Source organism: Gadus chalcogrammus, chromosome 20, assembly GCF_026213295.1.
Source record: "Gadus chalcogrammus isolate NIFS_2021 chromosome 20, NIFS_Gcha_1.0, whole genome shotgun sequence".
NCBI lineage: Eukaryota > Metazoa > Chordata > Actinopteri > Gadiformes > Gadidae > Gadus > Gadus chalcogrammus.
This window is the reverse complement of record NC_079431.1, coordinates 167,470-223,767: the sequence shown is the minus strand read 5'-3', so window position 1 is coordinate 223,767 and position 56,298 is coordinate 167,470. Positions and strand designations below refer to the sequence as shown.

The 56,298-nt window shown below is 51.1% G+C and overlaps 3 protein-coding genes across 5 annotated transcripts; 2 read left to right on the top strand and 1 right to left on the bottom strand.

The window, feature by feature from the left end:
- The first annotated feature begins 1,966 nt into the window (after positions 1–1,966).
- ttc21b (tetratricopeptide repeat domain 21B) lies at positions 1,967–32,837 on the top strand. Of its 2 annotated transcripts, none has more exons than XM_056579911.1 (29): positions 1,967–2,225; positions 2,511–2,631; positions 3,061–3,171; positions 3,289–3,455; positions 4,205–4,327; positions 4,699–4,856; positions 5,115–5,199; positions 5,270–5,368; positions 5,451–5,643; positions 10,712–10,809; positions 11,759–11,959; positions 12,207–12,336; positions 14,403–14,560; positions 16,058–16,282; positions 18,870–19,108; positions 20,064–20,136; positions 21,541–21,651; positions 21,792–21,930; positions 22,035–22,141; positions 23,530–23,718; positions 25,085–25,195; positions 25,949–26,030; positions 26,425–26,575; positions 26,731–26,892; positions 27,017–27,212; positions 28,540–28,761; positions 29,371–29,491; positions 30,540–30,607; positions 32,413–32,837. In XM_056579911.1, the coding sequence occupies exons 1-29, from the start codon at positions 2,202–2,204 to the stop codon at positions 32,488–32,490; spliced, it is 3,942 nt and encodes a 1,313-aa protein (XP_056435886.1). In that variant the 5' UTR covers positions 1,967–2,201; the 3' UTR covers positions 32,491–32,837. The 2 variants fall into 2 exon arrangements, with proteins under 2 accessions (XP_056435886.1, XP_056435885.1); XM_056579910.1 differs by having other exon boundaries at positions 28,537–28,761.
- Positions 32,838–33,556: 719 nt separating this feature from the next.
- galnt3 (UDP-N-acetyl-alpha-D-galactosamine:polypeptide N-acetylgalactosaminyltransferase 3 (GalNAc-T3)) lies at positions 33,557–47,728 on the top strand. 2 transcript variants are annotated; one of them, XR_008893537.1, is made up of 12 exons: positions 33,557–34,175; positions 35,343–35,844; positions 36,869–37,041; positions 37,157–37,306; positions 37,425–37,659; positions 39,102–39,219; positions 39,493–39,693; positions 41,995–42,126; positions 42,309–42,410; positions 42,504–42,656; positions 43,123–45,367; positions 45,419–47,728. XR_008893537.1 is itself a non-coding variant. In XM_056580266.1 (11 exons), exons 2-11 carry the CDS (start codon positions 35,357–35,359, stop codon positions 43,234–43,236), a joined length of 1,866 nt encoding a protein of 621 aa, XP_056436241.1. In that variant the 5' UTR covers positions 33,557–34,175; positions 35,343–35,356; the 3' UTR covers positions 43,237–47,728. The 2 variants fall into 2 exon arrangements, 1 of the variants encoding a protein (XP_056436241.1); XM_056580266.1 differs by having other exon boundaries at positions 43,123–47,728.
- Positions 47,729–48,125: 397 nt separating this feature from the next.
- Positions 48,126–56,042, bottom strand: csrnp3 (cysteine-serine-rich nuclear protein 3). The gene is made up of 5 exons (XM_056580278.1): positions 56,026–56,042; positions 53,502–53,710; positions 51,120–51,379; positions 49,985–50,275; positions 48,126–49,814 (listed from the first exon to the last, which is right to left on the bottom strand). The coding sequence occupies exons 2-5, from the start codon at positions 53,701–53,703 to the stop codon at positions 48,126–48,128; spliced, it is 2,442 nt and encodes an 813-aa protein (XP_056436253.1). The 5' UTR covers positions 53,704–53,710; positions 56,026–56,042.
- Between the last annotated feature and the right edge of the window lie 256 nt (positions 56,043–56,298).

Below are 56,298 nucleotides of genomic sequence, written 5' to 3'. Positions count from 1 at the left end.
GGTTAGGGCCCAGAGCAGCTCCTCTGTGGACGCGTCATCGTGCTCCAGGGTGAGGGTGAGGGTGAGGGTGAGGGTGAGTGTTAGGGTTAGGGTTAGGGTTAGGGCCCAGAGCAGCTCCTCTGTGGACGCGTCATCGTGCTCCAGGGTGAGGGTGAGGGTGAGGGTGAGGGTGAGTGTTAGGGTTAGGGTTAGGGTTAGGGCCCAGAGCAGCTCCTCTGTGGACGCGTCATCGTGCTCCAGGGTGAGGGTGAGGGTGAGGGTGAGTGTTAGGGTTAGGGCCCAGAGCAGCTCCTCTGTGGACGCTACTCCAGGATTAGTCAAACCAAATCAAACGCTGGCTCATTTCCAATCATTAGAAAATGTTGTTGATTCGAATAATGAGGTCATAATTCTTTATTGAGCTGAAAGACCGCCGCCCACCCCTACTGGTCAAAACATGTGTGTGTGTGTGTGTGTGTGTGTGTGTGTGTGCGTGTATGTGTGAATGATTGCATGTGTGTGTGTGTGTATGTGTGTGTGTGTGTGTGTGTGTGTGTGTGTGTGTGTGTGTGTGTGTGTGTGTGTGTGTGTGTGTGTGTGTGTGTGTGTTGGTGTGGGTGTGTTAGTGTGTGTGTGCGTTGGTGTGTGTGTGTGTGTGTGTGTGTGTGTATTAGTGTGTGTGTGTGTGTGTCTTGTGTGCGTGTGCACCGGGCTGTGTGATGCTGCTGCTTCGTGCTCAGAGCAGACGCGGCCATCGAGGCGGTCGGGTATCGATCCTGCGGCCTGGGCTAGTTACTCTGATCAGCCAATCAAGGGAGAGCCAGTGGGACCAGTAGATAAATGGTCCTACTGGTCCCATTGATCTACTGGTCCTACTGGTCCCATTGATCTACTGGTCCTACTGGTCCCACTAGTCCCATTGATCTACTGGTCCTACTGGTCCCATTGATCTACTGGTCCTACTGGTCCTACTGGTTTCACAGGTCCCACTTGTCCTACTGGTCCCACTAGTCCTACTGGTCCCACTGTTTCCACTAGTCCTACTGGTTCCACTAGTCCCACTGGTCCTACTGGTCCCACTAGTCCCACTGGTCCCACTGGTCCCACTAGTCCTACTGGTCCCACTGGTCCCACTGGGCCTGCTAACCCCCCAGGCCCCCCTCCTTCCTCAAACCAAGGAGAGGATCAGTGTGCAGCATTAACAGGTTAACAGGTTAGCACTGGTTGAGTGGTTAACCCTAACCCTAACCGGTTCCATCCAGACTAGAACTGAACTCAAGTGAAACGACGACCAGCAGGCGATGGTGATGTCCACCCTGCCTCAGCCCTCCCATCATGGCCCCCCCATCATGGGCCCCCTCCCCCGGACCTCCACCCTGTAGTCGCTCACATCCGGTTCAAGATGATGGTACTGGCCTACAAGGTGGTCAATGCCTACCTACCTGTTTGTTTGTTTTTGTTTTTTAAAAGTGCTTAACAAATACATTGACATTACATTACATTTACATTACCTCCAAGCGTTGGTCAGACTGCACCCCCCAGCGCTCGACTCAACTACCTCAGCCGGACGTCTGGTATCGATCATCACAGCCTCTTCTCTGTTTAGCACCGCAGCCAACGAGCTCCCTGCCGACGGCAGGTCTGCAGAGTCGCTCACCAGCTCACGCAAAAGACTCAAGACGCACCTTTCAGAGGTCATCTAGACTGTGCATAGCCTCCCCCCTTACCCCTCACTGCCCCTTCTCCCTTACTCTCCTAAAAAACTTGAATTATACTAAAAGCTCAACGTTTATTATTATTGTTATTTTTATTGTTTATTTATCATTGTTATATTATTCATATATTATTTATCATTATAAATGTTGTTATTCCTCTCCTTATTAATAATATATTATTATTATCATTATTATTATTATTTATTTATTTATTTACGTTTTAGTTTACCAGTTCAGCGGAAGCGCCACTTCGTGAAGGGGCGCCCCCTGCCGATAGACTGCGGACAGAACAAGATGGCGGCCGTGTTGTTACCCATGGTTGTTACTAGGTTACCGAAGACGCTCGAGACTTTAACCTGAAGCCAGTTTAGCATTAGCTGTTCAGGAGTCACATCAGCGTTCTCCAACTCTGTATCACTTCTAACACCGGATAACCTCTTACATTGACTCTAACATAACTATTATAACTATAACTGATCAGTATTTACCGTTCCGCTGAGCGGAGCCATGGAGGAGGAAGACACCGCCTTGGTGAGTGTTGTTAACTAAAGATAAAGAGTGGAAAGAGGGTAAAGATAAAGAGGGTTAATGTGTGGCATTGCTACAGCAGCCAAAGCAACGCAGTTTATGCTCGGATAGTTTGATATCAGTATCAGACTATTATCTGATAGTATTGATCCGCTATCGGGCAGACGTCTCTGGTCTGCTGCTTCCTATCGGATCATTGTCCTTATGACCCATTACCCTCTACATGTTATAAACGTTTTATGCATGTTATATACGTTATACATGTTTTATACTCTTGATCCTCTGCAGGCTCTGATCCTCTACTACTGCTATGAGAAGTTCTACAGCCACGCCGTGGCGGCGGCAGCGTCGAGCAGCCAAAGCCCTCCGGTGTTCCGCTTCCTCCGGGCCTTCGGGACTCTGATGCAGGGTAAGACAAAGGTCCGTGTGTGAGGGACAGACATCAGGACAGAGGTCTGTGTGTGAGGGATAGACATCAGGACAGAGGTCTGTGTGTGAGGGACATACATCAGGACAGAGGTCTGTGTGTGAGGGATAGACATCAGGACAGAGGTCTGTGTGTGAGGGACAGACATCAGGACAGAGGTCTGTGTGTGAGGGACAGACATCAGGACAGAGGTCTGTGTGTGAGGGATAGACATCAGGACAGAGGTCTGTGTGTGAGGGACAGACATCAGGACAGAGGTCTGTGTGTGAGGGACAGACATCAGGACAGTGGTCTGTGTGTCAGGGACAGACATCAGGACAGAGGTCTGTGTGTCAGGGACAGACATCAGGACAGAGGTCTGTGTGTGAGGTGTACTACTGCTATGTTTCCCACCCTGTGTCGGGTGCTCAGATCAGATCCCAGAGGCTGTGGCAGAGCTGGAGCTGATCAGAGACAGTCAAGACGTGTCCCTGTGCACCTTGATGGCTCTCGTCTACGCTGAGAGAAAGAAGGCACATCCAGGTAAACAAATCCCCCCCCTATTTGATTGATGGGTGCCACGGTGACCCGGGGATTCCCGCTGTAACCCGGGTCAGACCCCTCCTTCAGAGCCTGATGTTGTGTGCGTCCCTGGGCCAGACCGGGACGTGGTCCAAGAGCTGGACTCCAGGGTGAAGGAGCAGCGTAAGAGCGCGGGCCCCAGCGAGCTCTACCATGCCGGGCTGTTCCTCTGGCTGCTGGGGAGGAATGACAAGGCCCGCGAATACGTGGAGAGGATGCTCAAAGTATCCAACGGCTCCAGAGAGGTGAGCCTGGGGTTAGCTCCACCGCAGAGGTTAGCCTGGGGTTAGCCTGGTGTTAGCCTGGTGTTAGCCTGGTGTTAGCCCGGTGTTAGCCTGGGGTTAGCTCCACCAGAGAGGTTAGCCTGGTGTTAGCCTGGTGTTAGCCTGGGGTTAGCTCCACCGGAGAGGTTAGCCTGGGGTTAGCTCCACCAGAGAGGTTAGCCTGGGGTTAGCTCCACCGGAAAGGTTAGCCTGGTGTTAGCTCTACCAGGGAGGTTAGCCTGGGGTTAGCTCCACCAGAGAGGTTAGCCTGGGGTTAGCTCCACCAGAGAGGTTAGCCTGGTGTTAGCTACACCAGAGATGGGAGCCTGGGGTTAGCTACACCAGAGAGGTTAGCCTGGGGTTAGCTCTACCAGAGAAGTTAGCCTGGTGTTAGCCTGGTGTTAGCTCCGCCAGCGAGGTTAGCCTGGGGTTAGCCTGGGGTTAGCTCCACCAGAGAGGTTAGCCTGGGGTTAGCTCCACCAGAGAGGTTAGCCTGGGGTTAGCTCCACCAGAGAGGTTAGCCTGGTGTTAGCCTGGTGTTAGCCTGGTGTTAGCCTAGTGTTAGCCTGGGGTTAGCTCCAGCAGAGAGGCCAGGGTTCCACGCCCAGCCCCCAGGACCCGGCTTCAGTCCCTCTCCCTGACTCGCTCCCTGATGACCCGGACTGATCTGACCTGTGGGTCAAAGTGTTGATGGGTGGAGAGTGGCTGTTGACCTGAGGACATGTGTGCAGGGGTTGATCCTGAAGGCCTGGATAGACCTGACGTCTGGGAAGGAGGCGTACGCCAAGAAGTCTGCCAAGTACTTTGACGAGGGGCTGAAGGAGAAGGCCGATGTCTTCGCTCTGATGGGAAAGGTGAGCTGGTCAGAAACAGAGGAGGGCGATGAAGATCACATTCTCTTTTCCAAATTTTAGTAAGAGCGTTCGTATTTAGTCGTTTTGCGTGCGTCATTAGTAACCATCTCATGAAGTGAGTGGAGCACCAGTCCACTGAGTGTGCCCACTCTGACCAGTACTACCAGTGCTACCAGTACTCCCAGTACTCCCAGTACTCCCAGTACGACTCTGTTCCTCAGGCCCAGTACTCCCAGTACCTCCAGTACGACTCTGTTCCTCAGGCCCAGTACTCCCAGTACCTCCAGTATGACTCTGTTCCTCAGGCCCAGTACTCCCAGTACGACTCTGTTCCTCAGGCCCAGTACTCCCAGTACGACTCTGTTCCTCAGGCCCAGTACTTCCAGTACAGACAAAACTACTCCGGTTCCCTTGAGGTCATCAGCCAGGTGATCGCCGGTGCTCCCGGGTTCCTCCCGGCAGCCATCAAGAAGATGAAGCTTCTGCTCAGCCTACAGGACTGGGAACAAACCATCGATGCAGCACACAGGTCCCCCCCACACACACACACACACACACACACACACACACACACACACACACACACACACACACACACACACACACACACACACACACACACACACACACACACACACACACACACACACACACAGGGGTGTTACAGGTTTATTGCTGTTTGATTTGAGCTTCTGAACGGATGAGTTCCCCTAAGTAGTGCCTCCCATATTGAGTTGTGTATGGGAGGAGGGCTGCTGCATGGCCTGGTAAACGCATCGCATTTCAGTCTCTTGCAGAAGGACGTGAATAACCTGGAGGCGCTCAGGATGCTGGCTCTGCACTCCTTATGCAGAGATGGAGACATCAGCGAGGTCAGCGCTCCTAGCTGTAGGCTGACCCTGAGCGCTCCTCTGGGGACATGAGTAACACCTGTCTCCTCAGACGGCCAGGCGTCTGTCCAGCCTCCTCACCGGTCTGGACCTCCTGGAGCCCAACAACCCCCAGATGTCCTACCGGATGTCTCTGGCCTTCAGCCGCACTGTGAGCCCCCCACCCCCCCCACACCCTGTACATCACAGCGGGTCAGATGGATGCACTGATGTTGTGGTTCCCTGGTCCTCAGTGCGGGCGCAGCGACAAGGTGCTGCAGCTGACGGGCCGGATGGTGGAGAGGGCCTTCTCCCGGGCCCCCAGGGACTGTGAGGTGGCCACGGAGATGGGATACCTCCTGGTGCTCAGAGGCCGTCTCAAGGAGGCCCTGCGGTGGTACCGGACAGCCATGAGCCTGGACGAGACCAGCGTCCCTGCACTCACCGGTACTCCACCACACCTCTATCTGTATGGTGCATACATCTATCTATAGTACCCTCCTCTATCTCTAGTACCCTCCTCTATCTGTATAGTACCCTCCTCTATCTGTATAGTACCCTCCTCTATCTATAGTACCCTCCTCTATCTGTATAGTACCCTCCTCTATCTGTATAGTACCCTCCTCTATCTATAGTACCCTCCTCTATCTGTATAGTACCCTCCTCTATCTGTATAGTACCCTCCTCTATCTATAGTACCCTCCTCTATCTGTATAGTACCCTCCTCTATCTGTATAGTACCCTCCTCTATCTGTATAGTACCCTCCTCTATCTGTATAGTACCCTCCTCTATCTGTATAGTACCCTCCTCTATCTATAGTACCCTCCTCTATCTGTATAGTACCCTCCTCTATCTGTATAGTACCCTCCTCTATCTGTATAGTACCCTCCTCTATCTGTATAGTACCCTCCTCTATCTGTATAGTACCCTCCTCTATCTGTATAGTACCCTCCTCTATCTGTATAGTACACTCCTCTATCTGTATAGTGCATACATCTATCTGTATAGTACATACATATATACATCTATCCATTATCTATCTATATCATATATCTATCTATATAACTTCATAGTAGTCTGCGTGGTAGGCCAGGAGAGGCCTACTGCTAGAGATAGAGATCAGAACCCAGATGGGTAAAGATGTTGAAGCGTTTCACTACATCAGAGAATCTCTTTACCACGGACCAGCGGCTGGTTGACTTTTATCTTTTTTCATGATGATAAATGGTTTTGAAATGCTGACATTTCTACACTGTTCTAGATTCACACAAGCCCCAAAGACATCGCAAAGACATCCATGAACTAAATAAAACAATGGGTTTAGAACGTAAAGCAATGTTCCACGCGGTATGAACGAGTAGGCCTGTACACAGACACCAAACTAGTCGTCACAATGTGCTGCTGACCTCCGGGACCACAACCGGGCATACTAGTTAACGGACAGTAAGACGACTACCACAAATAAAGGTGAGCACACACAGAATGGGTAACAACGGCAACAACCGGGAACGTAATCACGGACGCACAACTAAAACCCAGATCATTCCACAAACTACATTACAATGCTACCGCTCAGAACAAAGTAGGTTTACCCAATGGAAACGTTCACCAGTGGAACGCTTAGGGTTAGGGTTAGGGTACCTAACGTTCAGCAGTGAAACGCTTAGGGTTAGGGTATCTAACGTTCACCAGTGGAACGCTTAGGGTTAGGGTTAGGGTTAGGGTGCCTAACGTTCACCAGTGGAACGCTTAGGGTTAGGGTTAGGGTACCTAACGTTCACCAGTGAAACGCTTAGGGTTAGGGTATCTAACGTTCACCAGTGGAACGCTTAGGGTTAGGGTTAGGGTACCTAACGTTCACCAGTGAAACGCTTAGGGTTAGGGTATCTAACGTTCACCAGTGGAACGCTTAGGGTTAGGGTACCTAACGTTCACCAGTGAAACGCTTAAGGCAGCAGCCCTCAGGGGAGATGAGTGCTTGAAGGCTGAAGCAGTCTCTTCTGGCCTGGGTCACTTTGATCGGACTCTGTTGCACTTTGAGGGATCAGTGGGCACCGGTTAAACCAACCATCCCAACACACTGCACTCCCTCATTCACTGTCAACAGCTAGCCCATCATTACAGCTAATCAGAGCCCTTAACATGGTGGGGTTCTGTGTACCCCTCTGTCTCATGGTGTGGTTCCGTGTACCCCTCTGTCTCATGGTGTGGTTCCGTGTACCCCTCTGTCTCATGGTGGGGTTCCGTGTACCCCTCTGTCTCATGGTGTGGTTCCGTGTACCCCTCTGTCTCATGGTGGGGTTCCGTGTACCCCTCTGTCTCATGGTGGGGTTCCGTGTACCCCTCTGTCTCATGGTGGGGTTCTGTGTACCCCTCTGTCTCATGGTGGGGTTCTGTGTACCCTTCTGTCTCATGGTGTGGTTCTGTGTACCCCTCTTTTTCATGGTTGGGTTCTGTGTACCCCTCTGTCTCATGGTGTGGTTCTGTGTACCCCTCTGTCTCATGGTGTGGTTCTGTGTACCCCTCTGTCTCATGGTGTGGTTCTGTGTACCCCTCTGTCTCATGGTGTGGTTCTGTGTACCCCTCTGTCTCATGGTGGGGTTCTGTGTACCCCTCTGTCTAATGTTGGGGTTCTGTGTACCCCTCTGTCTCATGGTGGGGTTCTGTGTACCCCTCTGTCTCATGGTGTGGTTCTGTGTACCCCTCTGTCTCATGGTGGGGTTCTGTGTACCCCTCTGTCTCATGGTGGGGTTCTGTGTAGGTTAGCCTGGGGTTAGCTCTACCAGAGAAGTTAGCCTGGTGTTAGCCTGGTGTTAGCTCCGCCAGCGAGGTTAGCCTGGGGTTAGCCTGGGGTTAGCTCCACCAGAGAGGTTAGCCTGGGGTTAGCTCCACCAGAGAGGTTAGCCTGGGGTTAGCTCCACCAGAGAGGTTAGCCTGGTGTTAGCCTGGTGTTAGCCTGGTGTTAGCCTAGTGTTAGCCTGGGGTTAGCTCCAGCAGAGAGGCCAGGGTTCCACGCCCAGCCCCCAGGACCCGGCTTCAGTCCCTCTCCCTGACTCGCTCCCTGATGACCCGGACTGATCTGACCTGTGGGTCAAAGTGATCTGACTACCACAAATAAAGGTGAGCACACACAGAATGGGTAACAACGGCAACAACCGGGAACGTAATCACGGACGCACAACTAAAACCCAGATCATTCCACAAACTACATTACAATGCTACCGCTCAGAACAAAGTAGGTTTACCCAATGGAAACGTTCACCAGTGGAACGCTTAGGGTTAGGGTTAGGGTACCTAACGTTCAGCAGTGAAACGCTTAGGGTTAGGGTATCTAACGTTCACCAGTGGAACGCTTAGGGTTAGGGTTAGGGTTAGGGTGCCTAACGTTCACCAGTGGAACGCTTAGGGTTAGGGTTAGGGTACCTAACGTTCACCAGTGAAACGCTTAGGGTTAGGGTATCTAACGTTCACCAGTGGAACGCTTAGGGTTAGGGTTAGGGTACCTAACGTTCACCAGTGAAACGCTTAGGGTTAGGGTATCTAACGTTCACCAGTGGAACGCTTAGGGTTAGGGTACCTAACGTTCACCAGTGAAACGCTTAAGGCAGCAGCCCTCAGGGGAGATGAGTGCTTGAAGGCTGAAGCAGTCTCTTCTGGCCTGGGTCACTTTGATCGGACTCTGTTGCACTTTGAGGGATCAGTGGGCACCGGTTAAACCAACCATCCCAACACACTGCACTCCCTCATTCACTGTCAACAGCTAGCCCATCATTACAGCTAATCAGAGCCCTTAACATGGTGGGGTTCTGTGTACCCCTCTGTCTCATGGTGTGGTTCCGTGTACCCCTCTGTCTCATGGTGTGGTTCCGTGTACCCCTCTGTCTCATGGTGGGGTTCCGTGTACCCCTCTGTCTCATGGTGTGGTTCCGTGTACCCCTCTGTCTCATGGTGGGGTTCCGTGTACCCCTCTGTCTCATGGTGGGGTTCCGTGTACCCCTCTGTCTCATGGTGGGGTTCTGTGTACCCCTCTGTCTCATGGTGGGGTTCTGTGTACCCTTCTGTCTCATGGTGTGGTTCTGTGTACCCCTCTTTTTCATGGTTGGGTTCTGTGTACCCCTCTGTCTCATGGTGTGGTTCTGTGTACCCCTCTGTCTCATGGTGTGGTTCTGTGTACCCCTCTGTCTCATGGTGTGGTTCTGTGTACCCCTCTGTCTCATGGTGTGGTTCTGTGTACCCCTCTGTCTCATGGTGGGGTTCTGTGTACCCCTCTGTCTAATGTTGGGGTTCTGTGTACCCCTCTGTCTCATGGTGGGGTTCTGTGTACCCCTCTGTCTCATGGTGTGGTTCTGTGTACCCCTCTGTCTCATGGTGGGGTTCTGTGTACCCCTCTGTCTCATGGTGGGGTTCTGTGTAGGTTAGCCTGGGGTTAGCTCTACCAGAGAAGTTAGCCTGGTGTTAGCCTGGTGTTAGCTCCGCCAGCGAGGTTAGCCTGGGGTTAGCCTGGGGTTAGCTCCACCAGAGAGGTTAGCCTGGGGTTAGCTCCACCAGAGAGGTTAGCCTGGGGTTAGCTCCACCAGAGAGGTTAGCCTGGTGTTAGCCTGGTGTTAGCCTGGTGTTAGCCTAGTGTTAGCCTGGGGTTAGCTCCAGCAGAGAGGCCAGGGTTCCACGCCCAGCCCCCAGGACCCGGCTTCAGTCCCTCTCCCTGACTCGCTCCCTGATGACCCGGACTGATCTGACCTGTGGGTCAAAGTGATCTGACTACCACAAATAAAGGTGAGCACACACAGAATGGGTAACAACGGCAACAACCGGGAACGTAATCACGGACGCACAACTAAAACCCAGATCATTCCACAAACTACATTACAATGCTACCGCTCAGAACAAAGTAGGTTTACCCAATGGAAACGTTCACCAGTGGAACGCTTAGGGTTAGGGTTAGGGTACCTAACGTTCAGCAGTGAAACGCTTAGGGTTAGGGTATCTAACGTTCACCAGTGGAACGCTTAGGGTTAGGGTTAGGGTTAGGGTGCCTAACGTTCACCAGTGGAACGCTTAGGGTTAGGGTTAGGGTACCTAACGTTCACCAGTGAAACGCTTAGGGTTAGGGTTAGGGTTAGGGTGCCTAACGTTCACCAGTGGAACGCTTAGGGTTAGGGTTAGGGTACCTAACGTTCACCAGTGAAACGCTTAGGGTTAGGGTATCTAACGTTCACCAGTGGAACGCTTAGGGTTAGGGTTAGGGTACCTAACGTTCACCAGTGAAACGCTTAGGGTTAGGGTATCTAACGTTCACCAGTGGAACGCTTAGGGTTAGGGTACCTAACGTTCACCAGTGAAACGCTTAAGGCAGCAGCCCTCAGGGGAGATGAGTGCTTGAAGGCTGAAGCAGTCTCTTCTGGCCTGGGTCACTTTGATCGGACTCTGTTGCACTTTGAGGGATCAGTGGGCACCGGTTAAACCAACCATCCCAACATGGTGGGGTTCCTAACCCTGTGTACCCCTCTGTCTCAGGGATGATCCGATGCCAGCTCATGGAAGGACAGCTGGAAGAGGCCGAGCTGCAGCTAGAGTTTCTCACGGAGGTTCAACAGTCCATCGGGAAATCTGGGGTATGGAGGGTCTATGGTCTGGGGGGTCTAGAGGGTCTAGGGGGTCTGGGGGGTCTAGAGGGTCTGGAGGGTCTGGGGGGTCTAGAGGGTCTGGGTGGTTTAGGGGGTCTAGAGGGTCTGGGGGTCTAGAGGGTCTGGGGGGTCTAGAGGGTCTGGGGGGTCTGGAGGGTCTAGAGGGTCTGGGGGGTCTGGAGGGTCTAGAGGGTCTGGGGGTCTGGAGGGTCTAGAGGGTCTGGGGGGTCTAAAGGGTCTGGGGGGTCTAGAGGGTCTGGGGGGTCTAGAATCACAGAATCTAAATATAAAGACTTTCAACCCACTACCCTCACTACCCTCACTACCCTCCCTCACTACCCTCCCTCACTACCCTCACTACCCTCCCTCACTACCCTCACTACCCTCCCTCACTACCCTCACTACCCTCCCTCACTACCCTCCCTCACTACCCTCACTACCCTCCCTCACTACCCTCACTACCCTCCCTCACTACCCTCCCTCACTACCCTCCCTCACTACCCTCACTACCCTCCCTCACTACCCTCCCTCCCTACCCTCCCTCACTACCCTCCCTCACTACCCTCCCTCACTACCCTCCCTCACTACCCTCACTACCCTGGTCCCTCACTACCCTCACTACCCTCCCTCACTACTCTCACTACCCTCCCTCACTACTCTCCCTCACTACCCTCCCTCACTACCCTCACTACCCTCCCTCACTACCCTCCCTCACTACCCTCCCTCACTACCCTCCCTCACTACCCTCCCTCACTACCCTCACTACCCTCACTACCCTCCCTCACTACCCTCACTACCCTCCCTCACTACCCTCACTACCCTCCCTCACTACCCTCCCTCACTACCCTCACTACCCTCCCTCACTACCCTCACTACCCTCACTTCCCTCCCTCACTACCCTCCCTCACTACCCTCCCTCTGCCCCCCCCACCCCCAGGAGCTGCTGTACCTGCGGGCCTTGCTGGCGGTGAGGAGGCGCAGACCCCAGGAGGAGGTGGCGGGCCTGCTGAACGACGCGGTGGACACCCACTTCACCGCGCTGCAGGGCCTGCCGCTGGGCGTGGACTACCTGGAGAAACTCAACCCCGACTTCCTGCTGGACGTCGTCCAGGAGTACCTGGCCCTGTGCCCTACCCAGGTGTGTATGAAGCCCCACCCAGGTGTGTATGAAGCCCCACCCAGGTGTGTGTGAAGCCCCACCCAGGTGTGTGTGAAGCCCCACCCAGGTGTGTGTGTGTGTGGATTAAACTGAGTTCATATTTGTGTGTGTGTGTGTGTGTGTGTGTGTGTGTGTGTGTGTGTGTGTGTGTGTGTGTGTGTGTGTGTGTGTGTGTGTGTGTGTGTGTGTGTGTGTGTGTGTGTGTGTGTGTGTGTGTGTGTTCCAGCCCCCGGTCCAGGGCCAGGCCCCGTCGGCCCGCCTGCTCCACTGCTCCTCCGTGCTGGACACGGTGGTCCAGATAGTCCCTGGTCTCCTTCAGGGCCTCTTCCTGCTGGCCAGAGTCCGCTTCCTCTCTGGTGAGATCCAGACTAATGTTATACTGACCCTCTAGAACCAGACTGTACTGACCCTCTAGAACCAGACTGTACTGACCCTCTAGAACCAGACTGTACTGACCCTCTAGAACCAGACTGTACTGACCCTCTAGAACCAGACTGTACTGACCCTCTAGAACCAGACTGTACTGACCCTCTAGAACCTGACTGTACTGACCCTCTAGAACCAGACTGTACTGACCCTCTAGAACCAGACTGTACTGACCCTCTAGAACCAGACTGTACTGACCCTCTAGAACCAGACTGTACTGACCCTCTAGAACCAGACTGTACTGACCCTCTAGAACCAGACTGTACTGACCCTCTAGAACCAGACTGTACTGACCCTCTAGAACCAGACTGTACTGACCCTCTAGAACCAGACTGATCTGTTCTCTGTTCTCCATGGAACATGTTACCTAGCTTATGAACTGGTTTATAGGTGTGTCTCAGTAACCATTAGGTCTTGTGAACTGGTTTCTAGGTGTGTGACCAGTAGGTGCTGTGAACTGGTTTCTAGGTGTGTGACCAGTAATAATAATAATAATAATGGATTGAATTTATATAGCGCTTTTCTAGACACTCAAAGACGCTTTACAATGAAGGGGGGACCTCACAAACCACCACCAGTATGTAGCACCCACTGGGGTGATGCACGGCAGCCAATCGGCGCCAGAACGCTCACCACACACCAGCATGAGGTGGAGAGTGAGGGGATGAATGAGTCGGCCAATTACACAGGAGGATGATTAGGGGGCAGACTGAATGAGCCTGACTGGGCCTGACTGTGAACTGGTTACCAGGTGTGTGACCAGTAGGTGCTGTGAACTGGTTACCAGGTGTGTGACCAGTAGGTGCTGTGAACTGGTTACCAGGTGTGTGACCAGTAGGTGCTGTGAACTGGTTACCAGGTGTGTGACCAGTAGGTGCTGTGAACTGGTTACCAGGTGTGTGACCAGTAGGTGCTGTGAACTGGTTACCAGGTGCGTGACCAGTAGATGCTGTGAACTGGTTACCAGGTGTGTGACCAGTAGGTGCTGTGAACTGGTTACCAGGTGTGTGACCAGTAGGTGCTGTGAACTGGTTACCAGGTGCGTGACCAGTAGGTGCTGTGAACTGGTTACCAGGGGCCGGTTGCACCAACTGGGCGTAAGCCTGGTCGTAACTACGCCTGGTCGTAACTTGGCGTTCTAAGTCCAACCTAACCGTTACGCCGGTTGCACCAACTGGGCTTAGCGTTCTTTTCACTAAGACCAGGCGTAAATCCTACGCCTGGTCAGGGGCAGGCGTAGAGTTGAAATTCCAGGCTGTTTCTATAGCAATTACATCCAATCCAATGCAGCTTTACCACCATCCTTGCAACGCTTCGCTAAACTGCATTTCAAAGCACAGCCGGCGATATGATCAGTGTTCACAGATCGACTGCCTGTCGGGAAGATATCGCTGGCCGATTAGTCCGTTCTCAACTTATAATCAGTTGTGAATGTTGTTTTAACTATTTTTATATATTTTATACAGGCCGACACATTAAACAAATCTCTCCTACAGAAACATTCCCGTCTAAATGCCTGCTCGTCGTAAACCAGACATTACAAATACATATTTTAATTATATATTTGTTTGCAGTGTTTTATTGTTAGGCATTAACACAATTGATGAATGACAATGAGTGAACGAATGAATTATTTATTTCGGTGTCCAACAGCATGTCAAATAAAATAGTAAACAGCTGTTGTCACGAGGTATCCTAGCAACGCGGTGATATGCGCATACCATGGAACATTCACATGGCCGTGCATGGCTAAGACCGGGCGTAGTTAAGACCAGGCGTAAGTCCCGTTGGTGCAACCGGCGTTAGTTCCATTCTAACGCCAGGTCGTAACTAAGACCTACTTAGCAGTTACGACCAGTCTTAGTTACGCCCAGTTGGTGCAACCGGCCCCAGGTGTGTGACCAGTAGGTGCTGTGAACTGGTTACCAGGTGTGTGACCAGTAGGACGGTGCTGTGAACTGGTTACCAGGTGTGTGACCAGTGCTGTGTTCTCCAGGGGACATGGAGTTGGCCCAGAGGAGTCTCCAGCGCTGCCTGGAGCAGCAGCCGTCCCATGCAGATGCCCACCTCCTCATGGCCCAGATCCACCTGCTGCAGGGGGACGCCAGCCTGGGCGTCCAGTCGCTGGAGCTCTGTCTCAGCCACAACTTTGAGGTCTGGACCCTTCCCCCATTGACCCCTAACCAGTAATCAGTGACCCGTCCCACAGTGACCCGTAACCAGTAACCAGCAGCCAGTGACCCGTCCCACAGTGACCCGTAACCAGTAACCAGCAGCCAGTGACCCGTGACCAGTAACCAGCAGCCAGTGACCCGTCCCACAGTGACCCGTGACCAGTAACCAGCAGCCAGTGACCCGTCCCACAGTGACCCGTAACCAGTAACCAGCAGCCAGTGACCCGTGACCAGTAACCAGCAGCCAGTGACCCGTCCCACAGTGACCCGTAACCAGTAACCAGCAGCCAGTGACCCGTGACCAGTAACCAGCAGCCAGTGACCCGTCCCACAGTGACCCGTGACCAGTAACCAGCAGCCAGTGACCCGTGACCAGTAACCAGCAGCCAGTGACCCGTCCCACAGTGACCCGTGACCAGTAACCAGCAGCCAGTGACCCGTGACCAGTAACCAGCAGCCAGTGACCCGTCCCACAGTGACCCGTAACCAGTAACCAGCAGCCAGTGACCCGTCCCACAGTGACCCGTGACCAGTAACCAGCAGCCAGTGACCTGTCCCACAGTGACCCGTGACCAGTAACCAGCAGCCAGTGACCCGTCCCACAGTGACCCGTGACCAGTAACCAGCAGCCAGTGACCCGTCCCACAGTGACCCGTGACCAGTAACCAGTGACCCCTCACCAGTGACCCGTCACCAGTAGCCAGTGACCCGTCCCACAGTGACCCGTCGCAGAGTGACCAGACGAGTGACGAGTGACCCGTCCCACAGTCACTAGTAACCATTGACCAGTGACCCGTCCCACAGTCACTAGCAACCAGTGACCAGTGACCCGTCCCAGAACAGTCACTAGCAACCAGTGACCCGTCCCACAGTCACTAGCAACCAGTGACCAGTGACCCTTCCCACAGTCACTACCAACCAGTGACCCGTCCCACAGTCACTAGCAACCAGTGACCCGTCCCACAGTCACTAGTAGCCAGTGACCCGTCACACAGTGACCAGTGACCAGACCAGAGACCAGTGACCAGACCAGTGACCCGTCCCACAGTCACCAGATCAGTAACCAGTGACCCGTCGCACAGTAACCAGTAACCAGTGACCCGTCACACAGTGACCAGTGACCAGTGAGAAGTAACCCGTCACACAGTGACCAATGACCCATCCCACAGTGATCAGTTACCAGTGACACTAGACATACCAGACCTAGACTAGTCCTCCTGGTCCCCCTGGTCCTGTTCCTGGTCCTGTCCCCCTGGTCCTGTTCCTTGTCCTCCTTGTCCTCCTGTTCCTGGTCACCCTGGTCCTGTTCCTGCTCCTGGTCCTTCTGGTCCTGGTCCTGGTCCCCCTGTTCCTGGTCTTGGTCCTGGTCCTGGTCCTTCTGGTCCTGGTCCCCCTGTTCCTGGTCTTTGTCCTGGTCCTTCTTGTCCTGGTCCCCCTGTTCCTGGTCCCCTGTTCCTCACGGTCGTCCCGCCCCCAGGTGCGGGAGCGGCCCCTGTACCACCTGATCCGGGCCCAGGCCCAGCAGCAGGCGGGGGAGCTGCAGGGGGCGGTCCAGACGCTGCAGAAAGCCCTCAGCCTGCCGGGGGTCCGCAGGGCTGGCTCCTCCTCCAGGACCGGGGGCGGGCGGCCGGACCTCAGCCCCTCCGACGCCGTCTCCATATTCCTGGAGCTCGCCCAGGCCCTCTGGCACAACGGAGAACAGGTCGAGACCCTTACTACCGTGTTGACCACCTAACTGACCCTCACTACCCTGTTGACCACCTAACTGACCCTCACTACCCTGTTGACCACCTAACTGACCCTTACTACCCTGTTGACCACCTAACTGACCCTTACTACCCTGTTGACCACCTAACTGACCCCTACTACCCTGTTGACCACCTAACTAACCCTCACTACCCTGTTGACCACCTAACTGACCCTTACTACCCTGTTGACCACCTAACTGACCCTTACTACCCTGTTGACAACCTAGCTAACCCTCACTACCCTGTTGACCACCTAGCTAACCCGTTAACCATGTGACCACCTTACTAACCCTCACTACCCTGTTGACCACCTAACTAACCCTCACTACCATGTTGACCACCTAGCTAACCCGTTAACCATGTCACCACCTTACCATCCCTCACTACCCTGTTGACCACCTAACTAACCCTCACTACCATGTTGACCACCTAACTAACCCGTTTACCATGTGACCACCTAACTAACCTTCACTACCATGTTGACCACCTAACTAACCCGTTTACCATGTGACCACCTTACTAACCCTTACTACCCTGTTGACCACCTAACTAACCCTCACTACCCTGTTGACCACCTAACTAACCCGTTTACGATGTGAACACCTTACTAACCCTTACTACCCTGTGGACCACCTAACTAACTCTCACTACCCTGTTGACCACCTAACTAACCCTCACTACCCTGTTGACCACCTAACTAACACTCACTACCCTGTTGACCACCTAACTAACCCTTTCACCATGTGACCACCTAACTAACCCTCACTACCCTGTTGACCACCTAACTAACCCTCACTACCCTGACCACCTAACTAACCCTAACTACCCTGATGACCACCCAACTAACCCTTACTACCCTGTTGACCACCTAACAGACCCTTACTACCCTGTTGACCACCTAACTAACCCTCACTACCCTGTTGACCACCTAACTAACCCTCACTACCCTGTTGACTGCCTAACTAACCCTCACTACCCTGTTGACTGCCTAACTAACCCTCACTACCCTGTTGACTGCCTAACTAACCCTCACTACCCTGTTGACTGCCTAACTAACCCTCACTACCCTGTTGACTGCCTAACTAACCCTCACTACCCTGACCACCTAACTAACCCTCACTACCCTGTTGACTCCCTAACTAACCCTCACTGCCTATATCACATGAGAGGAAGTGCTGTCGTACTGAATATGGGCAGGGCTGTGATTGGGTGGTAGGAACGAGGCCGAGGGTAACCCCAGCCGTCAGGTGGTTAGGTCTCAGTTAGGGCTGTGATTGGGTGGTAGGAACGAGGCCGAGGGTAACCCCAGCCGTCAGGTGGTTAGGTCTCAGTTAGGGCTGTGATTGGGTGGTAGGAACGAGGCCGAGGGTAACCCCAGCCGTCAGGTGGTTAGGTCTCAGTTAGGGTTGTGATTGGGTGGTAGGAACGAGGCCGAGGGTAACCCCAGCCGTCAGGTGGTTAGGTCTCAGTTAGGGCTGTGATTGGGTGGTAGGAACGAGGCCGAGGGTAACCCCAGCCGTCAGGTGGTTAGGTCTCAGTTAGGGCTGTGATTGGGTGGTAGGAACGAGGCCGAGGGTAACCCCAGCCGTCAGGTGGTTAGGTCTCAGTTAGGGCTGTGATTGGGTGGTAGGAACGAGGCCGAGGGTAACCCAGCCGTCAGGTGGTTAGGTCTCAGTTAGGGTTGTGATTGGGTGGTAGGAACGAGGCCGAGGGTAACCCAGCCGTCAGGTGGTTAGGTCTCAGTTAGGGTTGTGATTGGGTGGTAGGAACGAGGCCGAGGGTAACCCCAGCCGTCAGGTGGTTAGGTCTCAGTTAGGGCTGTGATTGGGTGGTAGGAACGAGGCCGAGGGTAACCCCAGCCGTCAGGTGGTTAGGTCTCAGTTAGGGTTGTGGTAGGAACGAGGCCGAGGGTAGCCCCAGCCGTCAGGTGGTTAGGTCTCAGTTAGGGTTAGTCAGGTGGTTAGGTCTCAGTTAGGGTTAGTCAGGTGGTTAGGTCTCAGTTAGGGTTAGTCAGGTGGTTAGGTCTCAGTTAGGGTTAGTCAGGTGGTTAGGTCTCAGTTAGGGTTAGTCAGGTGGTTAGGTCTCAGTTAGGGTTAGTCAGGTGGTTAGGGCTCAGTTAGGGTTAGTCAGGTGGTTAGGGCTCAGTTAGGGTTGACGATGTGTTCAGATGAAGCATCCAGGCTTCTTTCCTTCTCCTTATCCTCTGCTGACCAACATTCAACATTCAACTCAAATTGTGTGTCTGGAAACATGTTCATCTTTGCGGTGCAAAGTTTGTTGCAATCTAAGCTCCACAAATACCGTTAATAGCATTACGGGTTAGGGGAACAGCAGTAAAGCGGAGTGATGCCTGTATAGTTAGAGTATAGTGCTGTTCTACTCTATATCAGCACTCCTGGAAGTAACCCTAACCCTAACCCTAACCCTAACTCCGTCCAATCAGATGACTTGGTCAGAACTAACTGTTGAAGGTGCTGCAGGAGTTCTATTATTAATATGTTCTTAAATGAATCCAATCCATGAACCCATGAATGTGTTCAGCATGAGGCGGCCAAGGTGATGCAGGACGCCATCAACGAGTTCTCGGGGACGGCGGAGGGCCCGCGCCTCGCCGTGGCCAACGCCGACCTGGCGCTGCGGAGGGGCGACGCCGAGCTCGCACTGAGCATGCTCAGAACGCTGGGCCCCGACACGCCCTGCTACGTCCAGGCCAAGGAGAAGATGGCCGACATCTACCTGAACCACCGCAAGGAGAAGCGCCTGTACTGCGGCTGCTACAGGTGAGCTCCACCTGGAGGTTGTGTAGAGAGGCTGAGGGCTGAGGGTGGTGTAGAGAGGCTGAGGGCTGAGGGTGGTGTAGAGAGCCTGAGGGCGGAGGTGGTGTAGAGAGGCTGAGGGCTGAGGTGGTGTAGAGAGGCTGAGGGCTGAGGGTGGTGTAGAGAGCCTGAGGGCGGAGGTGGTGTAGAGAGGCTGAGGGCTGAGGTGGTGTAGAGAGGCTGAGGGTGGTGTAGAGAGCCTGAGGGCGGAGGTGGTGTAGAGAGGCTGAGGGCTGAGGGTGGTGTAGAGAGGCTGAGGGTGGTGTAGAGAGCCTGAGGGCGGAGGTGGTGTAGAGAGGCTGAGGGCTGAGGTGGTGTAGAGAGGCTGAGGGCTGAGGGTGGTGTAGAGAGCCTGAGGGCGGAGGTGGTGTAGAGAGGCTGAGGGCTGAGGGTGGTGTAGAGAGGCTGAGGGCTGAGGGTGGTGTAGAGAGCCTGAGGGCGGAGGTGGTGTAGAGAGGCTGAGGGCTGAGGGTGGTGTAGAGAGGCTGAGGGCTGAGGGTGGTGTAGAGAGCCTGAGGGCGGAGGTGGTGTAGAGAGGCTGAGGGCTGAGGGTGGTGTAGAGAGGCTGAGGGCTGAGGGTGGTGTAGAGAGCCTGAGGGCGGAGGTGGTGTAGAGAGGCTATAAATCTATATTGATATATCTATCTATCTATATAGATATCTATATAGATCTATCTGTATAGATCTATCTATATAGATCCTTCTATATCGATCTCTATATAGATATCTATATCGATATATCTATCTATATAGATCTATCTATATAGATATAGATATCTATACATACTGTATAGATATAGATATATATATGATATCTATCTATATAGATAGACAGATAGATATCTATCCGTCTATAATGTGTCTATTTCAAAGTGCCAATACCAAAAGCGTTCCTGTGATGTTAACGTTGGTTTCTACAGAGAAATGGTGGAGAAGATGCCAAGCTCTCACACCTTCCTGCTGCTGGGAGACGCATACATGAACATCCAAGAGGTACGTCGCTGCAGGTTGGATGTGTACCACGGATTAATAGTGCATAGGATGGATGTATAGTGTGTAGGATGGATGGATGGATGTATAGTGTATAGGATGGATGTATAGGATGGTGTATAGTGCATAGGATGGATGTATAGTGTGTAGGATGGATGTATAGTGTGTAGGATGGATGGATGGATGTATAGTGTGTAGGATGGATGGATGTATAGTGTATAGGATGGATGTATAGTGTGTAGGATGGATGTACAGTGTGTAGGATGGATGTGTAGGATGGATGTACAGTGTGTAGGATGGATGTGTAGTGTGTAGGATGGATGTGTAGGATGGATGTGTAGGATGGATGTATAGTGTGTAGGATGGATGTACAGTGTGTAGGATGGATGTATAGTGTGTAGGATGGATGTGTAGGATGGATGTATAGTGTGTAGGATGGATGTACAGTGTGTAGGATGGATGTATAGTGTGTAGGATGGATGTACAGTGTGTAGGATGGATGTGTAGGATGGATGCATAGTGTGTAGGATGGATGTACAGTGTGTAGGATGGATGTGTAGGATGGATGTATAGTGTGTAGGATGGATGTACAGTGTGTAGGATGGATGTGTAGGATGGATATGTATAGTGTGTAGGATGGATGTACAGTGTGTAGGATGGATGTGTAGGATGGATGTATAGTGTGTAGGATGGATGTATAGTGTGTAGGATGGATGTACAGTGTGTAGGATGGATGTATAGTGTGTAGGATGGATGTACAGTGTGTAGGATGGATGTATAGTGTGTAGGATGGATGTACAGTGTGTAGGATGGATGTGTAGGATGGATATGTATAGTGTGTAGGATGGATGTACAGTGTGTAGGTTGGATGTGTAGGATGGATGTATAGTGTGTAGGATGGATGTACAGTGTGTAGGATGGATGTGTAGGATGGATATGTATAGTGTGTAGGATGGATGTACAGTGTGTAGGATGGATGTGTAGGATGGATGTATAGTGTGTAGGATGGATGTACAGTGTGTAGGATGGATGTATAGTGTATAGGATGGATGTATAGTGTGTAGGATGGATGTATAGTGTGTAGGATGGATGTACAGTGTGTAGGATGCGTTTGTAGGATGGATATGTATAGTGTGTAGGATGGATGTACAGTGTGTAGGATGGATGTGTAGGATGGATGTATAGTGTGTAGGATGGATGTGTAGGATGGATGTATAGTGTGTAGGATGGATGTACAGTGTGTAGGATGGATGTGTAGGATGGATGTATAGTGTGTAGGATGGATGGTTGCTGGCTGCTGGGTTGATCCCGGGGTCACGGTGTCCGGTCCTGTGTCCTGTCTCCTGGGTCCTTGTTCCCTGGTTCATGTGTCCTGGGTCCTTGTTCCTTGTGTCCTGCGGTCCGTAGCCAGACAAGGCCATCCAGGTGTACGAACAAGCTCTGCAGAAGAACCCCAACGACGGAGCTCTGGCCAGGAAGATCGGGAAGGCCCTCATCAAGACACACAACTACACCAAGGTGACACACACACACAGACACACAGACAGACAGACAGACGGACAGACGGACAGACGGACGGACGGACGGACGGACGGACAGACAGACAGACAGACCCCCCCCTCCTCCTCCCCCCCCTGCTGACGCTGGGTGTGGTCCAGGCCATCAGTTACTACGAGGCAGTGCTGCAGGGCGAGCAGCAGAGCTTCCTGCGCTACGACCTGGCCGAGCTGCTGCTGAAGATGAAGCAGTACGAGCGCTGTGAGGGGGCGCTGCAGGCAGCCCTGGTCCATGAGCCAGGTACTGCCCACCACACCTTCCAGATCATGATAACGGTTCAGAAGGAGAACGTTGCTGTCCAAGCTGTTGCATTACCCCGTCCCGTCGTCCCTGTCCCCGTCCAGCTGCAGACCTCCCAGCGCTCACCAGTGACTGCAGGGCTCTGGTGCTGCTGGCCAAGGTTCAAAGCAGAACCAACAAGAGCCAGGAGGCCCTACTCTCCCTGCAGCGAGTACGTCCATTCAGCTCACCGGTCCCCCAGTATGATACTGGTCCACCAGCATGACACTGGTCCACCAGCATGACACTGGTCCACCAGCATGACACTGGTCCACCAGTATGACACTGGTCCACCAGTAGCATGTCACTGGTCCACCAGTAGCATGTCACTGGTCCACCAGTAGCATGTCACTGGTCCACCAGTATGACACAGGTCCACCAGTAGCATGTCACTGGTCCACCAGTATGACACTGGTCCACCAGTATGACACAGGTCCACCAGTAGCATGTCACTGGTCCACCAGTATGACACTGGTCCACCAGTAAGACACTGGTCCACCAGTATGACACTGTTCCACCAGGAGCATGACACTGGTCCACCAGTTTGACACTGGTCCACCAGGAGCATGACACTGGTCCACCAGGAGCATGACACTGGTCCACCAGTATGTCACTGGTCCACCAGTATGTCACTGGTCTACCAGGAGCATGACATTGGTCCACCAGTATGACACTGGTCCACCAGTATGACCCTGGTACACCAGTATGACACTGGTACACCAGTATGACACTGGTACACCAGAATGTCACTGGTCCACCAGTATGACACTGGTCCCCCAGTATGTCCCTGTTATTATAGCTCCATAAAGGTCTTGATATAAGTATATAACTATGATGTATATTATATATAATGAGGAGTTATGTAACTTTTACTCGACTGTGCACTGCTTTCAGGCTCTAACCCAAATTACATTTTCTGTCAATCACAAACTGGGGTTGACTTTATTTAATACCCTGCTTACTCCAGAAAGACTGAGGGACAATTCCTTGAATATTATCGTTGTTAGTTTCAGGTTTATTTTTCTAATCTGCTGAAAAAAAAAAATAATATATATATATAGTAGTTACTCCTACTACTACTACTACTACATAGGTCATTTTGGGTTACCCTAACCCTAACCCTAACCTCAGTGTCAGGGTTAGGGTCAGGGTTAGGGTCAGGGTCAGGGTTAGGGTCAGGGTCAGGGTTAGGGTCAGGGTTAGGGTTATGCTGGTGTTAGCTTAGGACGCTTGTTGGTGGCGCCCCTGACCGCTGTGTGCCGTCAGGGTCAGGGTTAGGGTCAGGGTCAGGGTCAGGGTGAGGGTGAGGGTGAGGGTTAGGGTCAGGGTGAGGGTCAGGGTCAGGGTTAGGGTCAGGGTCAGGGCTAGGGACAGGGTTATGCTGGTGTTAGCTTAGGACGCTTGTTGGTGGCGCCCCTGACCGCTGTGTGCCCTCAGGGTCAGGGTCAGGGTTAGGGTGAGGGTGAGGGTCAGGGTCAGGGTCAGGGTCAGGGTTAGGGTTATGCTGGTGTTAGCTTAGGACGCTTGTTGGTGGTGCCCCTGACCGCTGTGTGCCCTCAGGCCCGGGATGTGCAGGCCAAGGTGCTGAAGCAGGTCCAGATGGAGCAGCCGGACGCCGTGGCCACGCAGAAGCAGCTCGCCGCTGACATCTGCTCCGAGATCGCCCGACACTACGCCAGCCAGCGCGGTTACGAGAGAGCCGTCAAGTTCTACAAAGAAGCTCTGGTGTATTGTGAGAGCGATCGCAAGGTCAGTGCACCCTGATCAACGGGCGGCCGTTGGTATGTACTCAGTGTGTACTCACTGCACTCACTGTGCACTGACTGTACTCAGTGTGTACTCACTGCACTCACTGTGCACTGACTGTACTCAGTGTGTACTCACTGCACTCACTGTGCACTGACTGTACTCAGTGTGTACTCACTGCACTCACTGTGCACTGACTGTACTCAGTGTGTACTCACTGCACTCACTGTGCACTGACTGTACTCAGTGTAAGTAAGTAAGTAAGTAAGCTTTATTTGTACAGCGCCTTTCACAGACCAGGGTCACAAAGCGCTTCACAGTTAAAACAAAAACAATAACAATACACAGTTAAGAAGTACATACAAATTTAAGTTTAAAAGGCCAAGACAACAACAAGTGTGTACTCCCTGCACTCACTGTGCACTGACTGTACTCAGTGTGTACTCACTGCACTCACTGTGCACTGACTACTCAGTGTGTACTCACTGCACTCACTGTGCACTGACTGTACTCAGTGTGTACTCACTGCACTCACTGTGCACTGACTGTACTCAGTGTGTACTCACTGCACTGACTGTACTCAGTGTGTACTCACTGCACTCACTGTGCACTGACTGTACTCAGTGTGTACTCACTGCACTCACTGTGCACTGACTGTACTCAGTGTGTACTCACTGCACTCACTGTGCACTGACTGTACTCAGTGTGTACTCACTGCACTCACTGCACTCAGTGTGTACTCACTGCACTCACTGTGCACTGACTACTCAGTGTGTACTCACTGCACTCACTGTGCACTGACTGTACTCAGTGTGTACTCACTGCACTCACTGTGCACTGACTGTACTCAGTGTGTACTCACTGCACTGACTGTACTCAGTGTGTACTCACTGCACTCACTGTGCACTGACTGTACTCAGTGTGTACTCACTGCACTGACTGGGTACTCACTGTACTCACTGCACTCAGTGGGTATTCAATGTGTACTCAGTGTGTACTCAGTGTGTATTCAGTGTGTACGAACTGCACTCAGTGGGTATTCAATGTGTACTCACTGTGTACTAACTGCACTCAGTGGGTATTCAATGTGTACTCAGTGTGTACTCAATGTGTACTCACTGCACTCTGTGTACTAGCTGTACTCAGTGTGTACTCCCTGTACTCAGTGTGTACTAACTGCACTCAGTGGGTATTCAATGTGTACTCAGTGTGTACTCACTGCACTCAGTGTGTACTCACTGCACTCAGTGTGTAATCAGTGGGTACTCACTGTATACTCAGTGGGTACTCACTCTGTACTCAGTGTGTACTAGCTGTACTCAGTGTGCAGTCTGTGGTTATTAAGGCTCCTGTTATTGTGTGTCTCTAGGTGATGCTGGAGCTGTCTCGCCTGTACCTGACTCTCGACGACCTGGACGCCTGCCAGCACCAATGTGGCGCCATTCTGAAGAACGACCAATTAAACGAAGACGCAACGCTGGTGGGTCTGGCTGGACCCTCCCCCTTATATACTGCTAATATCGCCTTGCTAATATCACCTCCCAATGGAGTATACTATTAATATAATATAGTGATGTATTATCATTGTAATATACTATTAATATACTATAGTGATGTAATATACTATTAATATGATATAGTGATGCCTTATCATTGTAATATACTATTAATATGATATAATGATGTATTATTATTGTAATATACTATTAATATAATATAGTGATGTATTATTATTGTAATATACTATTAATATGATATAGTGATGCCTTATCATTGTAATATACTATTAATATAATATAGTGATGTATTATTATTGTAATATACTATTAATATAATATAGTGATGTATTATTATTGTAATATACTATTAATATGATATAGTGATGCATTATTATTGTAATATACTATTATTATGATATAGTGATGTATTATTATTGTAATATACTATTAATATAATATAGTGATGCCTTATCATTGTAATATACTATTAATATAATATAGTGATGTATTATTAGTGTAATATACTATTAATATAATATTGTGATGTATTATTATTGTAATATACTATTAATATGATATAATGATGTATCATTATTTTAATATACTATTAATATAATATACTGATGTATTATTATTGTTAGATAATATTAATATGATATATTGATGTATTATTATTGTAATATACTATTTATATGATATAATGATGTATCATTATCGTGCCTTGATGTTTCCAGATGATGGCCGACCTGATGTTCCGGAAGCAGGACTACGAACAAGCAGTGCTCCACTTCCAGCAACTCCTGGAGCGCAGCCCAGGTGAGTCTAGCACTCATCACAGAGACCTGTCCACCAGGTGAGTCTAGCACTCATCACAGAGACCTGTCCACCAGGTGAGTCTAGCACTCATCACAGAGACCTGTCCACCAGGTGAGTCTAGCACTCATCACAGAGACCTGTCCACCAGGTGAGTCTAGCACTCATCACAGAGACCTGTCCACCAGGTGAGTCTAGCACTCATCACAGAGACCTGTCCACCAGGTGAGTCTAGCACTCATCACAGAGACCTGTCCACCAGGTGAGTCTAGCACTCATCACAGAGACCTGTCCACCAGGTGAGTCTAGCACTCATCACAGAGACCTGTCCACCAGGTGAGTCTTTAACACACAACTACCTGACCCTGTCCTGTGTGTTCCCGTGTGTTCCTGTCAGACAACTACCTGACCCTGTCCCGTCTGATCGACCTTCTGCGGAGGGCTGGAAAGCTGGAGCAGGTCCCTCGCTTCCTGGACATGGCGGAGAAACATTCCTCCAGGGCCAAGTTTGATCCCGGCTTCAACTACTGCAGGGGGCTGTACCTGTGGTCAGTGCCGTTACTTAGGAAGGTTACTTATACAATATAAACAGTCATTAAGGAGCATGTAGGGTTTAGACATCTCTCTAAACGTGGGGTTTGAACACACAACCTTTGTGCTTGGAGGGGAACCCCTCACCACGAGACCCCCTACTGTACCTCAGGTACACCGGAGAGCCCAACGATGGCCTGAGGCACTTCAACAAGGCCCGCAAGGACAGCGACTGGGGCCAGAACGCCGTGTACAACATGATCGAGATCTGCCTGAACCCGGACAACGACACCATCGGGGGAGAAGTCTTTGAGAACCTCGATGGTGACATGGGGTAGGCCCCGCCTACATCCAGCAGACACTCGTCCGGCCTTCTCTGATATTCTACTTGCATCATGTCCAACAATATCCGGTCGTTTACTGCTTCTATGGCTTATTTCCTCCTCCTCACCACGCAGGAACTCCACAGAGAAGCAGGAGTCGGAGCAGCTGGCCGTGAGGACGGCGGAGAAGCTCCTGAAGGAGCTGAAGCCCCAGACGCCTGGAGGTCACGTCCAGCTCCGCATCCTGGAGAGCTACTGCCTCCTGGCCACCAAGCAGAAGAGCAACGTGGAGAAGGCCCTCAACGTCTTCACCGAGGTGGCGAACACCGAGGTAAGGTCCACACGCCAACAGCCCGCCGCAAACACGCTTCAGCAAGTCAGGTGTAGGGATGGGGATAGAAACCTGGTTCTATCAAGGACCCGGTTCCACTTTTCGAAAATCGTTAACCGGCTTAATCGTTAAACGGCTTATCGATACCACTATCGAGTCCCGTCGTTCATTTATTATCTTTTTTGTCCCGTAGGTCCTATGACGTAATGTTGTGTCCCTCGAGTCGCGTCACGGCATTTAAATCAAATCAATCCAATCACTGCAGCGGGTCCACCAAAGTTTTTGAATGGAATTGTAAGCAAACAGGTATTACAAGTAAAGTAAGTGAAGTCTGGCAGTTAACTTTGCTCGCGAGGAGGGCTATGGGGGGGACACAACCTCAATGGCCAATCAATCACATTATCATTTTTCCTCAAATAAAGACCAAATGCAGTACCTTCGACTGTCTCCTCCTTCACCTGTCACACCACAGACGGGCCCGTCTCAATCATCCACTCAAACTACGAGCGCTAATCGCACACACAGACGTTGTCGCTAGTCCCGTCAGTTAAAAATAGAAATCCAATTGTGAAATCGGTGTTGTAAGCGGTAGCATACAAGCTAGTTATCTTAGAAAGTAAATAAAGTTTCAGATGTGCTGCGTGTTGATATGTTCGGTTATCATGATGCGTAAAGAAACGGTAAATTGAGTTTTTGGTGAGAAACATGAGTAATACTGTATTACTCATCACCTCATCACTAAAAACGCTTCGTATTTCCACCAATAAATAGAAAAGTATCGATAATGTCTCGGATGACTAAGGAGTATCGAAAATGGTATCGATATCAATAAGTATTAATGATCCCCATCCCTAGCCAGGTGTTTACGTCACGCGACCTGAGACCGCAGCGTCACGCGACCTGAGACCGCAGCGTCACGCGACCTGAGACCGCAGCGTCACGCGACCTGAGACCGCAGCGTCACGCGACCTGAGACCGCAGCGTCACGCGACCTGAGACCGCAGCGTCACGCGACCAGAGACCGCAGCGTCACGCGACCAGAGACCGCAACGTCACGCGACCAGAGACCGCAGCGTCACGCGACCAGAGACCGCAGCGTCACGCGACCAGAGACCGCAGCGTCACGCGACCAGAGACCGCAGCGTCACGCGACCAGAGACCGCAGCGTCACGCGACCAGAGAGCATCACCCTGGTGCTCTCTGGTCTCTCTCTGGTCTCTCTCTGGTCTCTCTCTGGTCTCTCTCTGGTCTCTCTCTGGTCTCTCTCTGGTCTCTCTCTGGTCTCTCTCTGGTCTCACCCTGGTCTCTCTCTGGTCTCCCCCAGAAGGACCACGTCCCGGCCCTGCTGGCCATGGCGACGGCCTTCATGATCCTGAAGCAGCCGCCGCGCGCCCGCAACCAGCTGAAGCGCATTGCCAAGATGAGCTGGAGCGTCCTGGACGCCGACGAGTTCGAGAAGAGCTGGCTGCTGCTGGCCGACATTTACATCCACTCAGGGAAGTATGACATGGCCGGAGAGCTGCTGAAGAGGTGCCTCCGTCACAACAAGGTGGAGGCAAAGCACCACCCTACTGTGTCTGTCTGTAGACAGAACTATAAGATATATGTCACATCTTGGTCTACTATAACATGTTGCTCTACTGTAACATGTTGGTCTACTATAACATGTTGATCTACTGTAACATGTTGGTCTACTGTAACATGTTGATCTACTGTAACATGTTGGTCTACTATGACATGTTGATCTACTGTAACATGTTGTTCTACTATAACATGTTGATATACTGTAACATGTTGGTCTACTATAACATGTTGATCTACTGTAACATGTTGGTCTACTATAACATGTTGATCTACTGTAACTTGTTGGTCTACTATAACATGTTGATCTACTGTAACATGTTGGTCTACTATAACATGTTGGTCTACTATAACATGTTCTACTATAACATGTTGATCTACTGTAACATGTTGGTCTACTATAACATGTTGATCTACTGTAACATGTTGGTCTACTGTAACATGTTGATCTACTGTAACATGTTGGTCTACTGTAACATGTTGATCTACTGTAACATGTTGATCTACTGTAACATGTTGATCTACTGTAACATGTTGGTCTACTATAACATGTTGTTCTACTGTAACATGTCCCCAGTCGTGCTGTAAGGCCTATGAGTACCTGGGCTTTATCCTGGAGAAGGAGCAGGCATTCCGGGATGCAGCGCTGAACTATGAACTGGCCTGGAAGTACGGGAACCAGAGTAACCCCACCATCGGTACGTTATGAACACATGAACCCCACCATCGGTACGTTATGAACACATGTTAACACCAGAGTAACCCCACCATCGGTACGTTATGAACACATGTTAACACCAGAGTAACCCCACCATCGGTACGTTATGAACACATGTTAACACCAGAGTAACCCCACCATCGGTATGTTATGAACACATGAACCCCACCAGAGTAACCCCACCATCAATACTTTATGAACACATGAACCCCACCATCGGTACGTTATGAACACATGAACCCCACCATCGGTATGCTATGAACACATGAACCCCACCAGAGTAACCCCAACATCGGTATGTTATGAACACATGAACAACACCAGAGTAACCCTACCATCAATACTTTATGAACACATGAACCCCACCATCGGTACGTTATGAACACATGTAAACACCAGAGTAACCCCACCATCGGTACTTTCTGAACACATGAACCCAACCACCGGTACGCTATGACCACATGAACAAGACCAGAGTAACCCAACCATCGGTACGTTATGAACTCATGAACCCCACCATCGGTACGTTATGACCACATGAACAACAGCATTGATTCGTAATGAACACATGAACCATCCAAAACCAGAGTAACTCCACCATCAATACTTTATGAACACATGAACCCCACCATCGGTACGTTATGAACACATGAACCCCACCATCGGTACGTTATGACCACATGAACAACAGCATTGGTTCGTAATGAACACATGAACCATCCAAAACCAGAGTAACCCCACCATCAATACTTTATGAACAAATGAACCCCACCATCGGTACGTTATGAACACATGTAAAAACCAGAGTAACCCCACCATCGGTACTTTATGAACACATGAACCCAACCACCGGTACGTTATGACCACATGAACCACACCAGAGTTACCCCACCATCGGTACACTATGAACACATGAACAAGACCAGAGTAACCCAACCACGTGATAACATGTATGTTACAGGAAACATGTTATCACGTCATTAACATGTTTCCTGTACCATTACCATCCCAACTTGTATCTGTTTCAGGATACAAGCTGGCTTTCAACTACCTGAAAGCTAAGAGACATGTCGACGCTATCGATGTGTGCCACAAGGTGAACATCAACACTTCTTCATATTCTGTCCTCAAGGCGCTGTGTGTAGAGTGGAGCGGCGTTCAGCAGCGCTGAAGTCGTTCCTCTAGAGAAGCGTCCCTCTAGAGCGGCGTTCCTCTAGATCGGCGTTCCTCCAGAGAAGGCGTCCCTCTAGAGCGGCGTTCCTCCAGAGCGGCGTTCCTCCAGAGCGGCGTCCCTCTAGAGCGGCGTTTCTCTAGATCGGCGTTCCTCTAGAGCGGCTTCCCTCTGGAGTGGCGTCCCTCTAGAGCGGCGTTCCTCTAGAGCGGCGTTCCTCTAGAGCGGCTTCCCTCTAGAGTGGCTTTCCTCTAGAGCGGCGTTCCTTTAGCGCTGAAGTCGTCCCTCTAGAGTGGCGTTCCTCCAGAGCGGCGTCCCTCTAGAGCGGCGTCCCTCTAGAGCGGCGTCCCTCTAGAGCGGCGTTCCACTAGAGCGGCTTCCCTCTAGAGTGGCGTTCCTCCAGAGCGGCGTCCCTCTAGAGCGGCTTCCCTCTAGAGCGGCGTCCCTCTAGAGCGGCTTCCCTCTAGAGCGGCGTCCCTCTAGAGTGGCGTCCCTCTAGAGCGGCGTTCCACTAGAGCGGCTTCCCTCTAGAGTGGCTTTCCTCTAGAGCGGCGTTCCACTAGAGCGGCTTCCCTCTAGAGTGGCTTTCCTCTAGAGCGGCGTTCCTCTAGAGCGGCTTCCCTCTAGAGCGGCGTTCCTCTAGAGCGGCGTCCCTCTAGAGCGGCGTTCCTCTAGAGCGGCGTCCCTCTAGCGCTGAAGTCGTTCCTCTAGAGCGGCGTTCCTCCAGAGCGGCGTCCCTCTAGAGCGGCGTCCCTCTAGAGCGGCGTCCCTCTAGAGCGGCGTTCCTCCAGAGCGGCGTTCCACTAGAGCGGCTTCCCTCTAGAGTGGCTTTCCTCTAGAGCGGCGTTCCTCTAGAGCGGCGTTCCTCTAGAGCGCCGTTCCTTTAGAGCACCGTTCCTCTAGAGCGGCGTCCCTCTAGAGCGGCGTTCCTCTAGAGCGGCGTCCCTCTAGCGCTGAAGTCGTTCCTCTAGAGCGGCGTTCCTCTAGCGCTGAAGTCGTTCCTCTAGAGCGGCGATCCTCTAGAGCGGCGTTCCTCTAGAGCGCCGTTCCTTTAGAGCACCGTTCCTCTAGAGCGGCGTCCCTCTAGCGCTGAAGTCTTTCCTCTAGAGCGGCGTCCCTCTAGAGCGGCGTTCCTCCAGAGCGGCGTCCCTCTAGCGCTGAAGTCGTTCCTCTAGAGCGGCGTCCCTCTAGAGCGGCGTCCCTCTAGAGCGGCGTTCCTCCAGAGCGGCGTTCCTCTAGAGCGGCGTCCCTCCAGAGCGGCATTCCTCTAGAGCGGCGTTCCTCCAGAGCGGCGTTCCTCTAGAGCGGCGTCCCTCTAGAGCGGCGTTCCTCCAGAGCGGCGTTCCTCCAGAGCGGCGTTCCTCCAGAGCGGCATTCATCTAGAGCGGCGTCCCTCTAGCGCTGAAGTCGTTCCTCTAGAGCGGCGTCCCTCTAGCGCTGAAGTCGTTCCTCTAGAGCGGCGTTCCTCTAGCGCTGAAGTCGTTCCTCTAGAGCGGCGTCCCTCTAGAGCGCCGTCCCTCTAGAGCGCCGTCCCTCTAGAGCGGCGTTCCTCTAGCGCTTCCTTCGTCTTTATATCTCCTATAGCGGCTCCTCTTCCATGGAGCCGCTATAGGAGATATAAAGACGAACCCATCTTGTATTATAAGCATATTTCCATTGTGCTTGTTGCCTCTAAAGTGCGTCTGTATGAAGCTTTTGTTTCCTAAAGAGAACTTCTCCTGGTCTCTCAGGTCCTTGAAGCCCACCCTAACTATCCCCGGATGAGGAAGGACATCCTGGACAAGGCACGCGGGGCGCTGAGGGCCTAGCGCTTCTGTGTGGAGAACCCCAGCTGGTTCTAGAGCTTCTGTGTGGAGAACCCCAGCTGGTTCTAGAGCGAGCTTCTGTGTGGAGAACCCCAGCTGGTTCTAGAGCTTCTGTGTGGAGAACCCCAGCTGGTTCTAGAGCTTCTGTGTGGAGAACCCCAGCTGGTTCTAGAGCTTCTGTGTGGAGAACCCCAGCTGGTTCTAGAGCTTCTGTGTGGAGAACCCCAGCTGGTTCTAGAGCTTCTGTGTGGAGAACCCCAGCTGGTTCTAGAGCTTCCGTGTGGAGAACCCCAGTTCACCAGAGTTTGTGTTTCATGTCTTATATTTATCAATAAAAAAAAAAATTTATTTAAGCCTACTTTTAAACATTCTTTTTTATTCACTTTCTAGTTATCAGTTGCTAAGTGCTAAGGGCTTGTTTTTTATGATTGTCTGTAAAGATAATGGTCAATAACTTATTGACCATTATCTAATAATTACTTATTGACAATAAGTACATATACATACGCACATACATATTGTGGCAACCCCGATTGTCGGCGGCTGGGATTTGCAAAGGAGACACTCCAAACAGGGGTGCGGGTCAACGGTTTTATTTCGTTCACCTCACGTGTAAAAAAGGTAAAACAAAAGACAACATAAGTCCTTCCTCTTATGGGGGACCTGGCGTCTCCGGGTCCGGTCCGGCTGCGTGGACGGCGTCTCATCGCTCCCGTCTTCTCCCACTCAGCCCTGGGGGGGGAAGCGTATTGGCGTTGGTACGGGTTGGTGCGTTCTCCCCCTATCGCGTCTGTCCAACTCGGCTGTCTCTGCATTCTGGTGCGTGTTCGGTCCTTAAGAGGCCTCTGGCGTCTCCCTCCCCCAGGTGATCCCAATGCCGCCCTGCTGAACGGCACATACCTCCCTCGGACTACCTGTCCGCGGAGAGGGCGACCCCCTGGTTAGAGCGGGGTTGCGTGCGTGCGCGCGCGCGCGCGGGGTTGTGTGAGTGTGTGTGTGTGTGTGTGTGTGTGTGTGTGTTATTGTGGCCGTTATATTGTGGCCCTTGGCCTTGGTCCTCCAGCTGTCCCCCGATGTGATGACTGCTGAACGGTAAGAGCTGTTAACTAGTGTCGGGTTGTGAGACTGCTTCACTGAAGGAGTGAACCAGTCCTCCTAATTAAGATATCCTTTAACTTAAGGGCTGAACAGATCATAATTAAGATCTCCTTTATTGATCAGACTTCTGCGGGGAATCCGATTTCGATATCCGAACACTTTCGGCAAAGTGACCAAAGACTGTCGGACCATGTTAGTTATACCCAACATACCAGGCCTAACCGAGAGTCATTATTACTAACAGATCGTATATAGGGTTATTATCGGGGATACGGACTTTAACGACCAACTCAGACCTGTCTAGGACCACGCATGCGCACTGGAAGGACTCCGCCCTCTACCTGAGGGAACGCACCTGGACCCGCGAGACGGAAGTGTGGCAGCGCGAGGAGGGGTCGCCCGCAGCGGTCTTTACTTTAGAGAAAAACAAGCAAAGAAACAAACAAACAAGAAGTTTAGAAGTTGAAGCAGAAGGTCGGACTTTTCAGAACTGCCGACCGCTGATGTTCTCCTCGTCCGATGGGTGTCATCGTTCTCAGAAGAACTCAACTCTGATTCAAACTCAAAGGGTTTGATTCGGGCTCCGTCTGGTGCGTTCATGGGTCTTCATATTACAGTATCAGATTACTTTATATTGGAAAATATTTACAATCGTTGTCTTCATTTGATTCCAAGTGTGTTAAGAGTTCTTCACATTATAACCTATGTTTTCATGTAACCTCCAGTGCCTTGCAAAAGTATTCAGCCCCCTGGGCATTTTTCGTCTTTTGTTGCCTTGCAACCTGGAATTAACATGCGTTGTTTGAGGATTTACATCATTTAATTTACAGAACATGCCCACAAATTTGAATATGGTTTTTTTTATTAACGTGAGGCAGACAACAAATAGGACAAAATAACAAAGTTAATGTGCCTAACTATTCACCCCCCCTAAATTCAATACTTTGTAGAGCCACCGTGGGGCAATCACAGCTGCAAGTCTTTGAATGAGTCTTTATGAGCTTGCCACATCTTGCCACTTTTTTCTGCCCATTCCTCATTGCAAAACCGCTACAGCTCCTTCAAGTTGGGATGGTAATGCTTGTGAACAGCCATCTTTAAGTCTGACCACATATTTTCTATTGGATTGAGGTCTGGGCTTCGACCAAGCCATTCTAATACATTAAACCACTCAAGTGTTGCTTTAGCAGTGTGTTTGGGGTCATTGTCCTGCTGGAAGGTGAACCTCCGTCCTAGACTCAAATCACGCACAGAGTGTTACAGGTTTTACTCAAGAATATCCCTGTGTTTAGCACCATCCGTCTCTCCCTTAACTCACCAGTGTCCACTGGGGTGTTCTTTGGGTGTCTGTCTGTCCCCAGGCCCTGTCTCCCTGATGCCTGTCTGTCTGTCCCCAGGCCCTGTCTCCCTGATGCCTGTCTGTCTGTCCCCAGGACCTGTCTCCCTGATGCCTGTCTGTCTGTCCCCAGGCCCTGTCTCCCTGATGCCTGCCTGTCTGTCCCCAGGCCCTGTCTCCCTGATGCCTGTCTGTCTGTCCCCAGGCCCTGTCTCCCTGATGCCTGTCTGTCTGTCCCCAGGCCCTTTCTTCCTGATGCCTGTCTGTCTGTCCCCAGGCCCTGTCTCCCTGATGCCTGTCTGTCTGTCCCCAGGCCCTGTCTCCCTGATGCCTGTCTGTCTGTCCCCAGGCCCTGTCTCCCTGATGCCTGTCTGTCTGTCCCCAGGCCCTGTCTCCCTGATGCCTGTCTGTCTGTCCCCAGGCCCTGTCTCCCTGATGCCTGGGCTCCGCAGGGTGCTGCGGCGGTGGCTCCGCCCTGTGAAGGTGGTGCTGTTGGCGCTGGTGTTTGTGACGGTGCTGTTCCTGATGCAGTGGGAGGTGGGGCGCCCGGCCCAGGTCCCGGGCGCCCCACCTCCCCCCACCTCGGCGGGGGGGCAGGGCTCTGTGCTGGGCCGGGTCCTGGGCGCCGTCCACCAGCTGCTCCCCGACCTGCAGATCCGGGCCCCAGAGCGTCGGCGGGGCCCAGGGGGGAGGGGCTGTCCCCCGGGCCGCTACGGCGCCGCCGAGCTGCGCCCCGCCCTGGAGCGCCCCCCCCAGGACCCGCGGGCCCCGGGGGCCTCGGGGGGGGCCTTCCTCACAGACTCCCTGACCCCCGCGCAGCAGCAGGAGAAGCAGCGCGGCGAGGAGAAGCACTGCTTCAACCTGTACGCCAGCGACCGCATCTCCCTGAGCCGCGGCCTGGGGCCCGACACCAGACCCCCAGAGTGAGGGCCGTCAGGGGCGGGGTTAGGGGCCGGGGGCCCCACACCAGACCCCCAGAGTGAGGGGCGACAGGGGCGGGGTTAGGGGCCGGGGGCCCCACACCAGACCCCAGAGTGAGGGCCGACAGGGGCGGGGTTAGGGGCCCCACACCAGACCCCCAGAGTGAGGGGCGACAGGGGCGGGGTTAGGGGCCGGGGGCCCCACACCAGACCCCCAGAGTGAGGGCCGACAGGGGCGGGGTTAGGGGCGGGGGGCCCCACACCAGACCCCCAGAGTGAGGGCCGACAGGGGCGGGGTTAGGGGCGGGGTCAGGGGCCGGTAAAAGGTAGTTGCTGACACATTGAATACATAGAATACTCCAGATAATACGCCTCCAATATGTTGATCAATGATGAGTATGTAGTTGAACCAGGCGTCGAACTAGCTGCTTGTTAATGCAGGCCGAGAATGCACTGTCCCCTTGGGATAAAAACGTCTGCTAAATAGTCAAATATCAATCGTAAGCGGAAAGGACCTTTGGTGGGTTGAGGGTCACAGAGTGGATTGAGTTCTAGTGTCATAGAGTCCATATCTTCAGGCCATCAGGGAAATCAATAAATGCCACCATATGTTATCAATTATTTCTTCAGTGCCTTTGCTTCATGTGGGTGACGTGTAGCCCAGTATAACCATACCAGTAGCCCAGTATAACCATACCAGTAGCCCAGTATAACCATACCAGTAGCCCAGTATAACCATACCAGTAGCCCAGTATAAACATACCAGTAGCCCAGCATAACCATACCAGTAGCCCAGCATAACCATACCAGTAGCCCAGCATAGCCATACCAGTAGCCCAGCATAACCATACCAGTAGCCCAGTATAACCATACCAGTAGCCCAGTATAACCATACCAGTAGCCCAGTATAACCATACCAGCAGTAGCCCAGTATAACAATACCAGTAGCCCAGCATAACCATACCAGTGAGACCAGGGGAGCATCAGGTGTCTCCACAGGTACAACATGGCTGTGTTTGACCTCCAGGTGCCTGGAGCAGACGTTCGCCCGCTGCCCGCCGCTGCCGACCACCAGCGTCATCATCGTGTTCCACAACGAGGCCTGGAGCACGCTGATGAGGACGGTGTTCAGCGTGCTGCACACGGCCCCCGCCCGGCTGCTCAAGGAGGTCATCCTGGTGGACGACGCTAGCGTGGACGGTAGCCCTGTCTGTCTGTCTGTCTGTCTGTCTGTCTGTCTGTCTGTCTGTCTGTCTGTCTCTCTGTCTGTCTCTCTGTCTGTCTGTCTGTCTGAACTGAGCTCCTGTCCTTCAAGAGGCGCTGCAGGGCGGCCTGGACGCGTTCCTCAAGCCGCTGGGCCAGGTCCGCGTGGTGCGCCAGCGAGAGCGGAAAGGTCTGATCACAGCGCGCCTGCTGGGGGCCTCGGTGGCCACTGGGGACACCCTCACCTTCCTGGATGCTCACTGTGAGTTCACTGTACACCAGCGGCCCTGCCTCCCCTTCCTAGACCTATCAGCCCAGGGAGCCTTGGAGCTCCAGCTCCAAGGCTCCCTGGCTCTTCATCATAAGGTTCCTCTTCACAGGCGAGTGCTTCAGCGGCTGGCTGGAGCCGCTGCTGGCCAGGATAGCGGAGAACTACACAGCAGTGGTGAGCCCCGACATCACCACCATCGACCTCAACACCTTCGAGTTCATGAAGCCATCGCCCTACGGCCAGAACCACAACCGGGGCAACTTCGACTGGGGCTTGTCCTTCGGCTGGGAGAGCCTACCGGAGCACGAGAAGCAGAGGAGGAAAGATGAGACCTACCCCATCAGGTAAGACTGTTCTCTGAGGTTAGGCCTAGTCTACCCCATCAGTAAGACTGTTCTCTGAGGTTAGGCCTAGTCTACCCCATCAGTAAGACTGTTCTCTGAGGTTAGGCCTAGTCTACCCCATCAGGTAAGACTGTTCTCTGAGGTTAGGCCTAGTCTACCCCATCAGTAAGACTGTTCTCTGAGGTTAGGCCTAGTCTACCCCATCAGGTAAGACTGTTCTCTGAGGTTAGGCCTAGTCTACCCCATCAGTAAGACTCTCTAAGGTTAGGCCTAGTCTACCCCATCAGGTAAGACTGTTCTCTGAGGTTAGGCCTAGTCTACCCCATCAGTCAGACTGTTCTCTGAGGTTAGGCCTAGTCTACCCCATCAGGTAAGACTGTTCTCTGAGGTTAGGCCTAGTCTACCCCATCAGTAAGACTCTCTAAGGTTAGGCCTAGTCTACCCCATCAGGTAAGACTGTTCTCTGAGGTTAGGCCTAGTCTACCCCATCAGTAAGACTGTTCTCTGAGGTTAGGCCTAGTCTACCCCATCAGGTAAGACTGTTCTCTGAGGTTAGGCCTAGTCTACCCCATCAGTAAGACTCTCTAAGGTTAGGCCTAGTCTACCCCATCAGGTAAGACTGTTCTCTGAGGTTAGGCCTAGTCTACCCCATCAGTAAGACTGTTCTCTGAGGTTAGGCCTAGTCTACCCCATCAGGTAAGACTGTTCTCTGAGGTTAGGCCTAGTCTACCCCATCAGTAAGACTCTCTAAGGTTAGGCCTAGTCTACCCCATCAGTAAGACTGTTCTCTGAGGTTAGGCCTAGTCTACCCCATCAGGTAAGACTGTTCTCTGAGGTTAGGCCTAGTCTACCCCATCAGTAAGACTGTTCTCTGAGGTTAGGCCTAGTCTACCCCATCAGGTAAGACTGTTCTCTGAGGTTAGGCCTAGTCCACCCCATCAGTAAGACTCTCTGAGGTTAGGCCTAGTCTACCCCATCAGGTAAGACTGTTCTCTGAGGTTAGGCCTAGTCTACCCCATCAGTAAGACTGTTCTCTGAGGTTAGGCCTAGTCTACCCCATCAGGTAAGACTGTTCTCTGAGGTTAGGCCTAGTCTACCCCATCAGTAAGACTGTTCTCTGAGGTTAGGCCTAGTCTACCCCATCAGGTAAGACTGTTCTCTGAGGTTAGGCCTAGTCTACCCCATCAGTAAGACTGTTCTCTGAGGTTAGGCCTAGTCTACCAGTAGTTAGCGAGCTCCTTCCCATCCCGCGTTGACTCGTGCTGCGTTCTGTGATTTGAGTTCTGTAGAAGTCTGATTCCCCCCCCCCCCCCCTGTGGATTATTCCCTTAAGTATTCCCATGCTGTCTTCCGACCAGCAGACTGACCAGCATGGATGGACCAGGTGTGTTGGCTAGGTGCAGGCCGTCTGACTGACACCTTGTGAACCTTCTTCTCAACAGGACCCCTACGTTTGCTGGAGGCCTCTTTTCAATCTCTAAAGAATATTTCTATCACATCGGCAGCTACGACGAGGAGATGGAGATCTGGGGCGGCGAGAACATCGAGATGTCCTTTAGGGTAGTGTGTGTGTGTGTGTGTGTGTGTGTGTGTGTGTGTGTGTGTGTGTGTGTGTGTGTGTGTGTGTGTGTGTGTGTGTGTGTGTGTGTGTGTGTGTGTGTGTGTGTGTGTGTGTGTGTGTGTGTGTGTCATCAGCTGTGTGTGTGTGTGTGTGTGTGTGTGTGTCATCAGCTGTGTGTGTGTGTCATCAGCTGTGTGTGTGTGTGTCATCAGCTGTGTGTGTGTGTGTGTGAGACATCAGCTGTGTGTGTGACATCAGCTGTGTGTGTGCAGGTGTGGCAGTGTGGTGGGCAGCTGGAGATCCTGCCCTGCTCGGTCGTTGGTCACGTGTTCCGCAACAAGAGCCCCCACTCCTTCCCAAAGGGCACCCAGGTGATCGCCCGCAACCAGGTGAGGCTGGCCGAGGTCTGGATGGACGAGTACAAGGAGATCTTCTACCGCCGCAACCAGCAGGCGGGACAGCTGGCCATACAGGTACCTCCCCTCCGCACCGACTAGCTGGCTGGCTGGCTGGCTGGCTGACTACTTACGCACTTTGATCCGGAGCAGCAGTCAATCCTTACAGCATGAAACACCTAGCTGGGTCAGAGATGTTTGGAGCTGAGTCAGAGATGAGTGGAGCTGAGTTAAAGCTGGGAGCTTCAGGCTGATCAGCCAACATGTCTGTCCGGGCGTGTTGAGGCAGTTGGATGGATGTCCCAGCGAGGCGCGGTCTGAACACGTGTTCCATGTTGGAGCCAAAAGAGTCTCCAAAGAACTGGCTGCAGGTTGGCCCATCACAGCCACACTAAGTGTTATTGCTGTAGTTAAAACATGAGGATGAGCGCCTCAGGAAGGCTCCCGCTCCAGTAAATGACAAGCTGCTGGTCTGAAGCCCTCATCAAGCCCTCATGAAGGCCGGGGGCTCCACCCGGACGCCACAGACTGTGTGTACCTGGCTCTGCTTACTGTTATTACTGAGTCCTATTATTACCAATATAGTGGTGGATGGAGCAATGTACCTGAGGTGATGAGTCGGTTCTATGCTGAGGTGATGAGTTGGTTCTGTGATGAGGTGATGAGTTGGTCCTATGATGGTGATAAGTTGGTTCTATGATGGTGATGAGTTGGTCCTATGATGGTGATTAGTTGGTCCTATGATGGTGATAAGTTGGTTCTATGATGGTGACGACTTGGTTCTATGATGGTGATGACTTGGTTCTATGATGGTGATGAGTTGGTTCGATGATGGTGATGAGTTGCTTCTATGATGGTGATGAGTTGGTCCTAAGATGGTGATGAGTTGGTTCTATGATGGTGATGCGTTGGTTTGATGATGGTGATGAGTTGGTTCTATGATGGTGATGACGAGTTGGTTCGATGATGGTGATGAGATGGTTCGATGTTGATGGTGATGAGTTCGATCTATGATGGTGATGAGATGGTTCGATTATGATGGTGATGAGTTGGTCCTATGATGGTGATGAGTTGGTTTTATGTTGAGGGGATGAGTTGGTTCTATGTTGAGGTGAAGAGTTGGTTCTATGATGGTGATGAATTGGTTCTATGGTGATGAGTTGGTTCTATGATGGTGATAAGTTGTTTCTATGATGGTGATGAGTTGGTTCTATGTTGAGGTGATGAGTTGGTTCTATGTTGAGGTGATGAGTTGGTTCTACGTTGAGGTTATGAGTTGGTTCTATGATGGTGATAAGTTAGTTCGATGATGGTGATGAGTTGGTTCTATGTTGAGGGGATGAATTGGTTCGATGTTGAGGGGATGAGATGGTTCTATGATGGTGATGATGAGTTGTTTCTATGATGGTGATGAGTTGGTTCTATGATATAGATGAGTTGGTTCTATGTTGAGGGGATGAGTTGGTTCTCTGATGGTGATGAGTTGGTTCTATGCTGAGGTGATGAGTTGGTTCTATGTTGAGGTGATGAGTTGGTTCTATGATGGTGATGAGTTGGTTCTATGATGGTAATGAGTTGGTTCTATGATGGTGATGAATTGGTTCTATGATGGTGATGATTGGTCCTATGATGGTGATGAGTTGGTTCTATGATGGTGATGAGTTGGTTCTATGATGGTGATGAGTTGGTCCTATGATGGTGATGAGTTGGTCCTATGATGGTGCTGAGTTGGTTTTATGTTGAGGGGATGAGTTGGTTCTATGTTGAGGTGAAGAGTTGGTTCTATGATGGTGATGAGTTGGTTCTATGATGGTGATGAATTGGTTCTATGATGGTGATGAATTGGTTCTATGGTGATGAGTTGGTTCTATGATGGTGATGAGTTGGTTCTATGATGGTGATGAGTTGTTTCTATGATGGTGATGAGTTGTTTCTATGATGGTGATGAGTTGGTTCTATGTTGAGGTGATGAGTTGGTTCTACGTTGAGGTTATGAGTTGGTTCTATGATGGTGATAAGTTAGTTCGATGATGGTGATGAGTTGGTTCTATGTTGAGGGGATGAATTGGTTCGATGTTGAGGGGATGAGATGGTTCTATGATGGTGATGATAAGTTGTTTCTATGATGGTGATGAGTTGGTTCTATGATATAGATGAGTTGGTTCTATGTTGAGGGGATGAGTTGGTTCTCTGATGGTGATGAGTTGGTTCTATGCTGAGGTGATGAGTTGGTTATATGTTGAGGGGATGAGTTGGTTCTATGATGGTGATGAGTTGGTTCTATGATGGTGATGAGTTGGTTCTATGTTGAGGGGATGAGTTGGTTCTATGATGGTGATGAGTTGGTTCTATGTTGAGGTGATGAGTTGGTTCACACAGGGGGCCTTCGGAGATGTCTCGCGGCGGGTGCAGCTCCGTCAACGGCTCCAGTGTAAGACCTTCACGTGGTTCCTGAATACCGTCTACCCGGAGGTCTTCATGCCAGACCTTCATCCTCCACAGTTCGGCTCGGTGAGACACAAACACACCCTCCTCCTCCTCCTGTGGGTCAGGGCGGGGAGGAAGGCTTCTCTGTTAGGCAGAGGGAGGGAGGAGGGCCCCTGCTCCTCAGCTGAGCTTTGATTCCTGTCCCTCGTGGGTGGAGCTCCATGTGAGGGGGGGCTCTCACGGGATGACCCCTCCTTCGCCCGCAGGTCAGGAGCGAGGGGAAGGAGGCGTGCCTGGACGCAGGCGAGGACAACGAGGGCGGGAAGCAGCTCATCATGTACCCCTGCCACGGGCTGGGAGGAAACCAGGTGAGCTCCACCGGCTCTGATTGGCTGAAGGGACGGTAGGAAGGTCTGATTACTGAGTGGTTTCTCACGCTCCTCATGGGGTTTCTGTTGTAGTATTTTGAGTACTCCTCACACCAAGAGATTCGCCACAACATTCAGAAGGAGCTGTGTTTGCACGGGAAAGATGGACTGGTGAAACTGGAGGATTGCCAATACAAAGGCAAGCACACGTTGGTGGGCGCAGAGCAGGAGTGGGAGCTGAAAGATGTGAGTACGGAGAAGCTTTTTTTAAATGTATTGATTAAATCAGCAAGGGCTGATTACATCAAGGGGCAACCTGTGCTTTGAACTGAAAGACGGTTGTGGGATTGCATGCAAAAAGAAAGTGGTTGTGTCTGCAGTAGGGAACGTGAGAGATGTAGACGGTAGCTCTCCACTACACTCCCTCTAGATTGACCGGAGACTCGCTGCAGTTCAGACACATCTCTTGGACGAGTTGTCAAGTCACATGCTTAGAGGTCCGCTCGTCGACCAATAGGGACGCGGAGGCTTCACATGGAGTCTGAAACGCAGAGTCTGAAACTAAAATCGCTGATAAACCGCCCTGTGTCTCCGCATCTCCACTGAGGAGGAACTGCTGGTCGACGTATCATACTTGTTAAATGTCGCAGGCTCGTATATGAACATACCTGTGGTAATAAGTGCTTGTGATGGTTTATCGTTCTCTTTACAGAACCACCTGTTCTACCTCCGAGGGGCCGACATGTGCCTCAGTGCTGGGAGCGGCCAGCCGGCGCTGGCGGGCTGCGATGCCTCGGACCGCTCACAGCTCTGGACCTTCATATGAGCTCTGGACCTTCAGCTCTGGACCTTCATATGAGAGCTCTGGGCCTTCATATGAGGTCTGGACCTTCATATGAGCTCTGGACCTTCAGCTCTGGACCTTCATATGAGCTCTGGACCTTCAGCTCTGGACCTTCATATGAGCTCTGGACCGCTCACAGCTCTGGACCTTCATATGAGCTCTGGACCTTCAGCTCTGGACCTTCATATGAGAGCTCTGGGCCTTCATATGAGGTCTGGACCTTCAGCTCTGGACCTTCATATGAGCTCTGGACCTTCAGCTCTGGACCTTCAGCTCTGGACCTTCATATGAGGTCTGGACCTTCAGCTCTGGACCTTCATATGAGAGCTCTGGGCCTTCATATGAGGTCTGGACCTTCAGCTCTGGACCTTCATATGAGAGCTCTGGGCCTTCATATGAGGTCTGGACCTTCATATGAGCTCTGGACCTTCATATGAGAGCTCTGGGCCTTCATATGAGGTCTGGACCTTCATATGAGCTCTGGACCTTCATATGAGCTCTGGACCTTCAGCTCTGGACCTTCATATGAGCTCTGGACCTTCAGCTCTGGACCTTCAGCTCTGGACCTTCATATGAGAGCTCTGGACCTTCATATGAGCTCTGGACCTTCAGCTCTGGACCTTCATATGAGTTCTGGACCTTCATATGAGGTCTGGACCTTCAGCTCTGGACCTTCATATGAGTTCTGGACCTTCATATGAGGTCTGGACCTTCAGCTCTGGACCTTCATATGGGCTCTGGACCTTCAGCTCTGGACCTTCATATGAGCTCTGGACCTTCATATGAGCTCTGGACCTTCATATGAGCTCTGGACCTTCAGCTCTGGACCTTCATATGAGCTCTGGACCTTCAGCTCTGGACCTTCAGCTCTGGACCATCAGCTCTGGACCTTCAGCTCTGGACCTTCATGGGAGCTCTGGAGAAGGGGATGCCACCGCTGAAAGGAACCGGAAATTGGCCTTATTCAGCTGGTGGCCATCCTGACTCTAAACACTGCAGGGTGATGGAATGAATACGGAGGTTCAGATCAGAGGCGGAACCAACATGGCCGCTAGGTAAGGCCTAAGAGACCAGCGGGATAACTGGTAACTGACAGATCAGGTTTAATTATATAGATATAAAATTATGGACTTTTAATGGGAAAAAAAAAGCGCTTTTACTCAAATACTTAAAAAAAACCATTTTATTTATCTGCTTTTAATGCGTCAATTGCATTTTTCTGTTTTTACAAGATATGTGATTAGTATTTTAAATTCACAGAATTGTGTTATGGTGCCTTGTTGAGGTTGAATATATATATATATATATTTTTTTTACTTTTTTTTTTTACTTACTACTTATTTACACAACCCATCAAATGGCTGAAATCCCTTCAGCAGCGTAAACAGGATCAAAAAGCTTTAAACAAAGCGGAATGAATTACAGCCCAAGATCCACCCTATTCACCACCGAGCCTGTCTGACCTCCGTGTTTGGGGCTGAGGACTGCATTTATTATCAGTATTTAACTTTGAATGTTCATAATCACTTTTATCCTCTTGAATATTCTTTACCGTGATATATTAATATTCATAATCAAGATTTACATTTTAATCATAATCATGATCTTAATATGCACAATCATTAACATTTCTTTACAAACTACAATATTATCATTTTTTATTTTGATGTTTCAATGGTAGTTAAAAGTTGCTGTTGCAGATACGATTGTAAAACATTCAATCAGCTTTTCAAAAGTCTATATTTATAGTTTGTGTTTGAAAATCTAATTTTCTATTTTCTTGCACAACAAGGGATTGTAATAAACAGTTTAGTTTGCTAAGATGTTTCCATTTATGGTCATTACAAACCCTTTCTAAAGGTTAGAATTTGTTTGACCAAGTTGCTTATTTATATTATATTTTCTGAGAAACTTGATTTATACCTCCCAGGTGGGAGATATTTAGATTATAAATGTAATTAATGAGCTGTTGTATATTATTTGTTTCTTGTTGTATTGTGTGCCACTAAAGATGTGGAGGCCACTATGCCCTCATCTCCTGCTGTTCTGTACACGCAGTGGTCATCGACCAGGAAGGGGAGGAGCCACTACTGTCCTCACATTCCTGTGTGATGTTAGGTCATCTCCTGCTGGCTCCTCCCCTTCCTGGTCGCTGACCAGGAAGGGGAGGAGCCACTACTGTCCTCATATTCCTGTGTGATGGGAGGTCATCTCTTGCTGGCTCCAGCCGCTCATTAACTCAGATCTTTATATCGATTCTGTTCATTTGTAAACCATGGTAAAAAGGAAACGACATGAAAAGGATTTTGGTTTTAATCTACCATAAGAAACAAATCGATTTCTAACATGTATATAACATTTTGTGCAAAATGTATCCGGTTTCACAGAATATGGATCAAAACAAAATAAATTAGGCCTGTGACAATTCTACAAATCACAACCAGCATAAAACAAATGGGACTCGACATAGACGTTTTAGTTTAGCCACAATAAATAATAATATTATAGACATGATTCTGAATAAATATCGAATCAATCCAACACAGCAGCTATTCTTCCTGACCCCTTCCTTCTCGTCTACTTTGGCAAAATGTAGGGGTATGTTGATTTCAGTGGCATGGTAACGGTATGTTGATGTTAGGGGTAGGTTGATTATAGGGGTATGTTGACTTCAGTGTGATGTTAGCCTTCAGTGCGTTTATCTCTGAGCCATTCGAGGCACAGACAGTTTTACCTGATGATAATGATTGGAAGGTATTGAGGGCAGGGCAGATATTCCGTAATGCAGGGGCTAAGAGCTTAACAAGCACAATGCTTTCGTGAACTATTAGTGTGGGAAAGATTTTTTTTTAAACTCGGAGGCTATTGAATATATGATAAGAGGCTTAATATAGTCATGGTTTCACTTATGCTAACCTGTTCTTTCATACCTCATAAAAATATACATATATTGGGAAATATATAATTGTTTTGATTGAACACTAATTTATTTCCCTCTTAATCTTTGATCATTTCGTAAATGATTTCATGTAGAACACTAATTAATGGGCCTGCATGATTATCATCTCAATTGATAGACATACAAGTCCTAACAGTGGAATATGTGTAAACCTGTTCTCAGTTCCATTACTAAAACACTAATAGCTGTGGTCCCCCGGAAATGTTTCAACTATTTCAAGTTTCCATCTAATCCTATTTCCACCAAATGTCCATGACTGTAAGATGTTAGTGATCCTTTAGGGCTAGTTGTTAGTGGACATGACCTTGAGGGGGTACAGTACCCTGTTAGCTGTAAGGGGGAATTTAGGGGGTACAGTATCTTGTAAGTTGTTAGTGGACATGCCCTTTATGGGGTACAGTACCCTTTTAGCTGTAAGTGGTCATAATCTTTAGGGGGTACAGTACCCTGTTAGCTGTGAGTGAACCTTTAGGGGGTACAGTTCCCTGTTAGCTGTGAGTGAACCTTTATGGGGTACAGTTCCCTGTTAGCTGTGAGTGAACCTTTATGGGGTACAGTTCCCTGTTAGCTGTGAGTGAACCTTTAGGGGGTACAGTTCCCTGTTAGCTGTGAGTGAACCTTTAGGGGGTACAGTTCCCTGTTAGCTGTGAGTGAACATTTAGGGGTTACAGTTCCCTGTTAGCTGTGAGTGAACCTTTAGGGGGTACAGTTCCCTGTTAGCTGTGAGTGAACCTTTAGGGGGTACAGTTCCCTGTTAGCTGTGAGTGAACCTTTAGGGGGTACAGTTCCTTGTTAGCTGTGAGTGAACCTTTAGGGGGTACAGTACCCTGTTAGCTGTGAGTGAACCTTTAGGGGGTACAGTTCCCTGTTAGCTGTGAGTGAACCTTTAGGGGGTACAGTTCCCTGTAAGCTGTGAGTGAACCTTTAGGGGGTACAGTTCCCTGTTAGCTGTGAGTGAACCTTTAGGGGGTACAGTTCCCTGTAAGCTGTGAGTGAACCTTAATGGGCTGCAGTAGCTATCCAGAGTGCTTCTGGGATGTTCCTGCCACATGTTAGACGTCATGTTGTGTATTAAAGAGATGCCAAGTGAAGTCAGGGAGCAGTGTGGCATTCCTTTAGAAAAACACAAAAGATTACTGACAAGAAAAATTAACATTATATATACAGTATTATAAGATATAATATACCTGTGTATGTGTGTGTGTATATATAGATATAGATATATATGTGTATTCGCAATAAACATTGGCCAGCTTTTCTGAAACACCATTGGGTTTCTTAAGACAGCATGCGTATAACTATAAAGATAATGTACAATATAAATGATGCTCTGCATAACTCATAAACAAACTTTCTTTTGCACATTTGACACATGTAGTAGACGTAGTCTATATATTATATATACGGTTCAATTTTGGCTTGAAATTGGGCCTTCAACTCTGAAAGGACCAGACTCATTGCTCTGCAGAACACGTGTGTGTGCTCATTCTCATCCTGGCGTCAAAATGGCATAGTGGAGGAAGAAGCCCAACTCCAACATGATTGGCATCTCAACGTCTTATTGTGGACTCATTATGATGCGTTGTGGGTCATGCTCATCGTAGAAAGCTTCAAGAAGAGACGCTTGAGTCTGGTCTGGACCTCGCTGAACGGCCCTGACCTCAGGGCGACGGTCTGCTAAGGGGATCATCTGAACGCCAACTAAACCTAGTCTCTTCCTGTGCAGGCCCTGAACAATGCCTCCTTCTATCACCGCTGCTGCTGCCAAAGGAACAGCCAGCGTGATCGTTCAGAGGGTTTCACTATCTGGTTGTGATTCTGCGCCTGAGGCTGATCCGAGAAAGCTCCATCTGTCTTGATTTTGCTGTCCGGTTTGGATGCACAGCCGGTGGCCCGCAGCACGGCGGTACGGTCAGGGGGGGCTGGGGGGCAGGGGGGGCTGGGGACCAGCCATGTAGCGCTCCAGCGCTAGCCCACGGGACGAGGCCTGCTGCCTGTCCTGGGTGTGGACTCCGCCCAGCGTGTTGACTCCGCCCAGCGTGTGGACTCCGCCCAGCGTGTGGACTCCGCCCAGCGTGTTGACTCCGCCCAGTGTGTTGACTTCGTCCAGTGTGTTGACTCCGCCCAGTGTGTTGACTCCGTCCAGTGTGTGGACTTCACCCAGCGTGTTGACTCCGCCCAGTGTGTTGACTCCATCCAGTGTGTTGACTCCGCCCAGTGTGTGGACTCCGCCCAGTTTGTTGACTCTGCCCAGTGTGTTGACCCCCCCCAGTGTGTTGACTCCGCCCAGCGTGTGGACTCCGCCCAGCGTGTGGACTCCGCCCAGCGTGTGGACTCCGCCCAGTGTGTTGACTTCGTCCAGTGTGTTGACTCCGCCCAGTGTGTTGACTCCGTCCAGTGTGTGGACTTCACCCAGCGTGTTGACTCCGTCCAGTGTGTTGACTCCATCCAGTGTGTTGACTCCGCCCAGTGTGTGGACTCCGCCCAGTTTGTTGACTCTGCCCAGTGTGTTGACCCCGCCCAGTGTGTGGACTCCACCCAGTGTGTGGACTCCGCCCAGCGTGTGGACTCCGCCCAGCGTGTGGACTCCGCCCAGTGTGTGGACTCCGCCCAGCGTGTGGACTCCGCCCAGTGTGTTGACTCTGCCCAGCGTGTGGACTCCGCTCAGCGTGTTGACTCCGCCCAGCGTGTTGACTCCGCCCAGCGTGTGGACTCCGCTCAGCGTGTTGACTCCGCTCAGCGTGTTGACTCCGCTCAGCGTGTTGACTCCGCCCAGCGTGTGGACTCCTCCCAGCGTGTGGACTCCGCCCAGCGTGTGGACTCCGCCCAGTGTGTTGACTCTGCCCAGTGTGTGGACTCCGCCCAGCGTGTGGACTCTGCCCAGTGGGTCCTGGGAGGTGGGGCGCTCTCTCTCCGGGGGGTCAGGGTGTTGGCAGGCTGAGCTGGGGGCCATTGTGCTGCTGGAGCTCTCCAACTGAACCTCTCCAGGGGACGAGTCTGGCAAGCACCTATTCCCGTTCATGTCTTGAGCGCCAGAGTCCTCTGTGGAGCCCAAGGCGGTGGTCGGCGGGGACACATGGGGTATGGCCCTGCTCTTGAAGATCACCCCCTTTTCTTCATCTTCATCATCCTGGTTGTCCTCATCCTCCTCAGAGTCACTGTTAGCCAAGCTCTGTGTGCTGGAGTCGGAGATTTCACTGCACACACTGCTGCTGTCCACTTCGTCCTCCTCATCTTCCTCATTCTCCTCCTCCTCGTCTTCATCATCCTCCTCCTCCTCCTCTTCATCCTCCAGGTGCTGGTCCATCTCTCTGGGGGTCTGCAGGTGCATGAGGGGGCCCTGGGGAAGGGCGTCCGACTGGCCGTACTCCAGGCCGTGCTGAGACTGGACCCGGGCGCTGCCGCTGCCCATTCCGTTCTCACCGTGGTAACCGTTGCCAGTGGGAGGCTGCTGCTGCTGCTCACGGCTCTTCTCCAGTTCCAGCTTCATAATGGTGTGCAGGAAGTGGGTCCGCACCCGGAGGGGGCTGAACTCCAGCCGGCCGGCGGTGTTGCTGCAGCCCTCCTGGGTGCAGCCGCAGGGGAAGGCCAGGCGGTCCACCTGAGGACACCCAGCCACAGGTTAATGGTCAAGCAACGGGTTCACCATTCAACTGGGTACGGATACAGATCTGAGTAGTTATGAGGATATGAAATACGGATAGTATTAGAATATAGACAGCAGCCATTCTTGGGGCCAGCGGTCATTAGGTGGTCCTTCTCTCTGATCACCTGGCACTTGATCCCGGCCGCGCTGCATGCGCAGGTCTCAGGGTCGCAGAACGCCCTGCAGTCGCAGCCGCAGTCCTCCCGCGATGTGCGGACGGCCCGCAGCTCGTGCTTCTCCTCCACGGCGATCTTCTTGACCCCTGAGGAGCGCAGCAGAGCCCTCCTCTTCTTGGTGGTCAAGGGCTGCAGGAAGAAGTACTCGTCCACCTCCGTGCTGTCCAGGTCCTCATCTGAGATGTCCTCCGCCGCCAGCGCCTGGGCCTCCTCCGACCCCCCCCAGCCGCCCTGGCTCAGCTGGGATGACATTAAGGTCTCAGGTCAGGTCAAAGTTCACTTCTATTCATGTAGCCCTTTATCACAATCACAGTTCACAACGTTAGCATCAAACAGCAATGACAACCCATCTCAAAAAAGTCCATATCTCCAAGTCCATATCTCCAAGTCCATATCTCCAAGTCCATATCTCCAAGCCCATATCTCCAAGTCCATATCTCCAAGCCCATATCTCTAAGCCCATATCTCCAAGCCCATATCTCTAAGCCCATATCCGGAGCACCATGAAGGGCGAGGAAGGAAACTCTTCAAATCAAAGTCAGTTTGAAAAGGAACATGAAAGAGGGATTACTTCTCCAGGGACTTAAGGAGGGCAATTTAGGTGCAGCAGGAGTTAGCAGGAGTGCAGTAGTTGCCATGGGAGTATAAACGGCTGATTTTTTATCACGTTATCCTTTATTTTAAAGATATTTTCTCTTCAAGTTACTTGGTCCTGAAGCTGTGGTTCTGAACAGTTACATGGACCTGATGTGGAGGTACCTTCAGTTAGGGTTAGGGTTAGAGCTAACCCTAACCCTAACCCTAACCTCAGTTACATGGACCTGATTTGGAGGTACCTTGAGTTACATGGTCCTGATGTGGAGGTACCTTGAGTTACATGGACCTGATGTGGAGGTACCTTGAGTTACATGGACCTGATGTGGAGGTACCTTGAGTTACATGGACCTGATATGGAGGTGCCTTGAGTTACATGGACCTGATGTGGAGGTACCTTGAGTTACATGGTCCTGATGTGGAGGTACCTTGAGTTACATGGACCTGATGTGGAGGTACCTTGAGTTACATGGTCCTGATGTGGAGGTACCTTGTGTTTGATTGAGTTGACCCTCTCCTCCTTCAGGTGGTTCCGGAGCATGTCCCGATGTAGTCTCTCTTGTTCCAGGGCGAACTCCCCCAGCGAGTACTGCCTCACCCAGCTGTGTGTGCTGGACATACCCAGCGTGCTGCCCCCCTGACTGGGAACGCTGGTGAACCCCTGCCTGCGGCCAAAGTAGTACACTGTTACATTCTCAAAATGGACCCTTCTGGTGCGGCGGCGTTTCCCCCTCTTCAATACAGAGTCAGCTGCAAGAAGCACAGAGAAAGAGAAGGGTCGGATGGACAAAGAGGTGCGGCAGAGAGAGCATGGTCAGGTTGTATATGGGATGCTAACTAAACACCAGACATGGAGTGTCTCCTGTGAAAGGTGGTAGCCCAACCCTTCTATGACATGTACCCAGGTCCTACCACGTCTTTAAATGTATTTTCTCATGTCTATCCACTCTGGTCCTCTGTAGGGCTCTAAAGGAGAGTCCCCCTGAGGCCAACAGGGGGCATGAATAACGCGCTGCTGGCTGTCCCCTCCAGGTAGCCTGCATGGTATAGAAGTAATCCTAACATAGAACACAGGCGGTTGGCCCTAATGGTGGGGCCCTCATGGCGGAGCTCCAACATTTCAGAGACCAGACCAACTGCAGTATGAACCGTGTTGAGGTCATCTAACAGATCGACTAGAGGCTGTAGTAACAGATCGACTAGAGGCTGTAGTAACAGATCGACTAGAGGCTGTAGTAACAGATCTACTAGAGGCTGTAGTAACAGATCGACTAGAGGCTGTAGTAACAGATCGAATAGAGGCTGTAGTAACAGATCGACTAGAGGCTGTAGTAACAGATCGACTAGAGGCTGTAGTAACAGATCGACTAGAGGCTGTAGTTACAGATCAACTAGAGGCTGTAGTAACAGATCAACTAGAGGCTGTAGTAACAGATCAACTAGAGGCTGTAGTAACGGATCAACTAGAGGCTGTAGTAACGGATCAACTAGAGGCTGTAGTAAGGGATCAACTAGAGGCTGTAGTAACAGATCAACTAGAGGCTGTAGTAACAGAGCAACTAGAGGCTGTAGTAACAGATCAACAAGAGGCTGTAGTAACAGATCAACAAGAGGCTGTACTAAGGGATCAACTACAGGATGTAGTAACAGATCAAATAGAGGCTGTAGTAACAGATCAACTAGAGGCTGTAGTAACAGATCAACTAGAGGCTGTACTAAGGGATCAACTACAGGATGTAGTAACAGATCAAATAGAGGCTGTAGTAACAGATCAACTAGAGGCTGTAGTAGCAGATCAACTAGAGGCTGTAGTAAGGGATCAACTAGAGGCTGTAGTAACAGATCAAATAGAGGCTGTAGTAACAGATCAACTAGAGGCTGTAGTAACAGATCAAATAGAGGCTGTAGTAACAGATCAACTAGAGGCTGTAGTAAGGGATCAACTAGAGGCTGTAGTAAGGGATCAACTAGAGGCTGTAGTAACAGATCAACTAGAGGCTGTAGTAACAGATCAACTAGAGGCTGTAGTAACAGATCAACTAGAGGCTGTAGTAACAGATCAACTAGAGGCTGTAGTAACAGATCAACTAGAGGCTGTAGTAACAGATCAAATAGAGGCTGTAGTAACAGATCAACTAGAGGCTGTAGTAACAGATCAACTAGAGGCTGTAGTAACAGATCAACTAGAGGCTGTAGTAACAGATCAACTAGAGGCTGTAGTAACAGATCAAATAGAGGCTGTAGTAACAGATCAAATAGAGGCTGTAGTAACAGATCAACTAGAGGCTGTAGTAACAGATCAGCTTAAGGGGGTACTGGAACATTTCATAAATATTAATAATAATAATACTATTAATATGATAATAATATTTTCAGGTATCAAGGTTGTGCACACTATATCCTGGAGAAAATGATGACACTCTGAAAGGCAGTTGGATTGACTGCTCATTCCCTGGATTGTTTGATTGGGACGACTATTCTCATGTCATGTTGAATGGCTGGACCCCACCCAGGCGATGGTCCCGGGACAACGTGTGGACCGGGTCCAAGCGGTGGTCCCGGGACAACGTATGGACCGGGGCCAGGCGGTGGTCCCGGGAAAACGTGTGGACCGGGTCCAAGCGGTGGTCCCGGGGCAACGTGTGGACCGGGGCCAGGCGGTGGTCCCGGGACAACGTGTGGACCGGGGCCAGGCGGTGGTCCCGGGACAACGTGTGGACCGGGTCCAAGCGGTGGTCCCGGGGCAACGTGTGGACCGGGGCCAGGCGTTGGTCCCGGGGCAACGTGTGGACCGGGGCCAGGCGGTGGTCCCGGGGCAACGTGTGGACCGGGGCCAGGCGGTGGTCCCGGGACAACGTGTGGGTCTACTCACGGACGACGGGTCCCAAGGCGGACGGGTTCAGGCTGTCAGCGCTGTCGTCGCTCTCCGAGGACAGCTCCTCATCGGACTCCCTGATGGAGGAGCGGGGGGATGGGGACGCCTCCACCTCCTCCAACCTCCTCTTCAGAACGCCCCTCATAGGGTTAGGGTTAACCCTGCCACTCATAGGGTTAGGGTTAACCCTGCCACTCATAGCTCCTCTGCACACCGGAACACAGAGGACATTAAGACCAGAGGACATGAAGACCAGAGGGGACATTAAGACCAGAGGACATGAAGACCAGAGGGGACATTAAGACCAGAGGGGACATGAAGACCAGAGGACATGAAGACCAGAGGGGACATTAAGACCAGAGGGGACATTATGACCAGAGGACATGAAGACCAGAGGGGACATTAAGACCAGAGGACATTAAGACCAGAGGGGACATTAAGACCAGAGGACATGAAGGCCAGAGGGGACATTAAGACCAGAGGACATGAAGACCAGAGGGGACATTAAGACCAGAGGACATTAAGACCAGAGGGGACATTAAGACCAGAGGGGACATTAAGACCAGAGGGGACATTAAGACCAGAGGGGACATTAAGACCAGAGGACATGAAGACCAGAGGGGACATTAAGACCAGAGGACATTAAGACCAGAGGACATTAAGACCAGAGGGGACATTAAGACCAGAGGACATGAAGACCAGAGGGGACATTAAGACCAGAGGACATGAAGACCAGAGGACATGAAGACCAGAGGACATTAAGACCAGAGGACATGAAGACCAGAGGGGACATTAAGACCAGAGGGGACATTAAGACCAGAGGACATGAAGACCAGAGGACATGAAGACCAGAGGGGACATTAAGACCAGAGGGGACATTAAGACCAGAGGACATTAAGACCAGAGGGGACATTAAGACCAGAGGACATGAAGACCAGAGGGGACATTAAGACCAGAGGACATTAAGACCAGAGGGGACATTAAGACCAGAGGACATTAAAGCCTTTGAACACGGCCATTATACGTTTTCAGACTATACCACACGTGAGGGGCAGAGTCTCACTGTGTGTGTATTGCATACGTATTTCTTGCACTGGTTGCATGTATATTGTGTTTTTCTGTCCATCATGGGTCCACACACTTCACAGTGTTTCTTTTTGGCTGACGGGCTGGTCCTACATCTGGCTGCTCACGGGTTGGTCCTGGGGCTGGCTGCTTGCGGGATGTCCCTGGGGCTGGCTGCTTGCGGGTTGGTCCTGGTCCTGGCTGCTTGTGGGCTGGTCCTGGGGCTGGCTGCTTGCGGGTTGTTCCTGGGGCTGGCTGCTTGCGGGTTGGTCCCGGGGCTGGCTGCTTGCGGGTTGGTCCTGGTCCTGGCTGCTTGCGGGTTGTTCCTGGGGCTGGCTGCTTGCGGGTTGGTCTTGGGGCTGGCTGCTTGCGGGTTGGTCCTGGGGCTGGCTGCTTGCGGGTTGTTCCTGGGGCTGGCTGCTTGCGGGTTGGTCCCGGGGCTGGCTGCTCACGGGATGGTCCTGGGGCTGGCTGCTTGCGGGCTGGTCCTGCCTGCTCACGGGATGGTCCTGGGGCTGGCTGCTCGCAGGCTTGTCCTGGCTGCTGAAGGGCTAGTCCTGAGGCTCTTTTACGTTTCGATGATGCTCATCCTCCTCTTCAAACTCAGTGTCAGACTCTGAATTTTCAGAAATGTTATCCTCACTTTCTGAAACTATTTCCTCTGCATCACCATCAAAACCCTCTGTCTCTTCAAATATCAACTGTAAGGCAGTCTGAACAGAGAATTGCTTTGCCATTTTGATCAGTTGTGGTATAGAACCACGCTGACAGAGCTTTTTTATAGTGTCAGGTCCCCAAGCTTGGTTCCCGCAAGACAGAGGGTGAAATGTGTGGGAATATGGGTGTAGATAGTGTTGGGTGCTCCAATGTTGCAACCTTGTGTGGGAACAGTGGGTGCACACTGACCAACACACCAAGGGCCCATTCACCTGCTTTACTTTTCTCTCTCTCTCTCTCTCTCTCTCTCTCTCTCTCTCTCTCTCTCTCTCTCTCTCTCTCTCTCTCTCTCTCTCTCTCTCTCTCTCTCTCTCTCTCTCACACAGACACACAGACACAGAGAGAGAGAGGAGGAAGGGAAAATGAGGGTGCACAGAACCTATGATTTCCACACTTAAACTAGCTCCGGGTCCACTGGACCCGAACACCCTGTGTGTAATATAAATGTGATGGGGGGGTATACAGGGGGGGGGTCCTTGAAAATGTTTTCTGATTCATGTTCCTCACAGAAAATGAGCCAAAGCCAATGAATCTTACTTCAAAAAAATAATTATTTGTATCACTTTTATTAAGCTAAAAAAAAAAAACTGAAAACGGGTCCCACAGACCCGAACACCTTAAAGGGTTAATGAGCACACAGCCAGGCTGGTGGAACTTGTTTTCAGTACAGCTCCTTAATTTACATTATAACACATAATACAATTATAATATAAAAAATAATAAATGTGCATGACCTTACCTTAAGCTTCAGGGCAGCAGCCGTCTGTCTATTCTGGAATGAAGGGGTTAGAATGAAGGGGTTAGAATGAAGGGGTTAGAATGAAGCAATGAAGGAATAATGTTTTATATTAACCCAAACATCTAGGCTAAATACAAGTTACATATGTTATATTGACAAAAACATATAGGTCTATGTTACATGTTATTTATTGACCAAAACATATAGGTCTATGTTACATGTTATATATTGACAAAAACATATAGGTCTAAGTTACATGTTATATATTGACAA

What these genes read in the sequence shown, in the direction of transcription:
- ttc21b (XM_056579910.1), top strand. Translation starts at nt 2,202, where the DNA reads ATGGAGGAGGAAGACACCGCCTTG. An exon ending in GAGATGGAGACATCAGCGAG is followed by an intron (nt 5,200 to 5,269) that starts GTCAGCGCTCCT and finishes CTGTCTCCTCAG; the next exon opens with ACGGCCAGGCGTCTGTCCAG. An exon ending in CAGAGTCCGCTTCCTCTCTG is followed by an intron (nt 12,337 to 14,402) that starts GTGAGATCCAGA and finishes TGTGTTCTCCAG; the next exon opens with GGGACATGGAGTTGGCCCAG.
- galnt3 (XM_056580266.1), top strand. Translation starts at nt 35,357, where the DNA reads ATGCCTGGGCTCCGCAGGGTGCTGCGGCGGTGGCTCCGCCCTGTGAAG. An exon ending in ACATCGAGATGTCCTTTAGG is followed by an intron (nt 39,220 to 39,492) that starts GTAGTGTGTGTG and finishes GTGTGTGTGCAG; the next exon opens with GTGTGGCAGTGTGGTGGGCA. An exon ending in ATCCTCCACAGTTCGGCTCG is followed by an intron (nt 42,127 to 42,308) that starts GTGAGACACAAA and finishes CTTCGCCCGCAG; the next exon opens with GTCAGGAGCGAGGGGAAGGA.
- csrnp3 (XM_056580278.1), bottom strand. Translation starts at nt 53,703, where the DNA reads ATGAGTGGCAGGGTTAACCCTAACCCTATGAGTGGCAGGGTTAACCCT. An exon ending in CGCCTTGGGACCCGTCGTCC is followed by an intron (nt 51,380 to 53,501) that starts GTGAGTAGACCC and finishes TGCTTCTTGCAG; the next exon opens with CTGACTCTGTATTGAAGAGG. An exon ending in TCAACTCAATCAAACACAAG is followed by an intron (nt 50,276 to 51,119) that starts GTACCTCCACAT and finishes ATGTCATCCCAG; the next exon opens with CTGAGCCAGGGCGGCTGGGG.